Source organism: Lytechinus variegatus, chromosome 13 (assembly GCF_018143015.1).
Source record: "Lytechinus variegatus isolate NC3 chromosome 13, Lvar_3.0, whole genome shotgun sequence".
In the NCBI taxonomy this organism is placed as follows: Eukaryota; Metazoa; Echinodermata; class Echinoidea; order Temnopleuroida; family Toxopneustidae; genus Lytechinus; species Lytechinus variegatus.
This window is the reverse complement of record NC_054752.1, coordinates 18,325,730-18,383,828: the sequence shown is the minus strand read 5'-3', so window position 1 is coordinate 18,383,828 and position 58,099 is coordinate 18,325,730. Positions and strand designations below refer to the sequence as shown.

The 58,099-nt window shown below is 36.7% G+C and overlaps 2 protein-coding genes and 1 pseudogene across 2 annotated transcripts; 1 reads left to right on the top strand and 2 right to left on the bottom strand.

Annotated features, from left to right (window-relative positions):
• Positions 1–3,718: 3,718 nt before the first annotated feature.
• Positions 3,719–25,225, top strand: LOC121426702 (transmembrane ascorbate-dependent reductase CYB561-like). Its single transcript, XM_041623074.1, has 5 exons — positions 3,719–3,942; positions 20,695–20,990; positions 21,733–21,935; positions 23,053–23,207; positions 24,488–25,225. Exons 2-5 carry the CDS (start codon positions 20,813–20,815, stop codon positions 24,720–24,722), a joined length of 771 nt encoding a protein of 256 aa, XP_041479008.1. The 5' UTR covers positions 3,719–3,942; positions 20,695–20,812; the 3' UTR covers positions 24,723–25,225.
• A 5,890-nt stretch (positions 25,226–31,115) lies between these two features.
• On the bottom strand, positions 31,116–46,379 carry LOC121426948 (annotated as a pseudogene).
• Positions 46,380–55,899: 9,520 nt separating this feature from the next.
• On the bottom strand, positions 55,900–57,079 carry LOC121426891 (G-protein coupled receptor 52-like). The gene has a single exon (XM_041623297.1). The coding sequence runs from the start codon at positions 56,999–57,001 to the stop codon at positions 55,958–55,960; it is 1,044 nt and encodes a 347-aa protein (XP_041479231.1). The 5' UTR covers positions 57,002–57,079; the 3' UTR covers positions 55,900–55,957.
• Between the last annotated feature and the right edge of the window lie 1,020 nt (positions 57,080–58,099).

The following is a 58,099-nucleotide window of genomic DNA, read 5'->3' as shown; positions in this document are numbered from 1 at the left end:
CTAGCCTCATGCCATAAGATTTCGGAAGCAAATAGAGCCTAATGTACTTTTCAGGGGGTGTAATAGGCCTCCGTAATCAAGCTTTATAATCAATATTGTATTTCTGTATTTTTATACTTTAAAAGAGGAAAGATTTTTTAGTATAATGTTAGTGAATTTTCTAAATATTTTCAGTGAACATTTTTACAATGTTCTTCTTTGCTTTGAGGGAAGAGCAATTATTCATTTTCGCATAAAGACGCTGCGGGATGCAGTCATAAATCTCACAACACGCTGACTGAATAAAAATAAAATGGGAAAAGCAAAGCTGCAAATTCCTTTTTAATGATTGATGTAAAATTATGTGAAATGTTGAAAAGTGTCAGTCTTTGTATATTTCACACTTAAAAGCTTTTCACTACAAGAAATAATGTAATTTCGGAAAAATCAAGCCGTCTTTTATACATTATAAAGAATAAGAAAAAATATTTCATTTCGTATTTTCATTTTATAGAGTACAAAAAAGAACAGTGATTGTTTTACGTCATTCGAGCAAAGTTTAAAACGTCAGATACTTTTCGTCTGATTTCGATGACCTTTCTAACATTAAGCCTCCTTTTATTTTTGTGCGAAGATTATATATTAGAATCAAAATACATTTTGCATGGTTTGGGTTGACTAAGCCTTGATACGGCGCCACGGTATTCTGATTCAGGGGTATATATAAGCAATTCACCTTTTCCCTCAATCATGTCAAAAGGGAGTTGCAGTGTTCACGGCCTGGGCCAATGTTTGATTTAAAAAAAAAGTATATTCCTCCTCCATCCACAGTATTCCCTTCCCTCCATTTGTTTTTGTTTTATTTTTCATTTTACCTTCTTGAAAAATCATAGAGGCAGTCGCCCAGGGCCCCAAGTAATGCCGCATCTGCATGGTACATCAAACACAAATACATGCAACCTTTAGCGTGTGCTTTCCTTTAATGTCCATTAGGGTACATTCTCGCCAGCCCTTTGGCAGAGACAGTGATAATAATCTCTGTGTTTGAGAAAATGTGACGTCTGAAAAGATAAAAATAGAACCTCCGAATGCAGAAATATGTTAATCTCCAAACAGTGAAGACCGACTGTTACATTAATGAATGAATGTCATCACTATCAGAAAAAGAGGGCTTTTACAGGTGAGGGAAGGAAACAGGCGAAGGGATTAATTTGAGTATACCGGTCGGTCAGACTTTTGTTTCAGTGGCGTAGATATGAAAGATGAAGGGGGCAGCCAGGGAATATACCCAACCCGTAATGTAGGCATGTGGTTGATGTAGTTTTATTTATTTTATTTGTTACTTTGCTCTATACATTCTATACGGGTGCATGTGATCGTCTCATGTACGTTACCGGTTATTGGCGTAAAATGGAGAGGGGGGGGGGGGTGTGCTGGGTGTACTCCCCCCTTCATAAGTTCCACAACCATAAAAATGGAGGAGAAACGTACCCTTCTTGAAAAAACACATCGTCCCACAGTGTGTGCCACAGTGTGTTCACAGTGTGGAATACAATATGAAAACACCTTCACACTATTAAATTTGAGCGGTACAGCGGAGTGAATCATTTATTCACATAGTCGACCATGAGAACACGCTTTGAACAGTCACACTGTCGAGGTGTTCACAGTGTGAAAATAATTAGATTCACACTTTGAATTGAGCATTTTTACAATGTGAATAATATTTCTACATAGTCCACTGTGTTGACACACTGTGATCACACTATATGGCAGTCTTCTTTCCAGCATGGAGAGAAAGAAAAGATAATATAAAGGGTGAAATTGAATAGTATTTTTCTGAAATTTATGTAAAAATCGTTCGAAAACTTAGATTATCTTTTTAACAAGTCAACATTTTCGCTCGCTCGCAACTTAAAGGAGAATGAAACCATTGGAACAAGATAGCTTGTTTAAAAACAGAAAAATCAAAGAAACAGATCAACAAAAGTTTGAGAAAAATCGGACAAATAATGAGAAAGTTATGAGCATTTGAATATTGCGATCACTAATGCTATAGAGATAGCAAATTGGCAATGCGACAAAGATGTGTGATGTCACTTGTGAACAACTCTCCCCATTACTTTAGTATATATTTCACTTGAATTGCCTCTTATCACATCTATCAATAGATCATGCGTTCTTTCTACATGAGGGCATGTAATACATATTTTTTAAGAATACATCTTGGATAAAGAGTTTGTATCATCATCAGAAAAAGTAAAAAGAGACATTTCGAGGGTATTTTATAGTCCACCAAAGGGAAAGTTGTTCATCAGTGACATCACACTTCCTTGTCGCATTGCCAATGGGAGGATCTCCATAGCATTAATGATTGCAATATTGAAATGCTCATAACTTTCTCATTATTTGTCCGATTTTTCTCAAACTTTCTTTATTCTTATTCTTTGATTTTTCTGTTTCTACCCAAGCCTATTTGTTCCAAAGGTTTCATTCCCCTTTAATGAAATCTTGCTCCATATGTCATATTCTGCCCAAAAGCCAACTTCGGACCACCATGACCACTGTTTCCAGATGAAAGCTCTCACTCGCCCAAAACAGCATCACTTATTTATCACATGATTATCAAATCAAAACAAAAACCTTACCTCTAACCTTACCACGAACATTATAAAGATATAAATCATTCTGACAGCCAAGACGAAAATCAATCTATGTTGTAATGAGAAAGGAAATTAAAGAGTAATGGCGCGTGACCATCCTTTGGTCCTCATTTCCCCCCGAATATTGCATGGCCCTCTGCAGATCTAATAAACATCATTCGATATATATTTCTAAAAACATTACCAGGGACTAGACAATATTGAAGACGTAGTGCCTTCAGAGAACTTTCGGCGTGCCCATGAAGTCGCCAAACTCGCCTTTTTGATGTTCTATTGCTCAGTATTGATCAATTTAACTTGTTTTCTTAATATTCAAAGTAACAGGTGCAATGCACTCTAACTGTAATATATAGGGCAAAAACTTATATATACGAGACCCGCACTCAATTGGTAATTCAATCCGAATGACGGGTCGAAATAGAGAGCTACGTTCGTTCTCAACTTTTTACAGGGGCAGATCCAAGGGGGGGGGGGGCTTTGAGAAGCAAAATTAAAATTTGTAATGTAAAAATGCCATTAAAACAGAGGTGTACCACCTCTTTTAAAATTGAAGACCTTTTTTTTTCTTTTCAAATATTTTCGGTTACGAAATATCCTTAATTTGTGGTTGAAAACTTTTTGGGGGCTTGTCAAAATTTTCCTACAAAAAAATTGCCCTCCCTTTTGGAAAATCCTGGATCCGCCCCTGACTTTTTACAATCCATAATTCAATAGGTAGGTCTAAATATGTGGTTTACTAGGGCATTAATAAACAAATTCGTAAAAAGTGACTTCATGAATCGATAAACAACTATTTTGTCACCGAATGGGTCAAAATATATATTTTGCGCATAATGAAGACCAATATGTTACCTTATTTATATCCATATATTCTAATAACTAAAACATCTCTGTTGATTTGCCTAAGACCAATAATTTAACCTCCCAGAAAATCTGGAAAATGTTCACGGGGCAAACGAATCGACGTGCAGCACTGCAGGTATTGAAGAAAATGCACAATGCAAGCATAACGAGTTATGAATCTCCCAATGCCCGGCGCCTGCGGGCTCGAAAATTATGGGCGATACCACTAATGCACAAAGAGATTGGCGGGCATTAAGATGCGTTACATTCATGAAAGATGCGTGTGTGCTTTGGGTGCGTGAAACGCGATCAAGCTCGGTGCATTCGTTTCCGTACATCCGATTATAAGGCCATACACGCATCACGGCGGCGGGTGGAGTTCCATGATCTCTTCAGTGTGTAGTGTATGCCAGTCTTTACGAATTAGCCCGCCAGAATACAACTCTCTATAAAAGAGGTAAGCGATCATTACCAAATTATCTTTTGTGTTAATTCCTCTGACCGATTCTGTTGTTTGATGGATCTTTCCCTATCCAATGACCTGTGCTTGATTTGAATGAGTGCATGGCGAAAACTGAAATGAGATGAGCTTTTGATTTTAACGCGCCATATGGTAGACCAAACTCGTATCAACATTTGATGGTATGAAAGAATGATTGCTGATACTATACTTCCAAATCAAGGACACATATATGTATAGGCACAATAATTTCGAAAAACATGGTATCTAAACGTTTTATTCTTATATCAATCGCTGCTCTACAGCACTGTTATGGAACAGGCGACAGACTCAGCTGCATGTGATCGTTGAGCGATATCGTGTGTGTGTGTGTGATCGGTAAACTGTCTTGGGTAGATGGTAAATTACCGCGTAAACCTTTCCATTGTTGTTGTCATTGGGGGATAAGTATTACAAATTAGATGCACGTGTGAGTCATGGTCATGTCTTGTACACACTTAAATCGCGCCTTGTGCTTTTCAGAGGGGGTTAGAGCTAACTGTGATGCCAAAATCGAACTGTTACTGCAGCCTCTTCATTGTCTTACAATAAGAAAAATGATTCTGACCGAAAGTCAATATGAAATATGAGTCAACAAATTTTTATTTGATCGGTTGTCTTTATTGCATATAATGTTTGTAGGCTTATATGCCGAAGTGTGAATATGCCCGACTCGCGGGATCGCGATGAATAATTGATTTCCTGGGCAAAAGGCTATTTGGTATCTGACTAATAGTGTATATTGAGGGGGCAATTAAAGCTATATTCGCGCCATTAGACCAAGGTAAAAACTCTTCATGAAATTATTATTAAGGCTATTGAAAATTTATAGGGATTAAAAAGCAGAATTTAATTATCACTTTGATCGCGATGACTGGGCTGTTATCATAATTGTTATCATCAATATCCATTATTGTTATCATTATCGTAATGGAAACTAATTGTTTTATTATTATAATTTCATTGTACTTAGTAGAAGTAAAAGTAGTATTACTATTAGAAGTATAAGTAGTATTAGTGATAGTAGTAGTAGTAGGAGGAGGAGGAGGAGTAGTACAAGTAATAGTAGTAGTAGTAGTAGTAGCAGTAGACGTAGTAATCGTAGTAGTAGAAGTAGTAGAAGTAGTAGAAGTGGTAGTAGTAGTAATACTAATAGAGTCAATATCATTTTTATTTTTATCATTATCAACATTAGATAAGAAAATCTTTCAGCTGTCAAGCTGTTATAGATTAGTGCATCTGCATTCTGCTCATTAAAGTATTCAATCAGAGCTAATTATAATCATGAAAAGTAAAAATCTGGTGTTTTTCTTATGCTTCCTAACAAATTCTTTTTTTTGTGTAGGCGTTCATATGTTTTGGAAGTTTGTAGAAGTAGGGGTATATGAGGGAGTTAATTTATCAAATTTTAATCTTACTGTCTGTTTTAGTCTGCTTGTACGATGACTCCTGGTCAAAAAGGAACAAATGAAACAGAGTTTCTGTTTACTAGATTTTTTCCGACTTTGTTTTCTTGACAAATGAAGATGGACCTATATACTTTTGTCATTTTCTTCTGATATCAATAGTGTAGTGAAAAAAAGTTGAGGTGACCAAACATGGCGTATGGGGCATATTTCTATAAAGAAAAATCTGAAAGAGCGAAGCAAGCGAGCAGAATGTTTTACTTTCAAACACTGAAATATAATTTTGTGATAGATTTTAAACATATTAAAAAAATACCTTATTTTCCACATTTTCCTTTTAGTTTTTTTTTTTTTTTTGGGGGGTCTAGATATTGCTGAACAAATATGCGAAAATGTGAAGGTAGCAGTATGTTACCAAAGAATCTTGCCAGTCAAATTAGAAAAAAAGAATATCGAGTAATCTTATCATTTCGATACTATTTCTTTATCATCGACACTATACTGTTCTGTATTAATCCCTTCGTGATTATAAGTTGTTAAAGAAATGTGAGCAGATTGATTCTAAGTTTACATTTGAAATTCATATATATTCCTTTTCTAACCATGTTAAAAGGTTTATGCGTCAACTTGAAACAATTATGTTTTAATGATGTCATGTTATATTTATTTTTACATGTGATTTGAGGAAGAAATAAATATGATTTTAAAAAAAGACAATATACAATTTCGTTTTCATCCATGCTTGATTATGATAGACCTAACCAATCCTTGTCCATGTCATTTGATTAGTTGAGCATTGTGTACCTCTAATTGGAAACTCATGTGATGATTGGAAAATTAGCTATTGATGACCCAATAATGATAGGCCCTGACCGCTGTGGTTTAACTGTATTCTCAATAATAAACGTAGTATACCCACAGCACACACACACCCTCATACGCACACGCTTTAGTCGAGATGACTATAGTTATTTTAGTAACGACCGAGTACTCGTATACACTAGTACATGTACTTTGTATACACCCTACATAATATCAGAATTCATTAAATCCGTTCCTAATAAGATTTCTATCAAAATAATGCAAGATCATACTGTCAGATTGTCAGATAAATCTGATGAAGAATTCACATTTTCATACCTCTTAGTATTTGTCTGCTTGCTCTTCAGAATAATATGCATTGATATAAAATCTACAGATAATGATTCTTTCGCCTGTATGATAAGAGATTGTAAATAATTCCTTTATCAATAAAATCGAGTTGATTTGAAGGAATAAGTAAAAAAAAAAGGAAGAACGGCGAGCATTTCTCAAAATCGAACGTAAATTTACAAAAGTTACTTGCTTAATTTAAAAACATACTATATTTTCCAGATTGATTTCCCAGAGCAAACGACGACATTTTTCACCTGCATTTCTTGTGTATTTCCACAGATAGTATATAGTGGATGTGATAGTAAAAAGGTTCACTTTGACTGAATCATAAATATTGGTTTGAAAATGAAATAGTTGATGTATCATACCTTCTATGATACATACCTTCTATGATACATCAAATCTTACGCATTCGTGTATGAAATAACTTGTATACATTTATATTCTTTATGTCAAACTGATTACAAAAAAATGTAGAAATTCTTAAAATGGAAGAAAATAAATGTTTTATGAATGAATAACTTAGTAGTCAATTTTCTGGAATTCCTCCACTGCAAAGGGCTACACAAATACCATTGTTGACTTTCTTATTACATGCTTGTTTTCTTAATATATACTAATTATTCGACGTATGTAATACCATGGTCACATTTGTTCTACGGCGGCCGTATGGCGAGTCAAAAACAGCCGTTTTAACATTTTTGTACCAGCTACATATACATGGTTTGAATAAAAATGAATAAAACGGCTGTTATCGACTCGCCGTACGGCCGCCGTAGAGCAAATGTGACCAAGGTATAACACCGCAGATGACACAAACATTGTTGCTCTCATAATAGTTTAGAAACGTAAGAAGATACAATTAATCGTGAATTGCCAAAACTATCTATATGGTTAAAGTGTAATAAGCTTTCATTTAATATAGATAAAACAAACTTTATGTGTTTAAAACATACAAATTCACATATTTCTGAATTTCCTTACAATACTCCTCTGAAAAGAAAAAAAGGATACAAAATTTTTAGGTGTTACAATAGATGGAAATTTAAATTTGAACGAACACATACTTTATAGACTAGTATCTCGAGAAACGTCGGTGTACTTTATAAAATGAAAAACATTATTCCACAAACTAACCTTGTTACACTATACAATTCATCAATTTTACCCTATATATCTTATTGCAATATATACACAACAAAAAAAGTAAGTCCCCCCTAAATCAAATTGCTGTAACTTTTGAACGGAATTGTTTTGAGATATGATATTTCGTAGGTAGTTTTTTACACTTATTAAGCAACTCCTGGAGAAATATGAGATTGATTGGTTGAGTCATGCATGAGTAATCAAAGATTGAATTAAAAATGACAATTTTTAAAAGTCACAAAGGTCGTGTTTCAGATTGTGCAAATACAAAGTTGGAAAAAAGTTGTTTTTAGGTGAATTTTATGGTGTTATAGTGTTTTACTATCCATCATTTAGCCACTCCACACACAATTTTGATATCGTATGTTCATGGTTGAGTAAGCACATTGTATTGCAGGGGCCGCGGGGGGGGGTACAGCCCCCACTTTTTTCAAATACCATGTACAAAAATGTAAAAATGACCATACGATTGTGATTTTTGCGTAGTCAGCCCCCACCCTCCCACTTTTGGCTCAGCCCTCCCCCCCCCCCCACTTTTAAAACCGTTCCGCGGCCCCTGTATTGTGACGTATCATCATAGGGGTTTTTTGGTAGTATCCTCTACAACTTGTTAGATCAAGTTAAAATTTGAAAATGTTGGTCGCTCCCCGATTATAGGCCCCTCCCCCATTTTAAAATTCTGGATCCACCACTGATTTGCCCATAAATCAAACTGGTCATGAGAAACTGTTACGAAAAGAATACATTTATGCCGCATAAAGAGTATTCATTCCTAAGTTATGGAATGTGCTCGCTCAACCATGAAAATGTTTAAAGTTCGGAAAGTGAGTGGTGATAGAAATGATGGATGATAAAAAAAAAACATTTGAAACCGAATTTGCCCTCAATATTCAATTTATTACCCTTTAAAATGAGTCTGTGACATTGAAAATACAAATTTTCCCACTTTGATGCGTGCTCACTCATGCATGAATAAACATATCGATTTCATTTTTGCACAGAATTCTGCCCATAGGTTGATAAACATTACTGCCAAATAACATTGCTAAAGACAGCCTTGAAAAAAAGTTCCACCAAATTGAATAAGGGGTTACATACTCTTAAACATATGCCCCCTTAATGTACACAAGTCTATGAGAGAAGAAGTCAAAATTTTCACAAATATGAAATGAGGGTTTGTTTCATTGACAGTTTTTTGTTACTTCTGCCAGCAGTTATTACATGAAACTTCGCACATGGCTTCAGGGTAACACTATCCAAAAGGTGCGCACACCAAATTAACCTTTCAACACGGCACAGAGTGGGGCCAAGACAATGAACTTTCTTCTCATTTGCATAATTTTCGAATATCGTGTGCTCACTGATGCATTAAACATCGGGATTTTCATAAAAATCAAATCAAATGAACTATGCAAGGAGGTTTGTGACAGATATCCATAGTTACAAATTGCATTTTTTCCAATAACGTAAAAAAGAGCTAATCACATTCCACATGTTCATTCAAGCGTGAATGTTTAATTAAACGCCTTTGAATCATTGAAGCATGTTAAATGGTCGTGAACATAACGAAAAAGTTGAGAAAAGATCACTTTCATTTACCAAAATGAAACAATACTTGCCTATGATATTTGAAAATCGTATTTTTTGTTTTCAATAAATGTTCATTGAACCGTGAAACGATGAATATTGTTGAAGATACTCTTCCCAAAAATAACTGTCATCATATTCTTTCATTCTTATTGATATGAATGTGTAAAAAATCAAATTATAGTAAATATGGACTTGTGTGTATTCAACCGTGAAATTTAGCAAAAAAAGTGGTATCGTCTTTTAGAAAGTACCTTTTACAAGCCTTCTGGCTATTTTTCATGATTAGAATGTGGAATTAGTTCCAATAAAATGGAATCAAAGTCATGATATTTGGCTTGTGACTTTTGAAAAGTGACATTTTTGCCTTCTGACAATGCTCACTGAAGCATGACGCAAAATACGTCCACAACATTTATTCAGAGGGTAGCTTATAAAATTACCTACACGCTCATGTAAAAATATATTATAGACTCGCATTGGTTCGGAAATTATTGATGTTTGTTTAAGGGGGGACTTACTTTTTTTGTTGTGTATAGTTTGGGCAACCTGTGCAAAAACTAAAATCAATACAATATTTTATTACAGAAAAAAAGCTATTTGAATTTGTACTGATTCGCAGTATTTAGCACACACAAACCAAACCAATTATTCCATAAATTAAAGACTCAGTATTTGAAATAAATTGAACAGTATTTGACATGAACAGTATTTGACATAAATTCACTTCAAAATTTACTGCTGATGTTCAAGTACATAAATAACATGCTTCCATCTTCATTCCACAATTTTTATACCATGAACACATCTATTCATTCATACCCTACACGGAACTCTTCAAATTTTCACTTAATCAACCCCAAATTGCCCATTGCACAGAGATCCATAAGACTCTCTACCACAGTCTATCAAAAAAAATGTTAACCTCTTTACTCATCCAAGGTAAATATTAAATCCATGTTATTATCGGTATATTAAAGTAAGTTTTCTTTGTCAGTATGTCAGTTAATCATTAAATCACTTTTAAATCACCAAATACTCTTCCATGACCATCATTATCATCATCTCCATCTCCATCATGCCCTTCATTTTCACCATTATCACCATAGATGTATTAATTTGATGAGATTTATTCCGAGGTTGTCATTTTATTGACAATCCTTCTCATGCAAACTGTAAATAATAAATTTTCTTTGTTGGTAGTAGATCATATTTGTTTAGAATGTTTTTTATTTTTATTTTTTTGTCTTTAAGATTCATACCAAAATCAATTACCGATATATTATGTTTGTTACGTAATGGAAATTGTACTGTATCCAAATTGTATGAATGCAAAAGAAAAAATAAATGAAATCAAATAAAATGATCGCACACATTCATATTGCATGTATTTTTTTTTTTATTGCACGAACCACAGCAATAATAATTCATATCCGAAAACGATTTAATATTTTTTTCAATGAAATAGATAAAGATTGATTTGTCCATTTCTAGAGTATATATATATATATATATATATATATATATATATATATATATATATAAATAAACAAAGTTACACAGATAACGTGTGGTTCATCAGTACTTTATTGATTTGCTACTCGGATCAGTTTCACGCAGATGCGATCTTCAGGCAACAATAAAGGCTAGTGTATATATGTATATATATATATATATATATATATAATATATATATATATATATTAGCCAAGTTAGCGATTGATCAGAGTATAGATCGGATTTCAAGCCTGATTGCATTTATTATTAAATGCGATCAATCGTACAAACCAACTGCATGAATAATATCTAAGTTTTGTCATATTTATGCCACGGGGCCTTGGAGAGGCGTATACTGTATACTAGGATCAGCATGCAATCAGAAGCAATTTATAAAATGAAAAATAAATGAATATATTTGATGCAGTGTGTGTGTAAGGAGCCAAAGGACGAAGACTCCCTCGTCGAGTTAATAGGCTGAAGGCAATCCGTGTTTTGAATTTATTACAATAATAAACAGGCAAGGAGATCATGGAGATTGAAGACAAGTTGTATGATAAAATGCCCCCTGAATGTATACTCCGGTTATAGTCAGATACAACCGCTGTTATAATGTGTAAGCTTGACCCCCCCCCCCCCTCCCTCCGCAACAGACGAATACGCCTGAATACTCGACTCTACTTAAAAGTAATAGCTATTGATCAAGGAAATTACGCCTATCCTTTTAGACATTGTCAAATGGAAAGATATATGAATAGATGGATGTTTATATGTATATAGGATCAAAAATACACAACAATCACTCTTTTTTATGAACAATTTGGAATATGTTAGAAAATATTTTTTCTTAAATGTCCTGGTATTAAGAAATGAGTATTTTTGTTTGTTTGTTTACTCGCTCTCTTTGTAATCTCACAAATAACGCGTCATAGATTATTCACCCAGTTTAATTTTGAAGCCTCACTTCGCCACTGCGACCTTAGAAGAGCTATTTGACGTTAATATTTAGACACACGACCAATGCAGGAAATGATTTCATGTGATGGCTCAATAAGCACCGTCTCATCCAAATCGCTATCAGCCATTTTCAAATGTCATATTTGCTTAGGTTGGTCTAGTATTGATTAGCTATGGTCGGCCAACCGTAATGGAAGAAAGTCAATTTAGTGATCAAGAGTAGAAACGAATGTTGTGTACTTTTTCGTTTGCTGGAGTTATACTCGTTAAATCTATTTATTTCTTTATTCATTTATTAATTCAACTATTTATTCATTTATTTATTATTACTTAGTTATTTATTTATCTATTTATTAATTATTTTATTCATTAATTTTATATTCATTTTAGTGTTATGCAATGCAGCATCTATTTTTGTGTAATTGCTTGATTCATTTATTGAATGATCATAAGAATAATGGGAGAAGTAATTGATAATTGGAATATAACAGTCCTTCAGTAAATTAATAAAACTAAACATTTACCCTTGTAATGATAAAGTGGCTGTTAAAGGTTATATGCTCCTTTTCTTACAAATTAATTTACTGAACTGAGCTATCTTAAGCCATTATTCATCATTATTATTGTCAGCAAAAATAGAACTGATTTTGCACTTCGTATTTAATATGACGTATTAAAATGAATGATGTCGAAGAAATAATGCTTGGGTTTTGGTCTTGTGCTCAGGTAAAATAGAATAGTCAGACAATTTTTAAGCATTTTATACCTAGCCCTCAAAATTTAGATTATCCTACTTATACAAATAGCTCTCTTTCATAATCGTCCCCCCCCCTCACACACACACACACGCCTTGACACGCCACACATACAGATTGTGAATATTTCAAGGTTATAAGTCCCAATTTCATGATTATTTTACATAATTGATGTCAAGTTACCATGGTTACAGCCGATGGATAAATGTAATTTCAGGTTAATAGGCGAAAGACATCTGGGGTTCAAACTGATAATCAACTTTAAATAAATAACCAAACTATACGATTTTTTAAATTAAAAAAACAGATTCTGACTTATACTTCAGTATTGTTTAAAACATGCATATAATGTCTAACAGGTATGATAAAAAAAATACATTAGTACACTCTAAAAAAGTTTACCCAATATTGGGTAAAATGGGAACATGCATGTTTGCTGGATGAAAATAATGATGCCAAATACGTTGTAAATTTTACGCATTGTTGTGTTGAAATTTACCCTTGAAACATGCTACCCAACAAACATGTATGTTCCCTTTCTACCCAATATTGGGTAAATTTTTACTCAATCTTTATTAGATTGTATCGTTTTCGGTTACTAGGTCAAGGTCATTGGTCATTTCAGATCAGTCAACTTGGATAAAAATTATTGATATTTCTTTTATCATAGAAAAAATAAACACGTTGAAAAAAACTTACATGATATCGTTATTAGATATTTATAGTGATATAAAGCGAAATGCAAGTTTCATTGTCTAGGTCGACAAACATAATATTCTATTTTTAAATGAATGTGTTTTTATTCTTTCTGAATAAAGATTATTCATCTTATATTGTACATGTACATGTAGTTCTTTTCAAGACATGAACGCGTATAATGCATGTGAAACAATGGAAACTGTCAGCGTTCCACTTGTTCAATTATAATAATAAATATTTATATTGTATAATGAGTTTTTTATTGTTAATGTTGCCTTGTATTCTCTTTCCAGTTTCCGCTTGTTGCTTACCCTTTTCCTTTGACTTATCTCTATTTGTTTTCCTTTTCTCATGCTTTTACACTCCTCTTTCATCATAAATCGTTCACTCCCTCTTTTCGTCATTGGTGACACTTTGTAGTAATTGTTTTATTGCTTTTGGCATGTACTTATGATACATTTCTTTTTCATTTGTATAAATCTGTATTGCATTTGAATATTTGTTTATAATGTTTACTTTATATTTTGTTATGTTCCTATTTGTACATGTAAACAGTCACACATTTCAGTCTTTGACTGCTTGTGATTGTATTTTGATAGTTTTATTGCAATAAAATCCAATATATATAATCTTCGAAACTAGTGAAATAAAATAGTAACCGTCCGAGGTTAAAAGAGTATGTCTCTTAAACACTCCTTTACAGAATAAATTTAGTCATTGTTTAAAGGTGTATTATAGTAGTCCACCTTTAAGCTCAGCAGCGTCATTGATGGGTAGAGATGGGCACCGGATGAAAGCAAACACGTTAATTTTGATTAAAAGCACATCCCCTGAAAGGATTTTTTTACACAAAGCATTAATCTTCTCTGATAGCGACGGGTTTATATACCTTGTGTAATGAGACGGGTCCAGGACTGCAGACATATTTTAAAGGATTTGTTTTATTTGTTGACAAGAAGAATAATGGTTCTTACTCCGTAATGGGCCTAAAGTAAGTCTATAAAAACTGCAAAAAACATATTCATATACACCCTCATCTTCACGCACATACGCACCGCGCATGCACCCACCCACACACACACACACACAATTATGAAATGGACTTGGAGGCCATTGACTCCAACAAATAAAACTGTCAAACCCCAAAACATATCACTTAAAAAAACAGTTCATACAAAAGGAGGTGGAGGAACTGTGCACAATGTTAAATCTTCGGTTCGCTTCTCTGTCTGTGTTCGCAGAATGATTTACAGTGTATTTTAAGTCTTGCTTATTACATGTCTGATACATCACGTATGATATTGATATATTCATTTCTCTTATACGCATGATACCCATCAATCTAAAACTTCAGTGTTTTTTGCAAAATAGGCTACAAAAATGAAAGAGATCGATGAAAGTTTGTCCAAAAATCAAGTAGAATATAATAAATGCTTTTGTGTTATTTTGATTTTTTTTTTGTGGGGGGGGAGGGGTGAAGGAGGAGTATCGATCAAGAATTGGCTTCCCTGAGCGTTATAACTCCCTGACAATGGTACATCTCCTCTATCTGGCGGTCTCTGTCTCTCTCCATCTCTTTCGTATGGTTTGGTGTATATTTCCACTTCTCCGTGTATTCTATTCTCTCACAAACATTTGATCCTTTTGATTTGATATTAATCTATTTTTTAAGTGCCGGATATCCGTCACAGTTATAACCCGTCTCCCACCATTGGTATTCATGCAAGCCTCTTTGAAACAGGTCCGATTCACTCTGCGCCGTTAAGAATGCGTGTTTATAAAACTGAATAACATTATCTATAAACATGATTATTGACCTTTTAAATCGTACGTGGCTTTGACCGCTCCCCTTTGCCTCAGGCATGGTGATCATTGCCGCTCCATGGCAGCACTCAGCCAAAAAATGTGATTATGGTTGATGAATCGAGCCTCGGAGCTGAAAAGCCTGCCACGTCCTCGGTGGAATTGAATTCAATAGCAGAATCAGTGTTCCATCTCACCTTGTTTTTCCCCTCCTACTGGCCATTTTATGATGCACATTCACTATTTAAACTGACTCCTTAACCGACCTATGCTATGATAACGCCTGGTATAGAGCTGGGGAAGATTTCGCTTGGATGGTGGGACCTTGGCATGATCGTCATCCCAAATTATTAAAGTCGCTCATTCCAATTCTGAAATATTCCACTCTGATTGTAGTCAGGTCCCATACAGAAACAAAACTGGGTGTTTTTTTTAATCAGAATGGGTTAGGAGGTGGATAACCCATTACAGAATGAGAATCGGGAAATAGGTATAACCCATTCTAGAATTTGGTGGAGATAACCCATTACAGAATGGGAATCGGGAAATAGGTAACCTATTGTAGAATGTGGACGAGTCGGGAAGTTGATTACCCATTACAGAATGGGGTGCAATCGGGAAATAGGTAACCCATGATATAAGTCTGTAGAATGTGGTAGAGTCGGGAAGTGGCTAAACCATTATAGAAAGGGGTCGAGTCGGGAAGTTGGTAAAGCATTATAGAATAGGGTGGAGTCGGGAAGTGGATAAAGCATTATAGAATAGGGTGGAGTCGTGAAGTATGTAAATCGTTATCGAATGGGGTTGAGTCGGGTAGTGGGTAACCCATTACAAATGGGGTGAAGTCGGGAAATAGGTTACCATTATAGAATGGGGTGGAGTCACGAAGTGGGTCTCCCCACATAAACAGGGAGTTAGTCGACCAATAACCAATACAAGAAGGGGTTTTTGGATTACGAAATTGGCGACCCATATTTCGAAGGGGTACATAATATAGAAGCCGTAAAATGAATGGATGTCGAGAAATGGCGGGGGGGGGATAGTAAGAATTATGGAAGAAGGTGGGAAATTTAGGCCAATGTATAATGGTTTTGCATGGGTAGGGAAATCGATCACCCTAACCTGTGATTTCACAAATGATATTTTTGGAGCTGTCCACTTTCAATTTAAACAAATGGGTTTTTAATCAAATTTTTTACATTTATTTTGTATTAGTTTGTCTGATGCAGTGGGTGTATAATTTTGTTTTTTAAGATGGTTTTATAGGCCTTAATTAAACAGATGAGATTTAAAAATATATATTTTGTGGTAAAATTGCACTGAAGAAATTTGTGAAACTCATTTTCATTTCATTTGTACCACATACTACATGTTTAGTAGGACAGAAACGAAGTAGAATAGTGATGGACGCGTTCGGGGAGGGATGTTATTTAAACGTAAGAAATAAGCCAGTTCGTAGTTCCTTTCTGCGCATGATCGATTCTACGCATGATCAGAAGAACTTAAGAAGGTCATTTGTACTAAAGTGACATGGTGCTTTAAAATCTAATGAGAAAAGCACCAACTTTGATGTCTTGATTATTCATATATTCCTTTTGAATTGTCGTTTTCATTTACATCCACAAAAAACAACAATGCTTCCACGAACGACTGGTATTTCACAGTTTGTCAAGTACATTGTGCAACATGCTAAGATATGCATTCAAATTAGCAATGCAACAAATACCTTCATTAAGTGTTCATTGGTGTGCTATTCTAGTCACTTGGTCTATTCAATTTCTTCATCCTGCTATGTAAGGCAAGCTTACGTAATATCTTGCTTTGAAATCTGCCTATCATGATGAAAGAAATGAAAGGTCATTTGACCAAAATTGCCCATGAAGTAACTACGAACTGGTCTATTGCCCTCTTATTGAGATTTTTGTTTGCATTATCACCCCCCATTCACTCATTACTACGACTGAGCCAACCACCCCCCCCCCCCCCCTCCCCCCTTCATTCAAAACCGTTCGGCGGATCAAACAGCTTTATCTTCATAAACTAACCCTCTTCTTTGTTATAACTTGGATTGCGTTGGATGTGATTTGAAGACTTTTTTTCTGTTGTGTGATCTTTGGCTCAAAAGTAATGCATTTTTACCATGTTTGTTACATCATGGACATGTTTACACGTTTGCACTCTCCCACTATTGCGAATTGAACTCGTAGACTGTGATTTGTAGAAAAAAACACACAAAACCTTGGAGCCGTCACCCATGAATGAATATCACAAATGCGATGAAAAGCTTCTTGATTTGTGTAAGAATTGAATAAATACCCCGTTAAATCACTCGCTGTGGTAACAGAATATAACGTCCCTGCATTTACAGGTTTGTTTTGCAAAAACCGCAGTGTGAGCCGAGCACAGGTCTACCAGAAAATTTGTGTCTGTCGTATATTTACTCGTGAGCTAAATCTGTGCAAGGGTGTCGTATGTTCTTGATATGATCTGATTTATAACGATCATCTTTCATTGTCATCTTAACCTGATGAGCAGTGGAACCGGATGGGAAAGTAAAAATTTACAGGTACATGTAGGTGAGTAAACAGTTTATCCATCCAGGGACCATACATAATCACGAGCTGGTTTCCAAAGCATGCACTCATCAACACCTCTCGCGTTTGTGACCAACATGCCAAATATGTATACTCCCTGTTCTCCACATTATCCAAATTTCTTATGGAAATCCAAACCTTTAAAGAGAAATGCCAGTAGTTGAAGTAAACGATGATTTCATGAGAAAGTCTGTAAGACCAGGCTTAATTGTGAGAATATCATCGAGGATCTAGATCTGGTACAATTACATAAACTGAATTTTGTGAAATCTTGAAATCTACGCTGAAAAACGTTCACACTGAAGATCACCAACACAGATAGGCATACGTAGGACAGTGTATTATTATTGCTGGAATAAAGACCCGACAGAAGTGACCGAATCCGTGCTTATTTTGCTTATTTCTCAGCAATTACATAATTTCTCCCAGTATCCTTCGGCACATATTTTTCATTCATACAAACAAACACTTGGGTGGTCATTATATTAGATTCTGTCAAAAGTCATTTTGAGATCGTAACCAAAACTGGAATTTATCTTTAAGCCTTCTGAAATGCTGGTGGTACGTTTTGATAGAATCATGAGGGTGGTTTCACGTCTTGATCACTATTGTACGACAGATAAATTTTGTAACCTTATAAAAAAGGGAGTTTTGTTTTATATATTTCAAAGTAGTGAATTTACAATTTATATTTACTAAACACTGTGAATATAAGGTCTATCAGGAGTATCAGATCATGCATTAATAAGCAAACAAGCTAGGCAAAATTGTCTCGTTTTCACTTTCAGTATAATGGCTGTGAGCATTGAAATATTGAGTTTTTGTACAAGTATAATCGTCTTAAAATTAAGAGTGCAGTGGCAAGTAGCGTTTTTCAATCCGTGTCGACATAATAGAATTTAATAGCAATCCATCAAACACTTCAGCAAGGGCGAGGTCAAAAGGTACCTTCAAATTATTTTGACTGAAGAACAGACCTTATGAGATTGCAAGTTCACTTTCTTCAATCATGTTATATTGTATAAATTACATTATTACTTATTACGACTATGCCCTTCGGCACTCTGAAAAGAATATATTGTTTTTAATTCCTTTTTAATGTATTTCATTCATATGATATGTGTAATGACAATATCACGTTTGGTTTTCTGCAGTGACTTGGCGTTTGACAAACAATGAAACAACTGAAAGTTCGAAGTAATACAGCATAATATATAACGTTAATGAATTACATTTAGTGAAATGTTAATACCACAACAATTTTACTGAGCAACTATACACGATGATACGTTCTTGTTGGATGTGTGTATCATGCATGTTTATATAGTTATGGAAGTATGGACATATCACTGAATATGTTTCGAAAATATTGGGGGAGGGATTAAGACAAAGAGAGAACCAAAAATCATCGAATATCATAAAATCTCAAGCAACCAGGAATTTTAAAAACGTACAGTGTAGCATTAATCATAGAACCGTTACACACTCATTTTTTTTTCTAACCATAACCTATAGTAATGTTGGATGAAATATGAACCGAGCGAATTTGGGTTATAACAAATTTATATGCAAAATGAATAGGGATTGTTTTTTAAACCAACATTGTAAGATTCATAAATACATGCTTTTCGTTGACCCTATTGTCGACCCAGATTCTCCTTCTGATTTCTCGTATTATAGCTAATCCACATTCAAAATCATGTTCGAAATAATTATATCAACAATGTGCGCTCATTCCCTGTCTTCGGCAAGTTAATAACCGACATAAGATTAAGACTGCATGCTTTATCCCCAAATTGCTTATTCCTACGCTTGATTTGCATTGATATTACTTTTTAGTAATTCTGTGTTCGCTATTTGCCAATAGAGATGTAGATCGACAAATGACAGAAGTCTCTGCCTCAGTCTATCAGTTTTTCATTCCATTCCAATACTATACATGAATTTGCATTATTCAGTCTCATAGAGAGATTAGTGTGTGAAGTGACTCGTCCTTCATTTATTGTGATTCTAAGATGTCGTTTCGTGCAAGATGGATGCTTCGAATACTGATCAAAAGTTTGCCCAGGGGCTATCCTGATTATGGATGTCCTATGATAAACATATCAGTAGAGACCATTATCCAAGGGACAGGTCGCCGACATCATGCGCATAGGGTCTGACCAAGTCTTCCCGTTTCTTCATTTACCAAAGTAATTACCATGTTGGCAACAGGGGCGTCGATCCATTTTTCAGATGGGGGGGGGGCAAAATCATGAATCAATTTTCCAAAGGCGCTCGATCACACAATACAAACAAACTCACACAAACACACACACATATGCCTATATATATATGTGTGTACATATATATGTATATATACACACACACACATACATACACACACATATATATATATATATATATATATATTTCCCACCAGCAGATTAATGCGAGTGCGAAGCGCGAGCTGAAAATTTTGATATTTCGATCTGGAAAAAAATGAGTTTAATGGACGTTTTTGATAAAGTACAAGATATATATACAACAAAAGATTATTGCAAATCGAAGTGGGAGTTCTTTTGAGGTTAAGAACTGAAAACGGGACCACATTCACCTATTTAATCATGGAAAGTATGGGTTTTTGTTTCAGAAATGATGCGAGCGCGAAGCGCGAGCTGAAATTTTTTGATATTCCAATCTGAAAGTGGACATTTTTAGCACGATTTTAGACGAAGAATGAGTTTTGTATCTCAATCTCGCTTGCTGACATCTGTGTAACATTACAATTTTATTTTTAGCACATGCGGAATTATTGGGGGGGGGGGGCAAAACGATATGTTTGCCCCCCAATGATTTCATTGGTGGGGCGATCGCCTCCCTGCCCCCCCCCCCATAATGGACGCCTCTGGTTGGCAATTATAAGGAAATAACAAAAAAGAGAATCAGGAGGGTGTCACGGTATACTTCGTGAATGGTACTATACGAAGCAGGGGCGGATTCAGCTTTTTTTTCCAAGGGGGGGGGGGTCATTACCTAAAGAAGGTCGTTTTGGTACCAAACACCTTTTACAAGCATGTAAAAAAAACTGCCAAAGATAATTATCTCTTTATTTCTTTTTGTTATTTACAGACAAAGGAAAAGTACGAAGCAAACAGTACCGCTTGCCAAGCGCCCACCTCTTAGACTCCGCCCATCACCACCTTCCAGCCACGCCCACAGTCCTCCACCTTCAGCCACGCCCACCACCATGCTTTGCTTTTATCTTCTCCTGGGTATCTCCCAAGCCCTAGCGGTTATCATCCTGATCCTAGCGGGGTTCTGGACCGGTCACACCCTCGGTGGATTCGCCTGGGATGGTACATCGAAGGAATTCAATCTTCACCCACTCCTCATGATCCTCGGGTTTATATTCCTTTACGGAGATGGTGAGTGTTCCATTGTCTTCAGGGCGGCGCTAATGATATATATTGATTAGGCATGATGATTATTTTTTAATGCGATTTTATTTTGTGAATTGATTTCACAGAGCTGCACTGTCGATTTTTTAAAACAACTTTCTGTGTGCCCTTTTCCTTGTTTCTTTTTATTACTTGAAAAGCAAAAGGTTAAGGTCACGCGTGTCGCTCCCTCCCATTCTTAGTACCGCAACTGATTCACTTTAAATTATAATATATATGAGAAATTATACATGCACTACCGCTTTGGCAACTATTTTTATTAAAATATGTTGTGAAAGAAGTTATTAAATAGAACACTGGTAGGCGTAGCTTAAAACAAGGTTCCCCAGAGCTACTAATAACCCCTTTGCAAGCATTGGTGACACCGAAAAGTGTCTCTGTCGGGAATCGAACCCGGGCCCATCAGCTAGAACGCCATTGCCTTAACCACGAGACCACAGACACGGGTTAGTGGCTCTGGCGAACCCGATCCGTATGTTTATGCATTGAATGTGTGGATGTGTGGGTGCGTGTATACATACATAAATATACACACACCACACATGGCACAACTATTTTTCTTGACAGTTCGTAATAATGTGACAAGTTTCGTAACCCAGTCTGACCAGTCATATACTCGTATCAATATTCCATAAACCGTTTAGTGTTATGAACGTGTCACCTTTATTGTATGATTAATTTGGTGGAAATGTTTCTCTCTTTTACTCAGCAATACTGATGTTCCGTATCCTCCGAACCGAGAACAAGACGGCTGTGAAAGTGATCCATCTTCTGATGCAAGCTCTTGCCTTGATTTGTGCGTGCATCGCACTTAAAGCTGTCTTTACTTTCCACACCGCCATGGGTTTCCCGCATCTTTACTCGTTGCATAGCTGGGTTGGACTGACTGCTTTTATTCTATTCTCTCTTCAGGTAAGTGGAGATAAAGTGTTCCCTCGGAAAGGACCTTAAGCCTTCGCTCCTTTGGTTGCTTGCACATGCTTTCATATCAATCTGGTAAAAAAAATACCAACAATTCCTAAGAATGAAGACCATTTTGATTGGTATAACGATCATATTGTTAAAGCGATAAATCCAGTGTTTAATCCAACGTTGTGGCCCAGTTGATAATTCTCCGGAATTTGAAAGATATGGTCATGGGTTCGAATTCCTGTCATGCCGTTACGTCAATCAGCAAGAAATAGGTCCAAATTGTTTTGCACTCAACCCAGGCGAGGACGCGAGGTGAATGAGCACCCGACATGATTATTTCCTTGAAGGCGCATAGCGCCGGAAACAATCGCTGCAGCTAGAATCAATCTCCAGATAGATAGCGCTATATAAATGCATACCCATAACTGAAAGACTTTATGACATTTCCATTAAAAACATAACTACAATACTTCATGATATTTCCATGAAATTGAATAAAAGAATAGAACAAACACTTTTTTTCTCTCGTTTGTGACCTTTTTATTCTGAAACAGACACAATCCATATTTAGGGATATGTTAAAATACGGTTTTCAGGATTTTATCATTAATTTTAAAAGCTTTTGGGCAAGGGTTTCCCGGATTTTAAACGGAATAACAATAATTTAAACAATATTGGTACAGTGTCATTTTCAGTTTCTCATTACCCTGCATGCTCGCAATTACGGATGGAAAAAAGAGAAAATAGACCGGGGAAAGTGATATCATTCTTAGATTAGTGTGTGTCCGACCGTTCCTTAATTGAAGCCGTTTAACTTGAGCTTATAATTACACACTCCGAATTGGCAACACCATTTGAAAATGCAAATTGACAACTATTTAGTAAAATAATGAATTCATCATTGATTTTGATGCATGTAATATCCATGTTTATATTTCAAAGTATGGAAATGAATAGAAAGTTAGTGGATCTTTCAGTATTAGGAGGAAGAAAAGGGCTAATTTTGAACTTACAAAAGGTACTGTTATATGGAGATAAATTTTAAAAATTCACTTGCACTTTCTGGAATAAAATGGGCAAATATGTTAAAAATTAATTTATTTTGTCATTTTTGCAGTGGATCGTTGGCTTTGTCTCGTTCTTCTTCCCGAAGCTACGAGAGGATTTCCGTGCATCATATCTTCCCATCCACCGGTACTTCGGAGTCGCCATCTTTGCTACTGCTGTAGCAGCTGCCCTTATTGGAATTAATGAGAAATTATTTTTCGTTTAGTAAGTTTTAAGATCAGAAAAGTACTTTGATATTGAAATAATATCTTTGAAGATATGCATATTTTTAGCGATGACACTATTTATGAATTATTATAATATATAATAATTGCATATTATGTTTAAAACTTCAATATATGAGTGATAATGGGGGCGAATCTCTTTGGATCAAACTTTACATTCCTAGAGATTGTATAGTAGCTCTTTCTGGAGAGAACAGTGTGCATCTTTTTAGAAAATTCCACTCCAAAAAGGATAAAATCCACTCCCAACAGAAGGTTATCTCACCTCAGAAGGATTAATCCCTAGTATCACTCCGAAAGGATTGTGATTTGGGACATTGGATCGTTTCATAGATTGTCAGATCTGGCACCTTTCCTTGATTTTGATTGGCTGAGAAACACTGTTACTGTGGTAACTGTCGGCTTAAACAGAACTTGTCGATGAAACGTCTGACAAGCTCTTTCGTGAAACACTCCACAGATTATCTGTTTTGCTTTGAGAGAGTTTTGGGGTTGTCGGGAATGTTGTTTAGAGGAATCCTGCAGATATTTAACTTACTTGGTTTGGGCTAATTTCAGTTTTTTTACCACCTACACAGAAACGACATTTTGAAATGATAAAGGATACTGATGAATTAGGCCTATTGTCGGGGTTTTTTTCTTCAGTTTTGATTGGACCTCTATACCTCTATAGCTACAAACAAGGATTAGAACAGTCATCAGGATGAAAATACAATCCTTGATAAGTAATTTAGGGAGAATGAAGAATAGATTTGCAATATGATCCTCAGGGCCCTCATAGACAGCAGTTTATAAAACCGATGAGGCCACCCTGATTATCTAGCTGAATCTGAAAAGAAAAATAAATACCTAAAATATATTGATAGCAAAAACAACGAAATTATGTTGATTTGGGGCTGAAGACTAGCAGGTAAGAACGTTCGTAAGTTACCAACGTTTCATGAAACACCTACCGTGAGACTAAGAAAAATAGGTTCAACTTTTCAACTTTGCAACTTTTAAGTGCAGACCAATGTCACGCCGTTGCGCACCATTGAGGTGCAACTTTGCACCTCTTTGGAAACGTGCAACTTTGCACTTCTCTGAAAGATACAAATTCGCTCCTACAAGAGGCAGAATTGCACCTCAAATCCTTCAAGAGAGGTGCAAAGTTCCACCTTTCAGAAAAGGGGCAAAATTGCACCTTTAATGTGCTCCAAGTGTGACAGTGATCCGCTGGTGATCTCTAAAACCTCTATTTTGTGTTTATTTCGAACCCAGCTCTGGAACGGACGGTAATGAGAAGTACGCCTCTCGCCCGAACGGAGCCTACGTGGGGAACTTCTTAGCCTTCTTCATTTTGATCTTCGCCCTCATCGTTGGCTTCCTCGTTACCCATCCCAAATATCTCCGAGAACAACAACCCAACGAAGAGACCATGCCCCTGGCGTCATCAGCAGCCATGAGACAGTTCCAGTCCACCGACCAGGTCCCCGAAGCCGAGGAGGCGAAGTAGATTAGACAAAGACCGCGCTTCGATTTGATTTGTGTTTATGGCGCATGTTTTGCTTCGTTGTCACTGAGTTTCTCGTGCGGAGAACAACTAATTTTCTGAGTTCTTTGTATTGCTATTAACATCTTGCCCACACTGTCTAAAAAATTGGTCACATTAGGCCTACTTTGCATGATAGGCATAACATTATTCTGTATGTTCGGGGGGGGGGGCAACATTGGCTAGAGTGTTATAGCTGACATTAAAAAAATTATGTTAACTGGGTTGCTTTCTAACCATATCTCTCTTTTGATGATCTCCTTTTTCTTTGTGTCTATACTTTTTGTGGTACTTGAAAAATCACGGGGCATCACTTTGCCCCCCCCCCCCCGCCGTAGTGCCACCATAAAAACAAAGTTTGTTCACCATATGTAAGTGAGTGGATAACATCATATTATCAGCTCACTTATGTTTTTCTTCGATACATCTTCTTTCATACCTCTTTGTTTTGATGAAATTCTGAACGTAAATTATTAAAGTTATTTTTAATAAAACCTCTCCCTTGCATAAAAGATTTTTATTACTAGTAATCAATACGAAATTAAACATGTTTAACATTTTTCTTTTTTTAATCAAAATATTGAGTAAAGACCCTATATCAAAAAGTTAAGCTTATCATTTCTCTACTATATGCTTTTCATCAATTCATTCACTGTAAAAGTGTAATGATCACTTCCAGCATTCATTAATTTTATTTTTTTCTTTTTTTTCGTAATTTCTTATCATTCTGTTATTTTTCATCAGATCTGAAAACCCCAAGGTTTTCCACACTCTGATTCTACTCTCTTAACTCAATCCAGTAAGGATGGGATTTCCTTAAAAACATCCCTACTTGATAAATCATGTTTAATGATACCTCCTTCAGCTTTCTACCCCCGTTTATCTACAGTATTAAGTTTGTCAGTATCTTGCCGTCCGTCACAGCGAAAATTAGGCTTAGTACAGTTATAATTTTTCACCCATTAAAACCTATGAGTTTCTTGTTTAACTCACATAATTCATAATCTTGCATTTTACGTTTAATTTCACTGGACCATAAAATGGTTCACAACTAAGGAGTGGTAAAGCTCATGTGAGAATGTGCTTGCACCATTTTCAAATATGTATCAATGTTGTCCGTCTACTGCCCTTATTTACCTAGCAGCTATAATATTTGTTGTGTTACAGTGGTCTACAATAAAAGTATTTGAGTCATAAATAGCTTTTCGTAAAAACTTAAAAAATGATCAAGTGATTCAAATAGGCGATCTTCGTTATTATTTGATGAAAGTAATACATGTATATTAATTCAGTATTCAGATATTGTTTGGATTGGACAGTTCATAAGAGATCAGCTGACCACTCGCGTATCTCTGAAATCTAAATTCACCAAATTCTGAAAGTTACTTTAAAATCTTCTTTGCCGCAATGTCGGGCAATCTTCGGTTAGTGACGAGAATTATCAAGGACATATATTTTTTTTAAAAGATAGAGCATATGAAGATCAGTGAATATTTGAATTAATTGGTGTGTTTAAGAAAACAGTTTTAAAGACCGGCTAAGACTACACTCTTCACACAACTCGGTCAAATGACCAGTGGTCAGCTGGGTGCGAATGATATGTTTTGTCACATTTCTGAATTATATAGTAAAAATAACTACGTTTCGACTAGAAAATAGTCAAATATGACTAAAATAGCAGTTGTATCCAACTGACCTTATCATCTAGTCATTTTTGACTGATTTGTTTTCAGAGTGTAAGAGACAAATAAAATCGATAAATTCCACACACCGCCGCCTCAATTTGTATTCATGTGGTAAGTGATTTTATTGTTTGACTTTACGTCTAAAATATATTTATCAATTTGTTGTATATAATCATGGTAGTCATGGAAATGTTTCTTGCTGTTGTCTATATAAAATGTCTGTAGATTACAATTTGCCTGATAGAGTAATTTCAGTTGTTCGAATATCATGATGACTAATGATCAGACGAGGCAGGATGTGCAACATTAGGATTAATATTTGTTAGTTAATTTCTCTTTTTATTTAAATTTCAGAATTCGATTTCTAAATTACTTTCTTGATGTCCCAGGTCCTAGGTCGTTTTTAAATTTGCACTATGTATTATGTTTCATTGCAATGCTTCGAAGGTTCAGGTATATTACGTTATGCATATAGATTTATGCAGATTAGTCCTCATGCAATTATCATCATGATTTGAGGTTTGTGTTTTGTCCTCATGTTTTATAGTGTTCTCTTTTTATCGTATCAGTCTTAGGAAAAGGTAGACATCATAAAAGCGTGAATGTGATGGGCCTAGAGCTTTAGAGAAATGGCGTAATTATTGTTCATTTCTCATTCCGAAAATATTGGTTTCTTCCATTACATAATAAGTGATGATAATTGATGATTATCAATTCCAAATCATGTAGTTTAATCTTAACAAAATTGATATAAATTGACACAATCTCTAAAAAAAGTGAATTTTGAGTAAATCGACAGTAACATTTGGACATTATTTTTATAGTCTGTCCGTAACGCATGTAATTACTCAAGATCATTAAGTGCACGACACTAAAACAAGTGTGCCTACATTTTAGCCTAGATTTACTCTGAATTATAGTAAAGAACATTATTAAAACCTTGCCCTTCTGAATGTACGGTTATTTCCTGTAAATAAGAATATTCATACGGTATATTGAATCTATTCCGTTTTTTGTTTTTCTTCAAAGATATGCTATCCAGCATGTTACTTAAACACCTTGGAATTGTGTTAAATTTTGTCGTTTTGATTATTCAATCAAGTGCTATTTTTCTTTTATCAATCGTTAAACCAACCTATGTGCTATAAATGTAACAACGTTGTATGAATTATTTCACGAGGTGTATATTTATTATATATGTCGGGTTAAATTATTTATAAATAGGGGAGGAAATTATTTTGATATTTTAGTCCGTGATAGTAGGCATGAGTATTATAGATTATTCTAGAACTAATGGAGAAAATAATCATAGAATATCAATGATATACAAAATATCTGTTTGAAGCCTTTTTATACATGTATTCAACACGCGAGCATATTCCTTCCATTCGAACGTTCGAAGAAAAAGTTTAATGGTCCTTAAACATGGAAAAGATATACCACTTAATTTAAACCATACGATGATATTTAAATTTATTCAGGAACATAAAAAACTATGATTCCCTATGACTGGGCGCTGTGGCGTGCGCCTGTAATTCAAACTACATGTATGTGGAGGAAGTTACAAATTGATGCAGAGGTTTCGGCTCGAGCCCTGGTCACGTCTTTCGGTTGGGAACTTTAAAGATCGGTGCAGGGATAAAAAAGTCTGATTCATACACATCTGACAAAACTTAATTACATCCACACACAATGAAATATAACAAGAGACGTCTTTTATCTATTGCATTTAATAAATTCAACAAACAATGCAGTGAAAAAAACCAACCTAATTATTTCCAACAGTGCACTGTAATTGGTTATAATGATCATAATATATTTTAAGGCACTTTATTAAAAAAATATTAAACAAACTTTATATGCATGCCTTAAATAACATATTTTATGTCTAGTTTAACTAATTTTTGTCTTGTATTACGAAATATTGGTATAGAAAGCAGTAAGAATATATGGTGTATCGTTCGTAATTGCTGGAAGTTAAAGCTAAATAAAAACAACATTAAAGTTAATCATTATCAAGTGTTGAGCATTCGTTGTGGTTTATGAAATAACGTTGCTTCGTCTTAGAGCATTAGGGATCGTGAAATAAAAAAGGGGGGAGTCCAACAAACGTAAAAAGAGACGATAATGGAACAAGCAAAACACCGAAAATTTCATCAAATTGGATCCAAATCGTTCAAAATAAGAGAGCTATGACAGTTTTAAAGTTTCGCATAACAGTATATATACAACTTACACATGTGATATGCGAATACGAGAGCGTCGATGATGTCAAGCAATTTTCTTTTTCTTTTCTTTTTCTTCACTGAATCACAAACGTTCATTACCATGGCAATTCAACATGCTCGGGGATGAGTAAATCCTCATTTCACTTCTATATTTGTTATGCTCATTTGATTTTCTGTTTTTTACTCAAATCAATTTTTTGTTGGGCGGGCTTCCTATTTAAGGCCCGTTTATAATGCTCTCTGACGATGACAGACGCAATAAAGATGTTGACAGCTGATGGCATTATATCCTATTGTTCTTGAACAAATAAAAAAAAAGTTTTTTCAATCTTTTTTGGGGGGGAGGGGGTCTGAATCGGATCCCTATCAGTCGATGTTACTGGTAGTACACATATTTCAGTCTGATTGCCCTTCATGAGATATGGTAAATGGTGAAAAATGGTAAAATGGTGGAAGCGTCGTGGTGCAGCGGTTCTGACTCTTCCCTTTAATCAGAGTGGAAGCGTCGTGTGTTCGAATCCCACCGCGGCCTAGCGCCCTTTGGCAAGGCGTCAATTCACTCTTTGCCACTCCCCACCCAGGTGGAAATGTTATTGGAATGCTCCCCAGGGAGTGGAAAAAGGGCATACATTGTATGCGGGCTTGTAAAGATTCGATGACCGGGGTAATAATATATCGGTTAAGCAATCAGGGACGTCGTTGCGATGTATTGTTATATAAAAACAGATAACTATATTATTTATTCTTCTTCTTCTTATAATTATTAAAATCAATTTACTGATGGAAAGCATTTCACACCGTTGAAACCGATACAAATTCACCGATGATCTGCCCTTAGAAATAACGTAATAGTTTTGGTCGGACTGGAGTCTGTTTCATTGGAGGAACTAAGGCATAAACCTTCATGTGATCATTCGCCGTGACTAAGTGATTAACATATTCAATATTGATTACACTTATGTGAAATGCATGGCAGATTTCATATTAGTTAAATGCACAAGGAACTTCTAACACACAATATCTCGCACGAAACACGCTGAATTCACTTTTAGGGTTATAGAGATGGTAGGTTGACACGATTGCTGGTTGAACATGTTGAATATCTCCCTGATGCCGTTGACGAAATTTACATTAAAAAATACAAAGCGACATATACATCGGATTAGTAAAAACAATAAGCACTTTAAACTCAATGACTACCATGAAATATGGAGCTCACGGATAATAATGTAAAAAGGTTTGGAACGGCTACTGCAATCAAATGCTAGGGATACACCGGAACCGAATCAGCTGCGGATTCATCCGAATACTCGAATTCTGGTGGTTTGGGGAGTATTCTGGGGAGCGTCTCCTGAAAAGACTTGTCGGACATTTTATCCGACAAGTCCTGTTTTATCCGACAGTTATTATAGTAACAGTGCCCCACAGTCAATCAGAATCAAGGAAAATTGTCAGATCTGACAACTTGTGGGACAAAAATATTGATGAAATGCTGCCCTGTTCTCCATTCGCGAATGCCAGAGAATTCTGGAACAATAACAAAAAAAAGGTTTACCCAATATTGGGTAAAATGGGAACATGCATGTTGGTTGGGTAAAAACATATTGTAAATTGTAAAATGTTGCGTTGAACTTTACCCTTAAAACATGCATTGAGTCCAATATGGGGTAAAAGAAAATACCCAGCAAACATGTATGTTCCCTTTCTACCTAATATTGGGTGAAATATTACTCAGTGTTCTTGAGTATTCGAATCCACCGAAACCATCATCCGAATTTGGCTAGGATCGGTCCGAATTTATTCGGAAGAATTCGGTTTTGGTGTAACTCGGGCTAGAATTAACATCGATTCCTATTGATGCACAATGAGTTTCGTTTATAAGTCTCTAAATATATTTCGTATATGTTCAAATAATTGGAAGAATGTTTTTAAATCTGCTAAGTTCCATTCCTAAAAGAAAATTCCATATTTCATTCCTGCAGTGGCATCATCCAATTGTGAGTGAGCTAACCCAATTGTACGTAGCTTTTGAAGAGCTGTCACTTAACCTAAATATGTGCAATGTCGTACACGTTGTAGCATCAGCAACAAACAAAGAGCAACCAACAATTCTATGTTCACTTATGTTATGAGAATCAATGTACCAAGATGTGGAAATTTGCGTGCCATTGACTATTATAAAACTCATAGTGACACTAAGTATATATGACGACTCTGGTCACTAGATGATATCACTGAAGGAATTACGGGAAGTGATTTTTATGTGAGGCAAGGCGCATCCAGGATTTTCCAAAGGGGGGAGGGGCACATTTTCCCCTAGAAAAATTTGACAAGCAAAAAAAAGGGGGTCCTCACGTGTATGAACGACATATTCCCTTTGAAAATATATGCTGCCACTTTCAGGGGGGGGGCACACTTGTCTAAGAAAGGCATATTTACATATTTTTTTATTATGGGTCTCAAGGGCCGGAGCTGAACCCCCCCCCCCTTCCCGGATGTGCTACTGATGTAAGGCGTGGCGCTTAGCAAGTTGAAAATGTCCTGTCGAAAATAAATGTAAGATCTACGAAATATAATTATTTTGATACACCAGTTGCAAAATTATGATTGCATATCAATAGGGAATGAACAAGACTTTGGGGTTGCAGGCGTTCTTCGAGGTTCCATAACCTCGAGTTTTAAAACGGCCAAATAAAGAGGTATGGAAGCTCCATGGAAAGGAATGTTAGCTTGTTGAAAATATGAAATATGATTGATAGATTTCAAAGTGTTTTTCCCTAAAAAGCTAGTATCCACACAATAATGTGGATACATTCAGTATATTGTTTTGACTGGGATACGACTAAGTGTATGTGGTTTTCTACTTTGTTGTTTTTTATTTTGTTGGTACAATGGTGACACTGGTTGGTCTATCTTGCTCCTTGGCGCCAACCCCTGTGCCTTTTTAGAATTCCTAGATCCTCCACCACCTTCACCAGGGTTTAGCTTACCGCTCTGATGAACACCGAGGGGCATGTAAAGCGGCACTGGCGAATAGGAGTTGATGAGATCTTGGCTCTCTCTCTTTGGGTCGTACATCCTCGGGGTTCGATCCGTCCTTGGAGCTGTAGGTGATCGGTCGTCCTCCTCACGGAGTTGTGGCAGATGAGACACTGGAGCACCGATGTTCTTCTGTGCCAGTGACCTTCGAGGGTGTCTTTTTACATTTCTCGTCGGTAAATCCATGTCTTTAGTTGTTGCAGGAGGATGTCTTCTATGTACCTTTCGTCTGCTGTCTTTATGGTCAAGGTAACCTGTATCTTGGTCATCGGTCCCATCGTATCCATGTGGGTCGTAATCATATTCATCAGAAAAAACATTTTCTGGGTCTTTCCAGTGCTCCCTGCTTCCTTTAGAACTTGGGGGGGGAGATAGTGTATTTCAGGAATAGGAGTTTTCCGACTGAGCTTTGATCTTTCTTGCTTGTCTTTGAAACCATTTAACTCAGAGGCATACCCGTTGTTTTGAGTTACCTGATGTGTGAGTAGATGATTCCGTTTGCCCTGTTGACGTCTGACCTTTTCATCAAGATTCCTGTTTCCCATTCCATTGATCTCGCTATCAATAGAGTTACGACTTATTTGTTTCAAGAGATCCGGACTAACATCCCCGTAATCAGAAGCTCTATCATGATCCCTACTTGTACCAAGTGGTCGCAAATGATCATAGAGTAGATCTGGGGAATACGACTCCTTGTACGCCGGTGTATCAAGATCGTGATCAGTTTGAATAGCATCTTCGGGAGATTCCCTGCTGCTTTCTAACCAGGGGACGCTCCCAGTCGCTTTCTTTGCCGCCCTAGGAATAACTTGAGCCTCGTTGGTCTTGTATACATGGTGGCGATTCTTGTGCAATGACCCCTTTTCCTTGTAGTTCGTGTGATCTTGTTTGTCTAAGCCATCCTGCAGATGAAGTAACATTAGCTCATGTTCTAGTTGGTCTTTTTTCTCCTCTTCTTCTTGGACTGATGAGGATAATAGATCAACTCGCCCTTGCACCTCATTTCGGTACCTTCAAAGATACAAATTGACAAATATCGCTTAAGTATTGTCCTGTTCAACAAAGATTAGTCAGCTAAAAGCTTCGAAAGCTACGTAGGCTACTTAAGAGTGTAACAGCAAAATTTTACTGCTCTCTTCTAACACACAGATTGATGATTAAAAACTTAATGAATTTATTAAACACTGCGTAGCAATATTCATTTAAATCTTTTCTTCCAAACTTTTCTGTTGACAGTCGAGCTACTTTGTTTTGCATTATCATCGCCAATTCACCATATGTTTGCAAATCAATAATGTACACAGAATCAAATTATTTAATACTGTTCTTTCGGATATCTGCCATTTCGTTCATATTTTATTTACCCCCTCTTTTTCACTTCTTGAAAACTACAAGGTTCATCGGAATAATACCCACCTGGTGAATGTTGCTTTTAGGTCTAGTTTGAGTTTCAAGTCATTGTTCATAAGTTTTTGACGATATTTCGAAACTTTTGAGAGCTCTTGAATATCATTTACTTTCTGATCAATAGTCTTAAGCTTCTCTGAAATGTGTCTTCTTTCAGAGTAGTCTTCTGCTTCTTCTAACTGCAGAATAAGTCGCTCTTTTACTCGTGTATAGCTCTTCAGTTCGTCTTCCATTGCTTCTATCGCGTTGTCTGCAAGCTTCATGTTTGATCTTAATTTTTGGATTCTTTCTTGTCTGCGATTAAAGAATTCAAGTTCGTTGGTCTCTGAGGCTAACTCCATTCGTCTCAAAGCAATAGAAGTGGTTAGTTCTTTGAGTCGTTTTTCAACTGTTTCGGTTACTGCAGGAAACGTTGGGTGAGTTTCAAAATCTAGGTGTCGGGGTGTTCTCCCAACCAAGGAATCATCTTGTTTATCAAAAGGAATTCTTTCATTGTATCTTTCACTTTCTTCTTCTTTGAACTCCTTATCCCGTGTTTCTTCAGTTCTGTAGTCAGTGTTGGGATTGTGATATTCATCAAGTCTGTGGCGCTTCTGTGGAGAGGGCGATCTGTAGGGTATGGTTGACCGGTCCTCGTGTAATATGTCAGCTGTAGGCAGATGCTCCTTTGGAGATTCAGCTAAGTGAATGTCATCACTTTCCAAAGGAGGATCGGAGCTCGTTTCTTCACGGATCTTCTGTCCTCGAAGACGTCTTCTTATCCTTTCAGCCTGGTACCACCAGCTTCGTGCTAACTTGATGGCGTTTTGTGTCTCATGCATGATATCTGGAATAAGTCGCAATAGCTCCCCGAATCTATAGTGATTTGGATAGAGCTTCACATCATGAATCGATTCAGGATCGAACAATTCAACATCCACTTCCTCTGATTTCAGAAGACTACCCCAGCGGACATCAATCAGTTGCAGTTGGTGGATGGTTAGAAATAGCTTCTTGCAATCTTTGGAAATATCGTACAACTTCCTGACTGGCATTGACTCATTAAGCGCCTCGTAGCCTTTTGTGTTTGACATGACAAGGAGATTAGAACCCTTGACCTCGCTACTTGCATGACGCCCTCTCTCAACCAATTTGGCAGCTTGCGGAATCTCCTCCATCACCATCTCGTAATAAAATTCAAACAGTACTGAATAGATACGCTCATCAAATATCGTTTTCATATCTTTAAGGTATTTGATATCCTGGTTGAAATCTTCGATCCGTTGCATGGTTGATTGGTCAGTAAGATGCCTATCTTCAAGATCCGAGACCCAGCGATTTTTAAAATCATTCAAACCATCCAAGGTATTCACATGACGATTATCTATAACAAATCATACATGTAAACACATATAAACACATAAGCATTGTTTCCGACTCGTTATATCTTACTTGTATTTACTTTCTGCCCGGTTACCTTTAATTCCTAATATTCTGTGGTATAAACAGAAAAACGCATAAGAAGTGTAGACTTTAAATTGATAAATGGAGAAAATAGCATTTTTGAATTTGGGAAATCGCATCACAGTATGTAAACAGTTATAATTGAATTAAGATCATTGTAAAAGTATTAAACAGGACCACAATATAATGATCGAAAGGATTCCTTTTATAGAATGTTTAGGATAATTCATCACTTGAATTTTGAATTTCTTTAAAACAAACCCTGGAAAACCATGCAAACCATCAAAGAGCGATGAAGATGTGTAGGACTACTTACGAGGAATAACCTGGGCAAAGGCGCGATAGAGTGACCCCGTCTCGTGTTTCTCCAGGAAGGTTTGTAACATGCTCTCGAAGCTCTTCAGCTGTAGATGCATCATAGCGTTCTGTTTCCTCCCAGGAGCACCTCGCATCCTGTCAGGGTGCGTCTAAAAGGATGGGAAAGGCGAGGCATATTGTTTACATGAATAGAATCTGAATAGAATTTTTACAGCAAGCTGGACTTTTTTTAGCCAAGTCAGACCCCCCCCCCTCGCCTCTTACGTTTTCGGCCGTCGACCGCGCGATCGCGCCGAAAATTGGCACGCACAATCCGGGACGTTTTTTTTTAATCATAATTAATATGTAGGTAGCTACGAGCAATTCAATAATTACAATCAACAATCGATTACAATGAATTAGACTTTCTGTTATCCATCACTTAATGAAGCCCCAAATATTCCCCTTTTGTTTTAAATACTTTTTCGCAGTTTTGTAATTTTTTCAACTGGAAAGAAATAAAATAGAACTTAAAAGAACTTTTTAAAGACTTTAATATTTAAGCGTTCTTTCCAAATACCCCTTTTCAATGTTTATTTCCAGTTTCAGCTCCTAAATGAATAAATTGGAATAAATTTAATTCGTGCATTTAAATTTTATCAAATTTATTTTGCCCCTTTTGATTTTGTTTTATTTCGTTTTCGATGAAATTATATTTGCCTTATAAGGATATATCTGTAAAATGCTAAAAGATGTCGTTCCAATGTATTAATATCTATTTAAAAAAGAAAAGCAGAATACTATTCTCGTAAACAAAATTAAAGCTCATTTATTTCGATCTTTATGATTTGTTGGCTGAAAAGAAGATTTGTATAAAATTTTGTAACAATTGTTTAATCTGTAACGCGCGACCCTCATAAAATTTAATCAATTCCAGTCATATAACTTGAATCAATGAATCAGACGGTGAGATTTGTATAAACGTTCGCTGAATAAACATCTTGTGATTTTCAATCACAAGATATATATGCAAATTTCATTTAAGCTGTTTGACTGATGACCGTGTCATTTTGCTCGAACAAAAATGAAGAACACACTGGAACCATTTTTGTTTCCATGAACAACTAACAATCGATCACTTAAGAATGCTAGCAGATATGTCGATAAACACAAAAGCTCTATTTCTCTCACAGACTGGACCACTGGCTGCCATGGTAACCGGGATAAACAAAATCGAATTCTGTATTCTCCGATCGCATATATTCAAACACCAACGCCATTCGTTCATCACGAATCCTTATTACAGCGAGATTATGTAAATATGACGATGTGGATTATTGATATTTTGTCAATATTTGAACTTAGTAAAGAATAATTAGACCAACAATTTTTCTGGCACGCCTTTCTGCCTTCATGCAAAAACAGATCAATCGTTTCCAGGTTAAGATACTTCAAAGAGTGTTGTCGAGAATGATTGCTTTTTTACCGGCCTTCCGACCCTAGAAGTATTCAGCAGCTGGGTATATTTGAAATATTGAATAAATGCAAGAATTTAGGAAAATGGTAAAAACACATTCAAAAAATAGAATCTAGGGTGATCCGTATTTTGCTACAGTAACACAAACGGAACCACCTCTAAATCGACCTATGGTCATTTGGTAATAATAAAACCTTTGGTCAGTCTTGGGTCGGATTCACGGGGGGGGGGGACTGTACACTCTTAAAATGTTGGGCAACATACTGTCAACACAACAATTGGTTAATAACTCTATCCAAATCTGCATGGATGGTTTTGATCCCATTCTGTGTAATTTTCACCCAATGCAAACATACAGAATATCTAATTTGGTAAATTATTGTGAGGAAAGTATGTTGCACAGTATTCGGAAAATGTTTTTCTCAGCCTTTTAAGAGTGAAGCATTATAATAATCAATAACTAGATTATGTCAAGCCAAATCAATCAACACTTTAACATTTCACATTTATTTTACTGCAAAGTATTATTTTTCCTAAGTGTTTTGTTGAAATGGTTCAAATACAGATTTTTTTTGTAGTTTCAAAGCTCGTATTTATTGTATTTACGTAAATGTATGCTATTAACAATGTTCTGTATATACACTCCTATATTGCGGAATCGATTGAGTTTAAATGATTTGAATTTCCCCATTTCTCAATGTTGATCTGATAGATGGACATGTAATGTTCCCACTGATGTCATAAACTATTCCACTCTCCGGACATACTTGTATTCCGTTCGAAAACAGTAGAATTTCGATGGTAGATTATACGGCAGAAGAATTTCCAGCGAGCTAGAATGAGCCTTTTGTGTCTGCAGCCTTGGAAAAGAAACATTAATCAACTCCATTAATGAGCTTTACAATTTACGATTGCGATATCGCATGAATGTAAAACTTGCATGTTTGCATTTCACTTTGTAGTAGGCCTTCACATGGATTAAACCTATGGAATAACAATTACTCCTAATCAATCAGGGGATCTACATGCACTTGGCATCTTAAATTCTCTTCCATCTAATATATCAACTCCAGTGTCCCCCCCCCCCCACAACTATAAATAAAACCGCTAAAGAGCTACCAGTGGAGTGCATATCTGTCTATATTATGAGAGTGTGTGGGGTGTGAGATGGTTGTTGTGTATGTGTGTGAGCTAGGGGTTAGTGTTGTAAGTACGATATATCATATCGTCCTTGTGTATGTCTAATATGTGCGTGGGTGCAAGAATATGGGTGGGTGTGTGTAGGGATGCGTGTGTTCGCTGTTGTTATAAAGTCATGAAGGTATGTGCGTGTGTGCGTACATGTGGGTAGGCGGGCGGGCGTGATGACTGTGTATTTTTATGTGAAATAGATGTTGTGTATGAGTTATGTATGGGGATACGTGAAAGATATGATAGTAAAGCGGTGTGTCAGTATGTTGTAAATAGTCCTGCTGCCCGGCCATTATAGCCCAGTCATTTTAGCCCAAATTTTGACCAAACTTGGAACAAATTGCAACAGATTTTTTTTTATCACAATGCATTTCTGTAAGGTCCCTAGTACAACATACTAAAAGTCCCAAACTTTCCGAATAGGGGAAAGGCATCTAATTTGCATAAATCCAAGATGGCTGCCAAAATTAATTGATATGCCTTATCCTTAATATTTTTTTGTACAGATAATGGAAAAATCTTGAAATGAATACGCAATTCACTATGATTAAGATATCATAAATCGGTTGCAATCGTTTCCGGGACTGTCCGGTTCATATTTTTCGAAAAATGTGAGAAATTATGCCAAAATTTTCGTGTTTTCGGTCAAAAATTTGCATGTGCATTGAAATCTTTCTGTTTTAACATTAGCATCAACAACTAATGTAAAATATCAGCATTCGACAAGAAAGGGGATATATCAACGAAAAAATTGATATACTTCATAACAGTATTAATGTCTTAACTTGCTTAGATTAAGGGCAAATACATCCGAATGTATTATGCGATATTGCGATAAAGTGACACCAAAAACCAACCTCCGTGTCCAGTCACTCTTTTATATCGACTACAACGCGATCGCTTGGATGCCTTTGAAGATAGTACAATATACTAAATCGGTCTTGCCTCGCCTTTGTTGGTGTGACTAACACGCGTAAATACAATGACGTCTAGCGATACAAAGGTGTATATTACTTAAATTGATATGTGGGCAAAGGGCTTTTTCTTCATTTGAAAGTAACATTTATGTTAATGAAATTTCTTAGAAAAAGTTAGAGGATGCATAATTGATCTGCATGCTGTATGCAATTACGTTCAAGAACATCACAGCATAGTCCCGCAATAGCTTGTCAAAGTTACCCCTTATCCGTAGCTCAACTATTAAAAATATCGTGCTTTTTGGAGCCCCCAATGTGACAACGCGGTGTTTTGCTACAAAGAAAAAAACTTTTATTGTCTAGAAATCACTTGGAGGCAAAAGAGCAGGCTTTTCTCTTTGAGTTACATATAAAGAAGTGATGGCACATCAAAGCCTACCCTTTCAGGGGTCTTCTGAAGTCACCAACCCCTTTTTGTATTTTGCTCATTTCTTGGAAAATTCGCACAATTTTTAGCTCCATTGAGGCAATAGGCGTTTCCCCTTTGCAGTAAACCGATTTAATTGTTTTGTAAGCACTTGGGGATGAAAAAATAGATTTTCTTCTATCAGCTAAATTTAAAGAAGTGCTGGCACAGCAAAGTCTATCCCCTACGGGGTTCGCTAAAGTCAATCACCCCTTTTCCATATTTTGCCAATTTATGGAAAAATCTATAAATCCGGAGCCCTCATTGAGGCAAAAAGATGTTTCTGCTACAGTGTAAGCCACTTTTATTGTTTTAAAACCACTTGGAAACAAAAGAGTAGCCTTTTGTCTATGTGCTACGTATAAAGAAGTGCTGGCACATCAAAGCCTACATTCTTTAGGGAGCTGCTGAAATCACCCCACCCCTAAGCGTATTTTACCCATTTCTTGTAAAATTTTGGAGCCCCAATGAGGTAAAAGGCGTTTCCCCCTTTGCAGTAGACCACTTTTATTCTTTGGAACCACTTGGAGATAACAAAATTAGATTTTCCTCCATCAGCTACATACAAAGAAGTGCTGGCACAGCAAACCCTACCTCTCAGGGGTTTGCCGAAGTCAACCATCCCTTTTCCATATTTTGCCTATTTATGGAAAAATCTATCAATTCGGAGCCCTCATTACAAAGTTTGCGAGATGGAAAAATGTTTTTTTGTATATATATATATATATATATATATGTATAGCAAACCACTTTCGTTGTTTCGTAACCACTTGGAGATTAAAAAAATCCTTTATATCAGCTACATATTATAAAGAAGTTCTGGCTCAGCAAAGCCTACTCCCTCAGGGGTTCCCGAAGTCTCCCTTTTTTGCCCTTTTTGCCTATTTGCCCCTCCTTATTTTATTTATAATTTATGGGAAAATCTGCCAATTTGGAGCCCCTATTAAGGCAAAACGTTGTTTCTGCTCTATAGCAAACTTCTTTCATTGTTTCGTAACCACTTGGAGATAAAAAAAGTAGATTTTCCTCTATCAACTACAATAAAGAAGTGCTGGCTCAGCAAAGCCTACCTCCCTTAGGGGTTCCCGAAGTCTCAAAATTGCAGTTTTTGACCCCCCCCCCCCATTCGGGCAAAAGGCATTTCTGCTATATGGTTAAGTCACTTTTATTATTTGAAACTTAAAGATGAGTAGGTTTAGTCTATCAGCGCATCGACCCTTCCCTCTTCAGGGACTCCAAATTGACAGATTTTCCCATAACTTGGCAAAATATGGCGCATCGACCCCTTCCCTCTTCAGGGGCTCCAAATTGACAGATTTTTCCCATAAATTGGCAAAATACGGAAAAAGTGCTACTTTGGTATACAGTTAGATAGTAGTATAATAGGATGTGGCAGGTCTAATAGCTATACATCTTATTTTTCTCTTGAACTTTGAGATCGAGCAAGCAGAAAATGTCATTATTTTGGTGTACAATGTCACGTGACTAGCATATGATAGTTTCCGTGCCTAGACCCTTTCATGTTAAACAATTAATACAGTCCAAACAGAATCGAATTTATGTATTTAATGTTAATAGTAACAATGTTCTTGTGGTATAAATCTTTGCTTACTGATATTTATGATACAGCGATAGTTTGAGGAAGTCAATGTTTATAGTATATCGAGGCCGGAATCGATATGATTTGTAATCGGGTCTGAGTACATAGTATACATTGGCGTCGTCTGCTACGTAAACTTAATGAGCGAATATGACCAAAATTAACCATTATGTTTATGCAAATTAGAACACTTTCCCCTATTCGGATTTTCTGGGACTTTTAGCATGGTCTTCTATGGACCTCAAAGAAACGTTCTGCATTGGAATAAATTCTGTTGCAATTTGTTCCAAGCGAAAATTTAAAATGACTGGACTATTAATGCAGATGAAAAATACCACACACACACACAAACACACCAAGGTCACGTGCTGGCGTAACGTCTACCTGGGTCTATATGTGATCAAATTCAAATTCACTCATATCCAACATTACGAAGTCACAACCTGGATTATGATTCGATAGCGTCACTGAGAAATAAAAGATGAAGAGAGTGTACTGTAGATTTCGTTTGTTTGTATGTTTGTAGATAATGCTTAATATATATTTTAGAAGAAACGTCTGTATGTGCTAAAGGGGAAGGGGTGAGAAATTCCATGATCAATACGACATTGATGTGTTGGTTTCCCGGGTGGATACCATGCGCGACCATGGGGTCTCGAAAAGCACCCTAAACACGTAATTTCCATATTCTAATGATGCACCCCTTAACAAGTATTGGCGTGTAAAACCCTACCCTTAACGAGTATTGGAAACAAAACGATACTCTTGGCAAATATTCCCTTAAATGAACCCCTAAACAAGTACAGGAATATTTTATTCTTACGGGTCCTTCGGTCGTCGGCTTTACCTTTTTGGTTTAGTGCGACCCCACCTTCTACACCTCGCGCAAATCGGACTCTAAACACGAAGTGTTGGGGCAAACAGGACATCCTTTATAAAACATTTTAATTTTGTTTTATCATCCGTGCAAATTAGACCATAAACACGTAATTTTCCTAGCGAAATAGATACCCTTTTTTCATTATTTTTGTGTTTTTGACACCCTTATCACGTTACGTACGTCACGTGCCCTATCGTGAAAAAGACATCCTTCTTACGTGTTTTTTTGGTCGCGCATGGTATCCACTCGTCAATGTAAGTGCCCCCCCCCCCGGGGTTGGTTTACAGCCTCTAAGTATCTCCATGGTAATGCAAGTTATTACCAATGAGTACTTGAAATATGATTAGAAATCTGTGCCCGTAAGCGGAGTAAAAAGCAAAAGCAAACAACGCATTAAGTGATCGGATCATCGTTAATGGTTTTTCAACTGATATTTGGTTATAATGAATAAAGGTTATGAAGATCAACACATCTCGCAATTGAGTGTTAAGAGAGCAGTGCTACAAAACTTTTTACCGGAAACAAATTAAGTGTGAGAATGCGTATGTGTGTGTGTGTGTGTGTGTGAGAGAGAGAGAGAGGGAGAGGGGGCGAGGGGTAATGGTTGGGCGGTGGAGGGGTGGGGTGGACGGCGAAACGACTACCTAGGGGTTATATTATGGTTTGTTTATCATCCGCATGGAAGATAAGGCCTATACATTTACAGAAAAAGAAGAGCAAGAAGAGCAAACTTTCGTTAGTATCTCCACCGCCCAACCATTACCCCTCGCCCTTCCCACTCTGTGTCTCTCCCTCTCTCTCTCTATCTCTCACACACACACACACCAGCCGTTCTTAAAAAAGGGGGGGTGGGGTCTGCATGGTGGGCGAGCTATACAAACAACTAAAATGAGATATTGTCAAACCGCAAATATTGCGCTGATTAGATGAAGGGGATTCGTGCATTATAATATTGATAATTGCAGTATAGAGCATGAAATGCATGTATAATACTTAATGAATTAAATCCAATTAGTATCTTCTTTGTTAGTTGTGATGAATAATCAGGCAGAAACAATATAACTTTTCATCATATGCCAATTGAGGAAGAATCCAAAACAAAACTATGCCATACAAAATCATTACATAAGACAAAAAGATCACTTATCAACACGATTGAATTGAATTAATAGCGCAATACGTATCATGGTGACCAGATATGTGCAATGAAATATATCCAAGTCTCCTTTATAATATGCTGGTTCTAAATTCTGAAAATATAATAATGGCTTTATCTTTGAAACACAGACCTTCATTTATCTGAATTATATATTTTTCGGCTTTCAGGCGGTCTCGATAAAAATAATATATCCAGTCAAGAACACGGCTATGTCACTGGCGGGTCAAACGGAGGGACAGCCGGCCCGTGCCCCCATTTTGAGAGGCACCGTTAAAATTTGTAGTGTAAAATGCCGTTAAAACAGAAGTGTTTGAAATTGAAGACCTTTCTTTTTTGCTTGTCAATTTCCTCGGGAAAAAATCCTGGATCCTGGATGTTGTAATGAATATGAGAAATATCTTTGGGCTGTAAAGAGAATATTATTTTGCAATTAGTTAAAAAGAACTCATAGAAAAAAAATCGATTGTAGATATTGCAGTCAGTTGTCCCATTTTGTTCGCGGCAATGGTGGTGGTGGTGGTGGTCTGGTGGTAGTGATGGAGATACAGATTCGGCATCGATAGTTGTGGAGGAGGTTATTTGTACGTTAATTCGATAGCTTGTTTTAGTAGTCTTTAGATGCTGAAGAGCTTGTCTGGATTTTAGGTCCCTTTGGGGTGAACATGGATAAAAAGATGCACAGATCACCCCAGAAGGGATCAATCACTAGTATTAGACCGAGAGGAGTGAAGTTAATCGGTGATGGTCATTATTATAATATGATTCTCGATCTCCCAAGCGAAGACTGCTGGACAAGATTCAAAATCCGAGAAAGGGATTCGTTCCCCTTTTTCCGCCCCGGTCGGCGCCCATCATAAGAATTCTCCCGACTCTTAGAGCAGAGCTGTATTGGCCATGTTGGCATGTGTGCCCCGGAAACAGCCGTTACCTTATTTATTCGGGAAAAATGTTGTACTCCCTTGACAGAAAAAATATAAGAGAATTCAATCATCCACAGATATGGCAATATCATACGAACCACTTTGGTAAATTTTAAATTCTCTTATTATTCAAGTGTTGCAGTTGCGTGTTTTGGTCATAAAAGTAAAGATCGTCGGGATTAACCTATTTTCCACCTATTTTGCAGCGCCCGATAATCAATAATGCTTTTTTCTTGACATGCCAGTGCACGATCATTAACATACTATGCCTGGCAGCCTTCTTTTCAGATGATCCCATTTTGTTTAATTACACATTTTGGTAGCTTTCTGGTAGGTTAGGTATATCAGTAACCGTGACTTAATTCCCCTTCTGCCTGCATGCTTACATTACTTGTTATTTACCTGTATTATCATGTCTATGTCTGCATAAACCCCTAACAACGGCTTAGCGGCTAATGTTGTGCTTCTGCCTTATCATGTAATGATGACAATGATAATCTCTTCATTACCCGTTGCTTATCTCTGCTAATTACTCGTTCTCTTAACAATCAGTTACTATTATAGTTGATGCTCAGCTTGTTCACCGATGTAAACATGCTAATCTAGCAAAAGACGTCTTAAATCGTGTCAAACGGTCAAAGGATTTCCACTGCAACATAGTGAAATCAAAATATTGTTTTAATTCTCAAAATCTCTCGTTATTTTCCTGGCCCCACCACAAGGGCGGGGGCAGGTGCCTTTGCGACCGCCTATCCAGGGTTTTTTCCCCATTCAAGTAAGAAAATACAAGAAAGAAAGAAATGAAAGAGAAGGATTGAAAAAAGGAGATGTCTTGGTAGTGTAACTATTATCATTACCCCCTATTTATTATTCAAATGAATGAAAACATCCGAGCAGCGCCCCTGAATTACTTAATTTCCAGACTATAGATCACAAGATTCGAGACTAGATCGATTCCGACTCGTCACTAACATGCCTAACGCCCTTCGTTTAGCAGCGTTGACTTTTGGGGATTTCCATAATTTTCTAAAAAAAAAAATTTTTTTAAGCCTTTGGAGATAAAAAAAATATGTGTATAAATTATTTGGTGATTAAAATAAATATAGTGATTTTTGTCAATTTTAGGGGATTTTTAAAAGGTTTGTATTAAAGGTATACTAACAGTATACGATCTACTGTAGATAGTTCATGTATCGAATGCATATAAGCGCATGTCTTACGCAATTCAACCGTTGATTCAAGTAAATTTAACTAAGTTGACACAATGGTATATATTGTTGCCAATCAGTCTACATTGCATCAAAAGCTTTGAAAAAGAGATCGGGGTGAACAAACGAGCACATACATGAATTAGTTTTGGGGAAATAAATAACCATGATAATAGTCATCAGTTTGCAGAACGTATTGTGATTTTTTAAAATGGGGATTTGGGGTCCTATTTGGGGTTTTTTAAATGCGCTTCGTGTAATTTCTTCACCTTTGGACCTGACAACACTGTCGTTGATCTAAATTTGCCATCTTTGACCCAGGTGTGGTATCCGGCAGTAGATATTAATTGCTTCAAAAAAATGCTGCAAAAAAGCAGCAAACTGACAACTATATGCTCAAGCCGGGAAAACAGTTATGCAGCGCTTAGAAACATTTGTATTATGAACTTTATGTACCCGTTGCATATCATTTTCTTTATGTACATATAAGAAAAAATCATCGTGGATATCATCAGGTTCATGAATTCTGGTTTCATAGACTAAACAACATCAATATTTATCGGTGATGCCTCGCTCGTTTGTCTTCGGCCAGCCATTGCAACTATGAAAAATCAATAAGGAAATGAGCAATATAAATTTCACTAATAATTATGTCCAGTTCGAAGGGGGGGGGCGGGCAACACGGGAATATAATGTCCTTGGTAACATTATTACGAAAGAAGTGCTTCCGTGGAATATTTTGTGCATGAAAACAATCGACACGGTAACATTTCTAAAGTTGATATTAAGAAAAGGAATCAGATTCCCGTTTCCTCCTTTAAAATGACCATTAAACGAATATCATTTTGCATGAATATACCAAATGAATAAGTGCATTGAAAATCATTTCAGACCCAATAACTCTTCTTGAATACTTATCATAATGCGAACATAATCTCAGTGATAATAATTTATACAATGTAATGAGTTATCTAACTGCCCAAACGACGTTCCAGATGAAACAATCTTTTGGATAATGTAAAAGATTATATTTATCGTTTCATCAAAGTATAACAGGGATGGGGCAATAACTAACGAAGATGTTCATTTTGTTTCAACAGTTTAAATTTTGATCGAACCAATTTATGTTACAATAAACAATAAATAAATCATGTATTGACGCCATATCAAAAATAACTATCATGACTATAATGGTACAATATTCACAAAATACAGTTAAACCTGTCTTAGGTGGCCCATGTCTGTAGTTGAAACCTGTCTTTAGTGGTAACCAAAATTGTTTCCAATTAGAAAGGAATCGCGTGTGGTAGAACCTGTCCATAAAGGTGACCATAATATCTTTGTTGTTTCCCAATTTGAGTGGCCTTTATAGACGGATTTAATGCTGTATACTTACGAAGTATTCTGCATCACCCTCCATTTCAAGCAATATTTTAGATGAAATCCTCCGTTCAGTAAGACCGAGCTTTCACTATCTGGTTCCGAATCTCGTGAATAGCTGAAAATGTAGTCTGTCTGGGCCACGATGCCCACGCGCCGTTTGACTACTTCAGCAGCCGAGCACGTTAATTATTCTCTAAAACATCAATTATTCTGTCTCGTTCTTCAGTCATGACAGCGAATATGATCAAAAATTCCTATTCCATCGCAGCCTTTGTTCTACCCCTACATGTGAGCATCAATGATTTTTTTTATTGGTTAGCAACGTTCATTGTTGAAAGGGGCGTGGCTAGTGATTCGTTGCTTGGTTATATTCTGCGATAGACCCGGTAAATATTGAATGTTGATATCGATATTGGTTTTATTCTGAGCCATCATGCCCACGAACTTGATATTGTTGAAGTGGGTCAAAAATGGATTAACCAATTTGGGAAATTCTTAACTCAATCACAATTCGTTGAATTTACATTAGATGTTTGATGCTGAATTAAGGAAAACACGTATGTGGTCATTCAGCAGAGTACATGAATATGTTTGGGTATAATGATAGGGAATACTGAAAGGTATTATTTGGGGAAGAAATGTTGTGAATGGGCTTTGTGAATATGATTGCTGCCACTGGCATAAGGCTTGGGGTAGTTGCCACCCTGAAAGTTCCACAAACTAGAAAAAAAGGAAATCAAACAGAATGTTGTAAAACATTATACTCTTTTGGAAATCAATTAAGATTCTTATTTCAAAAAGGTCAAAGTGGTTGTCATGTTCTTACCCTAGTTGATCACCATTTTTTTGTAGTTGCTTTATGTTTTTTTTTTGTGGAACATCTCACTTAATTTTCTAAATATCGGTGATCTACTTCATGTTCTACCCCATAATTTGACAAAAAATTGCGCATTAGTGCGCGTCCTCAGTCTCAGCATGATTTGGCCATGGGTGATGCCCATATACCGGTTTACCTCACGCGGCTGGGAATTTAAGTGCGACTCTAAATCACACTTAAAAACTTTGTGAACCTGTTACATATAAGAATAATTGTAAAAGAATTTTAAAAGCAATTACATTCATCTATTAGTTATTTCCCTTTAAGGATAGCCAAGAATTGTAAAGAACATTCAAGAATGTCTTTTTATTATGCAGGCCTTGCCTATTTAAAAGGCCAAGGAGTTGTATTGTTATTTCTGAATAGAGATTAGGAACAATAGGCTTAGCTATGCTATTGACACTCTTGATTTCAATGAGGTCATTCAAGAGTGTTCTGGATTTTGACTGCTCCTGAAAGGAGAAAGTTTTTTTTTAAGAAAATGCTAGAACCTTCCTTAATAGTGAATTCTAGAAGAATAGCTGCAAACTATATAAAGCTGGCGGATTCTTCAAGATGATCATCACATCATCACATCATATTAGACCACACCATCACATCATATGAGAGCAGGAGATCACATCACATCATATGAGATCACTTCACCAGATCAGATCAGAGCAGTTTATGCATCAATGAACTGTTTGCAGTTATTTTGAGAGAGAAATTATCAGTTCTCATCAACATCATCAACCTGTTCAATGAACACGTTTCAACCCATGGATTGCTGAAATTGACTGTTAATCATCATCAACATCGTCTTCACGGACATTTCAACTCGTTGCAGTGACTCTTATTATTCATCGGACTTCAACATCAGTTTCATCATCACCATCATTGTGAATTTTCGCCAGTCAACTGGGATTTTATCATTTGGATTATTACTTGGATATAGTATCATCACTTCGGGATTTTACATCGGACACTTCAAGAGATTTATGTAAGATCATTATTTGTTTTATTTATGTATAATTATTTCCTGTAATAAAAAAAAGGAAAATTTTAACTTTATATTTTAAAATCTTGTTTGTTATTTGTTGCAGTATCGTAACAAATAATTTTGGGGGCTTGTCCGGGAAACAAAAGCCAATTTGTACAAGCCAATTTGAAACTAAAAACAGTTGTCTGGGAAACGGAAACCAAATTTGTACAAGCCAAGGCAATTTGAAACGAAAGCCAAATTGAGACGAAAGTCAATTTCAAACAAAAGCCAATTTGAATTGAAAACATTTTGGAAATTTTGGGAAAGTTCTAGAATATACTGTACTGTGTTATTACTTGCTTGTATTTGTGTATATTCACTATGGCTACATTTGATGTTGAAAAATTTCTTGCAATGACAGAATTGTCATATGATCATTTGAAGTCACTGAAGAAGGATGATTTGATAACAGTTTGTGATCGTTTGGGTGTATCTCTAGCCCCAGGTTTAAAGAAGGCAGAGATAATTGACTTGTTAGCTAGTCACATGAAGCTTACAGAGGAGTCTGAAACTTCTGTTGTTTCAGATGATGCTCAGATTCAACTTGCAAAATTTGAAATGGAAATGAAAATGAAAGAAAACATTGAAAAGGAAAGAATCAGAGAAAACCTTGAAATGGAGAAAATAAACATTGAAAAGGAGAGAATGAGATTGGAGTACCAGTTAAAGTTGAAAGAAATGGAGTTAGCTCATGCAAATACTAACTCTGCTAAAGATAAATCTCCCCAAGGCTTTGATGTGGCGAAAAACATTCGCCTTGTGCCAAAATTTGATGAAGAGGGAGTTGATACATATTTTGTGTCATTTGAAAAAGTGGCCAAGAGACTGAATTGGCCCGAGGAATACTGGACTCTTCTCCTCTCCAAAGTGTTTTTGTTGGAAAGGCTGCAAAAGTCTATTCTTCACTCTCTGAAACGCAATCATGTGACTATGCTACAGTAAAAGAAACAATTCTCAATGCATATGAGTTGGTACCAGAAGCGTACAGACATAAATTTAGGAACATGCAAAGACAAACAGGCCAGACGTATGTTGAATTTGCTAGGGAACAAGAAATGATGTTCGATAAGTGGTACAGATCACTGAAAGTTGACAAAGAATTTGTTCACCTTAGGGAAGTTGTCCTCCTAGAAGAATTCAAAAAGAGTCTTCCTTTTGGCATTAAATCTCACTTAGATGACCATAGAGTTACTGAAGTCAGTAAAGCAGCCATAGTAGCTGATGAATTTGAGGTCACACATAAAGGTAGTGGAGATAGGCCTCCTTTCAATAATTATTGGAAAAAGAAAGGAAAAGGGTCATTTAAATCCCACAATAAACCTAGTGAGGGAAAATATGCAAGCAAGGACAAAGACGCTTACAAGAATCAGGCTAGTGGGGGCACAGAATCAACCAAAAGGTCTGAGAGTCGTAGTTCCAAAATTTGTACTCATTGTCATAAATCGGGACATTTGAAAGAATCATGTTGGAAATTGGTTGGAATGCCAACCAAAACTAAGAAAGACATGGGTTTTGTCAAGCAAACAAGTGTTCCCTCGATGGAGTTTGTTCCATCAGAGCCCAATCAAGATGTTGAGAGTGTTTCTCTGGTATTTGCTGATAAAGTCAAACAGGTTGATGAAACTTTTAGAAGTTTTTTGCATGATGGTGAAGTATCCCCTTGTTCGACTGGTGCTGCTGGTAGGTCAGTGGTGATCCTTAGGGATACAGGGGCTGCACAGTCCCTGATGGTGCCAGGTGATTCGGCTCTTCCTCTGGAGAGTTCAGAGAATGCCAACGTCTTAGTTCAAGGTATTGGCCCAAATTTCATGTCGGTTCCTTTGCATAAGGTCGACTTAAAGTGTGACCTAGTTAGTGGTCCTGTGACTGTTGGTGTCGTTCCAGAATTACCCATGAAAGGTGTTGATTTCTTGTTAGGTAACGACTTGGCTGGAGATAAAGTTGTTGCATCTCCAGTGGTTTCGGAAAAGCCCGTTGAGGTAGCTGAAACTGAATTGTTGCAGGAAGATTTTCCAGGGATTTTCCCGGATTGTGTTGTTACTAGGTCTCAGACTCGTAGAGCTGAAAAGGATGATGCGGAATCTGCTGATGTAGAGGAGAGTACTGATGTCTGGTTAGCTGAAACCTTTTTCAAGGATTTGAATGGGGATAGTGTTGAAGGCTCTGTTGCTAACAATGATAGTTTGTTTAGTAAATCCTCCCTAGTACAGGCACAACAGGCAGACCCAGAATTAAAAAGCTTGTCACAGAAAGCATGTTCTGAGGCTGAGGCTGATAAGGTTCCTGAGTGCTTTTATGTCAAAGATGACATTTTGATGAGGAAGTGGAGACCTCCTCGGAGACCAGCTGATGAAGATTGGTGTATAATTCACCAGGTTGTAGTTCCTCCCTGTTACCGCACAGATATTCTGAAAATGGCTCATGAGTTACCTATGGCAGGTCATGTCGGTATTCGGAAGACAGAAGATAGAATTATGAGGCATTTCTATTGGCCTAAGATGCACAAAGATGTTGTGCATTTCTGTAAGACATGTCACACATGTCAGATTATTGGTAAGGCACAGCCTTCTATCAAGCCTGCTCCATTGATACCCATTCCTGCATTTGATGAACCTTTTACTAGGGTTCTTGTTGATTGTGTCGGACCCTTACCCAGAACGAGGTCGGGTCACAGATTTCTCCTGACGATTATGGACTTGTCTACACGGTTTCCAGAGGCGATACCTTTGAGGAGTATCACTGCAAAGACAGTGGTGCAGGCGTTAGTGCAGTTTTTCACTAGGTACGGTCTGCCCAAGGAAATTCAATCTGATCAAGGGTCAAATTTCATGTCAGGAATATTTCAGCAAGTTTTGAAGGAGTTGGGAATAAAGCAGATCAAGTCCTCTGCTTATCACCCACAGTCCCAAGGAGCATTAGAACGCTATCATCAGACTTTGAAGACCATGATTAGGGCTTATTGTGAAGACTATCCCAATGACTGGGATAAAGGGATCTCATTCCTACTGTTTGCAACTAGGGATTCCCCAAAATGAGTCCACAGGTTTCAGTCCATTTGAATTGGTCTATGGTCATGAGGTTAGGGGTCCCCTAAAGCTTATCAAAGAGAGGTTTATGGTTCAGGATGATGATGTAAACCTTCTAGACTATGTGTCGAAGTTTAGAGAAAGGCTCTCAAAAGCTTGTGATGTGGCTAAGGAACACTTGAAAGAGTCGCAGGGGAAAATGAAAGCTCAAGCTGACAAAAATGCAAAAGAGCGAAGTTTCAAGCCTGGAGACAAAGTGTTAGTGTTGTTGCCTTTGCAAGGTGAGCCCTTGAAAGCTAGGTTTAGTGGTCCCTACATAGTCAAAAAGAAATTGAATGATGTCAACTATGTGATCAGTACCCCTGATCGAAGAAAGTCTCAAAGAGTTTGTCATGTAAACATGTTAAAAGAATACTTTGAGCGAGAGGCTAGTCAGCCAATAGGTACAACACAGGTCAAAGAAGAAGAAAAACATGTAAATGTACACGAAGAAGAATGCTATGAAAAGACAGATAATGAATTGTCTTATACAGATGTATCTAAGAACGAACCATGTGGTGTAAAGTTGTCTAACTCAGAGATGTTAGGAAATATGGATGAGGCATTAAAACACCTGCCTGAAGATCAAAGAAATGATATATCTGGCCTGTTAAGAGAATATGAGAATGTATGTAAAGACAAACCAGGTCGTACACCTTTAACTGTACATGATGTAGACGTAGGTGATGTAAGACCTATCAAACAGAATCCTTATAGGCTCAATCCAAGCAAGTTGGAAATGGTGAATAAGGAAATACTGTTTATGTTAGATAATGACATAATCGAACCGAGTCAGAGTAGTTGGAGTTCTCCCATTGTAATGGTTCCAAAGCCAGACGGCTCTCAGAGATTTTGCATTGATTACCGAAAGGTAAATGCAGTAACTAAGACTGACTCGTATCCAATTCCTAGGTTAGAAGATTGTATTGATAGGGTTGGAAATTCTGCCTATATCACAAAGATAGACTTGCTTAAAGGATATTGGCAAGTGCCACTGACTGACCGAGCCAAAGAGATATCAGCCTTTGTTACACCTGAAGGCTTGTTTCAATGCAAAGTCATGCCTTTTGGAATGAAAAATGCACCAGCAACCTTCCAAAGGTTGACAAATCAAGTGATTGCCGGACTTGACAATTGTGTCGTATACATAGACGACATCCTAGTATACAGTGATACTTGGAATGATCATCTGAATCATTTGCGAGCACTGTTTGACAGGCTGGACAAAGCCAATCTAGTAGTGAATCTGATGAAGAGTGAATTTGCCAAGGCAAAGGTTACATATCTTGGTCATGTGGTTGGTCAAGGGCAAGTGCTACCAAGAGAAGCCAAGATACAAGCTATCTTAGACTTCCCAATTCCCACAACTAAGAAAGAATTGCTCAGATTCTTAGGTATGAGTGGCTTCTACAGGAAATTTGTTCCAAATTTCAGTACAGTGGTTAGTCCTCTGACAAACCTGCTGAAGGCAAAAGTGAAGTATGTTTGGTCTGACGAATGTCAAAGATCATTTGAGAAATTAAAGGCCATTTTGGTGAATGAGCCTATTTTGGCAGCTCCAAACTTCACAAAGCCATTCAAAGTAGCAATTGATGCATGTGATGTTGGAGTAGGAGCAGTATTGCTCCAAGAAGATGAAGAAGGCATCGAAAAACCAGTGTGCTACTTCTCTAAGAAACTCAATAGATTTCAGAAGAAGTACTCAACTATTGAAAAAGAGGCCCTGAGTCTCGTACTAGCCCTTCAGCAGTTTGAGGTGTATCTAACCAATGGAGAGATTACAGTCTATACAGATCACAATCCTCTTGTGTTTTTGGAGAAATTCAAAACAAAGAATCAAAGACTGTATAGATGGAGCCTAATGCTCCAACCATTCCCTTTGAAAATTGTACACATAAAGGGAAAGAATAATGTAATTGCTGATGCTCTATCAAGAGTATAAAAAGTGAAATTATTCATGATTTTGACCAAGTGTGTCATTTGAAGAAAACATCTTTGATGTTCATTTATTTTAACATGTTCGTTAAGTACTATATTTTTTTACACGATAAATGTAAATGATTTATCAAGATGACTTTGAACAGTTAAAAGAAAAAGTAATCTTAAAGAAACCTTTACTACGGTAAAGCTTTCTTTTCTCCGGTGGGGGAGGTGTTACATATAAGAATAATTGTAAAAGAATTTTAAAAGCAATTACATTCATCTATTAGTTATTTCCCTTTAAGGATAGCCAAGAATTGTAAAGAACATTCAAGAATGTCTTTTTATTATGCAGGCCTTGCCTATTTAAAAGGCCAAGGAGTTGTATTGTTATTTCTGAATAGAGATTAGGAACAATAGGCTTAGCTATGCTATTGACACTCTTGATTTCAATGAGGTCATTCAAGAGTGTTCTGGATTTTGACTGCTCCTGAAAGGAGAAAGTTTTTTTTAAAGAAAATGCTAGAACCTTCCTTAATAGTGAATTCTAGAAGAATAGCTGCAAACTATATAAAGCTGGCGGATTCTTCAAGATGATCATCACATCATCACATCATATTAGACCACACCATCCCATCATATGAGAGCAGGAGATCACATCACATCATATGAGATCACTTCACCAGATCAGATCAGAGCAGTTTATGCATCAATGAACTGTTTGCAGTTATTTTGAGAGAGAAATTATCAGTTCTCATCAACATCATCAACCTGTTCAATGAACACGTTTCAACCCATGGATTGCTGAAATTGACTGTTAATCATCATCAACATCGTCTTCACGGACATTTCAACTCGTTACAGTGACTCTTATTATTCATCGGACTTCAACATCAGTTTCATCATCACCATCATTGTGAATTTTCGCCAGTCAACTGGGATTTTATCATTTGGATTATTACTTGGATATAGTATCATTACTTCGGGATTTTACATCGGACACTTCAAGAGATTTATGTAAGATCATTATTTGTTTTATTTATGTATAATTATTTCCTGTAATAAAAAAAGGAAAATTTTAACTTTATATTTTAAAATCTTGTTTGTTATTTGTTGCAGTATCGTAACAAAACACCCCTTATAATTCGACTTAAAGTTCTACGTCGAAGGAACGAAATGAACGATGAAACAAGTAGTAAGACGAGCAAACGGGTGCCATCGCCATGCTTATGGTGATCAATTCTTACACACCGACCAGTTGGATTAGTATTTGATAGTTTTATTTTCCTGAACAAGATATTGTGACTTTTACTTGATAAGTGCAGAAGTTCAAGCACTGCATGGCGTCATAAACTTTGTTTTCATTTCGTGGTGCACTTTTGTGTACCTCTATTTTTATCCCCTCCCCCTTTCTCTCTCTCTCTCTCTCTCTCATACTCCTCACTCAATCCCCGTCTCCCATCACCTTTCAAAAACCGCTCATTCTCCAGAAAAGTGTTGCTTTTCATTCATTACGCATTATCTTACTTACAATCGGGACATGTCGCAGGGGCATAAACAATTCAAATCTTTCATTCGAGACGTACAAAATAATTACTACTTTCAGCACAATCATGTTTAATTATTTAACTTTATTCGTGCTGGTAACATAATTCATAATAAACACTGTAAATTTAATGCTTTGGTATGTTTAATGAACCGTTATTTGATTACTTAACTATACATTGAACGAGATACAGATATATGACACATCAATAGCAGTATAATTGATAACAGCTATTAAACTAATTGTTCAAAGTGTAATCTAATTCTTCAAAGTTATCTTAGTAACTCTTTTTTCCATATCCATTATTTTCTGAAGCACATACATAATGTGATATGCGCTACATTACTAATATCATTGTTGTTGTTGATATTATTATTATTATATGTTACATAATCATACCGCATAATGCGGAATCAAAATCATTTGGGAAAGAAAATTGACGCTGAATTCAATTTGAAAAACATGGCTTTGACGTTTGAGGTGGCAGTGGCAGAAATACATTGCACCCTGTCTTATTATGTGAAAAAGTTATCAAATAAAATATCTTTAAAGGATAGACGTACCGAATTAATCCTGATAAGTGTATTCTTGTTTCCATAAATACGTGGCCCTGAGAACGATTTTCTATTTTTTTTTTACCAGGGGTGCTGATATAAATTTTACAAGCAAAAAAAAAAAAAAAAAACAGCACTCCCCGCTTCCCAGGGCCATGCCTACATACATAAAACAAATGGGTTTGAAATTGGATGGCACTCCGTCCATGTATTCTGGCGAATTTAGTGTTTTAATCCGAGAGGCGCAATGTAGCGGGCAAACACAGATAGGTCGAAACTTTCTTTTAATTGCAGTTTGGGTTAAGAAGATACCTTAAGGGGAATATAATGAACGACTCAAGCTAAAATAAACGAAATTCAACTGAAATAATGAAAAAAAAAATGTTTAAAAAATGAAAAAAAAGGGAATTATTCACAGGATTTGCTTCTCAGACCATGTCGTGGTATGCGCTTTTTCCCCCATCCAGAGCCTGAAGTGAACATGCTTTTATGAGAAGTGCAAATCAAACATTTCAATTCAGTACAAACATTTCAATATTACTACTAAACACAATAAAGATGTGATGAAATTCGGGTCTGCTTGAGATCAGGATGGCTCAATTTTATTAACACTTATTCGGCTGACTTGTTACACATTTCCTTGACTTTGACTGGCTGATCAAGGGGCACAGTTCTTACACATTTCCTTGACTTTGACTGGCTGATCAAGGGGCACAGTTCCTACAGTAACTGTCGGATGAAAACTAGTTTGTCGGATAAAACTTGAAAGAGGTCTTTCTAAAAACGTCCCTAAGAAGGTCTAGTTATGTGGTTCAGTTTTTCTCAGTGGCCCCCCCCCCCCCCCTCTCCCCAGTTCATAGAAACTGGCCATGTCATTTCATGACGTCATCTTATGACACGTCAAATCAGACGCAGACTAGCGTTCAGACCTGGGAGGGATGTAAGCTACATGTACCTGGTTGTGCAGTGGAGACTGTGCAGTCGCGTCACATGATCTGATGCATGTTCCAAAGCGGAATGGTAACATCTTAAGGAGAACATTTCGATATGACTTATTCATGATCCAATAGACGCAAGCATTCCACCAACTGTTAGAGGTAATAGCATATCTCACGATTAACGATAGTGCAATCGGGACGTTTATCCTTGGTATCGGACTTAAAATGTTGATGATGGTACTCGGTAGCCATGCAAGGTAGAACACACAAGTGACCGCGAGAACTGTCTTCAGTCCCTTCATTCCCGCTGAGGTCGGTAGCGGTAGGGCGACATTGCCAGAGTTTACCGCGGCTTCAAGCGCAGCGATCTGAAGCGCGTGACGACGCGCGATAGAAACCAGACGAACGTTCACGAAAGTAGTGATCACGACTGCCGTGAAAGGTATGATGTTATAGACGACGTGACTTGGTGTGATGCTACCAGATATGCAGAAAGTTGCGAAAGGCGGGCATATTCCCCTCAAGATACTCTGAAGATAGGATACGGCTGAGAGAATGAGCGGGAAAATGACTACCGCGGTAAGGGCGACGATCATGCGCTTGCGCGAAGCAAGCACGAAATATTGAAGCGGTTGCGTTACCGCGATGTACCGGTCAACGGACGCGAGCGTCAAAATCAACATGGACTGCCAAACAAACGCAGTGCACAGGATAAGGATGGTGTAATAGACGCTTTGTGGAATGGGCACGAGGACGAATAATACCCCGGATGTTGAACATATCAGTCCGGTGAAAAGATCGACGACAGCGAGGCACATCAGACAAAGTTTGGTGTTTTCACCAAAACAGTTTGAAACTTGAGGAACGGTCACAAGATTGGCGCAATTTAGTAAAATGGCGAGTAATGCGCTGATGGGATATGCGATAAGATGGAAGTTGACTTGCCACATTGGTTGGCTGCTGCTGGCAATGTCAACAGTTGTGTTTGAAATATTTACGTATCCTGTGGTCAAATTCTCCATGATGAATGATGTTCAACTAAGAGAGCATTTGACAAGAAACAATATTTATATGATGCTGCTTGCTTGAATCGCCCGTTATAACACACTTTCTGGATTTAGACCCTTAATAGAATGAGTAGAAACATTTAAAGTGCCTGAAAGTGATATAAGACTCATCGGGTGAGAAAATAAAAACATCAAACTTTGGCGGCCGCGCGCAGACAAAGAAACATCTTCATGTATGTATTAATCAAGAGTCATTCAAAGACTTGAAGATTAATTACAACGGAACTATTGTACCTTTTGCTAGCTTTTTCGAAAGATAATTAGAAACCGCTATCATGTAAGCGTTTATCCCTAGGCCATCGGTACTTATCCATAAATACATTTATCTGAAAGTCTGGAAATAAGATAATTGAATTTTCAATACCTCTTTAAATAATGATTGAAGTCGCAGTTCTATGATTAGGCGGTAACGCGGCACTTGCTTTGAAAATATTGATCTTGAGCATGTTGAGAGTGATCGCCTCTCTTTGCCTATAATATCTAAGGAGTTTTCACACAGCAATGTACGGAGCCGTATGACAAAGAACAAATACGAACTCTTTTTCAAAAAAAAGGTGAACAGCAGTTTCGTCCTAGAGTTGACAAAAAATAGTAAATAAATATGTCGGTTGTCCATAATCAAGGACCAAACTGCTCTTTTGATTCATCTATATTTTCGTTCTCAAAAATTCTTGAAAGGATAATTCATAAAAGGACAGTCGGTTTATAGAGAAACATAATACAACTCATGCTATTTTGACATTAATAAATAAAACATCTACTTCTTTTGACAATTCTGATCATACCGTAGGGTTGTTCATCGAGTTCTCAAAAGCATTTCATACAATAGATCATCAAATACTTTTTTATAAGCTATGAAAAATTACGGTATCAGAGGGAATCTTTACAATGGTTATCTTACTAATAGAATGCAGTTTGTTACCGTAAATTAATCAGAATTTTTAACAAGGCCAGTTGCCTTTGGAATTCTACAAGGTAGTATTCTTGGCCCTCTGCTATTTGTACTTTATGTTAATGATATGAAGAAAATCATCTTATGTTCTCTCAGTTATT

Excerpts from the sequence above, each read along its gene's own strand:
- LOC121426702 (XM_041623074.1), top strand. The coding sequence starts at position 20,813 with ATGCTTTGCTTTTATCTTCTCCTGGGTATCTCCCAAGCCCTAGCGGTT. Across the intron at positions 21,936-23,052 it reads TTATTCTATTCTCTCTTCAG|TGGATCGTTGGCTTTGTCTC; the intron begins GTAAGTGGAGAT and ends TCATTTTTGCAG. Across the intron at positions 23,208-24,487 it reads GAGAAATTATTTTTCGTTTA|CTCTGGAACGGACGGTAATG; the intron begins GTAAGTTTTAAG and ends TTTCGAACCCAG.
- LOC121426891 (XM_041623297.1), bottom strand. The coding sequence starts at position 57,001 with ATGGAGAATTTGACCACAGGATACGTAAATATTTCAAACACAACTGTT.